This window comes from Nicotiana attenuata, unplaced genomic scaffold, assembly GCF_001879085.1.
Source record: "Nicotiana attenuata strain UT unplaced genomic scaffold, NIATTr2, whole genome shotgun sequence".
NCBI classification, from domain to species: Eukaryota; Viridiplantae; Streptophyta; class Magnoliopsida; order Solanales; family Solanaceae; genus Nicotiana; species Nicotiana attenuata.
Window position 1 is genome coordinate 1,420,984 of NW_017670264.1, and position 72,089 is coordinate 1,493,072.

Sequence of the window (72,089 nt, forward strand, 5' to 3'; positions counted from 1 at the left end):
CCATGGACAAGAAAGATTTTAGCATAGGAAATGCATTGCTTTTAGAAGACATCAAAAATGTCCATGTTCCTCTACTGTAGTCATCCACTATAGTGAGAAAATATCTGAATCCATTATAGGTATTGTACTTGTAGGGCCCCCATGTATCTATATGTATGAGATCAAATATATTTCTGGATTTGATGGTGCTGACAGGGAAAGGTTTCCTTGTCTGCCTAGCCTTAGGACAAACATCACAAATAAAATCAGAATTTGAGTCACAATGAAGGAAATCTAAATGTTTCATTGCTGAAAATGGGAGATGTCCCAACCTTACATGCCAAAGCTTAACATCAGAAACAGCATTAACATGAACAGGACTAGAAAAAGACATAGAGTCTGAAATGGAATTCCTTCCTTTTTGAATTGAAAGTACATTACTACTGAATATTCCCTTAGACTTAAGACTACTAGGCTCCAATATGTAGAGACCCTCTCTAACTTCACCAAAAGCTTGTGGACTCTTCATTGAAAGGCCCTGCAACACACACCTAATAGATGTGAATAAGACATCATATTGGAACTGAATGCAAAACCTATGTACTGACAGTAGATTATACTTGAAATCTGGAACATGTAAGACATTGTTTATGACATGACCTGGCAGAATAGAAACACTTCCTATATGAGTAACAATTACCTTGAATGAATTAGGTAAATTGATGTTCAAAGGAACAGGAAGTTGAGTTAGAAATAAGAAAGAATTGGGATCAAAACACATGTGGTCTGAAGCACCTGAATCAATGATCCAGGTGTCAGAATTTAGAGTAGTAAACACTGAACCTGAGTACTTTAGAATAGTACCAGCAACTGCATTTGCATTGATTCCTGAATTTCCTGTTTGTGCCAATTTTGCCTGCTTGTACATGTTCACCATTTCTGCAAGTTGTTCCTTGTTAAGTTGTTGTCCAAAATTGCTGCTGTTTTCAGTATTCTGTCCTGTCTGATTTTCATTATCTTCATGAGTTAGGACTACATTTGCCTTGATCTAATTTTGATAGTTCTTTTGATTGGTAAATTCAAAATCATCTGGAAATCCAATGATTCTGTAGCAACCCTCTTGAATGTGCCATATTTTTCCACAATAGGTACAAGCCACATTTGGATTGTACCTCTTCTTTGCCTTAAACTTCTGCTGTGATTTGTTGAACTTCTGTCCTGAATTATTATACTTTGTTCCCATTGCTGTTGCTCTTTGTGCTTGATTCCTGTTCTTCTGAAAATTTCTCCCCTGCCCTGTGACTATAAAAGCTGCAAAATCAGCTAGAAGCTGAGCATTAGGTTGTTTCACTTCTCCTGTTGCCATGAATGACAATGAATCTGAGTTAAAATGTGCATTTGCATAAACTTCTCTCTGATTTTCATCTTGTAAAAGAAGAGAATATACTACATCCATGCTAGGCAAGGGATTCATCATGAGTATGTTTCCTCTAGCTTGTGCATAGATGTCATTCAATCCCATTAGGAACTGAATTAGCCTCTGATCTTCAAGTGATTTTGTCAATTTTGATTTTCCTTCACAAGTACACACACAGGAACAACAAGTGACCACATTTAAAACATCCAATTCATCCCATAATCGTTTGAGTTTGGTGACGTATCCTGCAATGTCACTATTTCCTTGCACTAATCCTGACAACTCCTTTTGCAGATGATATAGCTTGGCTCCGTTTGATTTTCCAAACCTCTGCTCCAGGCTATCCCAAAGCTCCTTTGCAGTTTTGGAATATATCACACTGTCTGCGATATCCTTAGAAAGAGCATTCAAAATCCAGGAAATCACCATGTCATTGACACAGCTCCATTGTTCAAGATCTGGGGAACCCACATCTGGAGATTTGCAAACTCCATTGATAAACCCAAGTTTTTTCTTAGCTGACAAAGACAACAAAATAGATCTCCTCCACCCTGGATATCCTCTTCCATCAAACAAGGTATTGACTAGAGTCATCCCAGGAGAATCAGAGTTGTTGAGAAAATATGGGTGATTGATGTCATAGGTTACAGCTTTTGCAGTACCAGTGCTATCTGCAGATTTGCTTGTGTCACCCATTTTAGCTTAGTGAAGATGATGAATTGATTGTAGAGAATCAGATGATGTAAATATTCTAGGCCTTTGGACTGTTGGATCGAGCTAATGCTCTGATACCATGAATGAAATTGAAGAATGAGATCTGAAAATTTTCTCTATGTATGTATCAATTCCCAGTACATGTCTATATATACACTTTGCTAAGAAAAGAATAATAAAATAAAAAAAAATACCTAAAGAATAATCTATACATGTGTTCCTATTCTAATTGGCTTATTCATAACTAACTAATATTCCCTCACATGGCTTTCACGTGAGGGAAGCTTCCAGAACTTATTTCATCAGATGGTCATTATTTAATCAATCAAGAATTCAGCTTGTTTGATCCAAGGGCCTTGGCTTCTCCACGTGTGTATCCAAAGTCGACCAAAATATCACCTATAGACTTAGGTTATATCGAACACTCTTCACTTTGGTCTGAAGCCATTTGGTCTGCTTCTTCTTCTTCATCTCATCTTCTTCTCTAACTCTCGATGAAGCACCATGAAGATCAAAATTATGAGGGGGCTTTTTCTTCTCAACAGTTTTTGTGTGTTTTTGGGTGGCAGTCTTATTAGTTGGAAATCCAAAAAACAGCATGTGGTTTCCTTATTCTCTGCTGAAGTAGAATATTGGGCTATGAGCAAGGTGGTTGCTGAATTATCCTGGTTGGTTCGTTTATTGTCTGATTTGGGTTTACATGTGTCTACTCCTCTTCCAGTTTGCTACGATAATCAGGCTGCTATTCATATAGCAAAAAGTCCTATTTTCCACGAGAGGACAAAGCATATAGAGGTTGACTGTCATTTTATATGAACCAAATTGGCTGATGGTTCAATTTCTTTATGTCATATTCCTATTGATTCCCGGTTAGTTGACATTTTTACTAAGTGCTTAATAGGTGTGAATCATCATTCTTTGGCTGGCAAGTTAGGTGTTTGCCCATCCTCCAACTTGGGGGGAGGGGGGGGGGTATTGGAGTAGGCAGTGCAACAAATCAATCTTATCTTTGGATTATTTATGTGTATTGGGCCTAGCCCACAGGAGATTAGGACCGGGTCTAGCCCATAGTTTAGTATAGCTATGTTTTTCCAATTTTGCCCATTGTATAAAGATGATATCTGGAACATTCTTTGTGGTTTTGGATAGTAGAAAGAAAATATCCGATTCTCTCAATGCTCTCTTTTTCTCTTAAGCCCTAGCATAATCTTCTTCAAATTCCGCTGCAAATGTAAGCTTTTCAAAGAGTACGATCTTCAAAAAACAGTATATGGAGGTAAAAAACAGTGTAGAGACGCGACAAATTAAGATACGTTCCATATTAAATTAAAAGTCTTAAAAAACACTTTTAATACTTGTCTCTAAGAGTAACCCACATATTTTGGCACTCAAATAAGGGATCCAAGAATAAGGAAAGAGGAGATGAGAGAAAAAAGGAAAATTGTGTAACTAAATCTCCTAATTTAAAGCATTAATAGCGGATTGTATATAAATTGTAAGTAAACCATGTTTAGGAAGTATAATATACAAAATTAAGATATTTTTGGTAAATAAATTTCAAATATTGTATAAGAACAAAAAAAATCTCGTTTTAAAAGAAAGTAACCTTTTCTTTCTTTGCTATTTAGGTGACGCAAATGTTAATACTACCTTAAAGTTCATTCTAGCATTATTTTGGACGTGGACGTTGCCACTTAAGAGTTTTCAGAATCATCAATCTTGTTAATTGTTATGCTTCCTTATTTTTTTAATCCTAACATGTGACGTCCACCAACATGCTATTAACTGGTGGAATCGTGACGTCTACCATGAAAAATTTGTATAAGATCCATTCCAAAAGCAATTGCGCCTTGTCATAGTGGATTTGTTTTTTGACTCGCTATTCACTTTCTTCATCCTACCTCGTATTCCTCTTTCATAATATACATAATCGTATAAAAGAATGTGCCATTATTCAGACTCTTGGGAAGGGGGGGCATGAAATATTTCGTGATCTTTTCAGTAAATAATTTTGAAAGGTTATAGTATTTCTTTTTATAAAACTTTCAGTCATTTCAATTGTAAGAAGCAATAGTCGAGTGGGGGAGGATGTGGCTTTTCAGACTTTTTTAAAACTTTTTCCGTAGTAGTAGTAATTGAGGTATTAACATTTTTAGCTCGTTTCAAAAATTATTTATATTTGGTAGTCGAAAAAGTGTATAAAATTTGTATACTTCTTATATATATATATATATATATATATATATATATATATATATATATATTATAGATTTTTTCGGCTATTATTTTTCCAACGGTTATACAGTGTCATTTTCCTTAGGGTCGTTTGGTAGGGTGTATAAGAATAGTGCAGAATAAGGTGTATTAGTAATGCAAGCATTAATTATGCAATTATTTCTTATCTACTGTTTGGTGTGGTGTATTCAAATTATAATGCAATTGCATAATTTTTAAGAAAAATAGTTGTTTACAAAAATGCCCTCCATATTCTCTAGCTTTAAGGGACTTTAAAGATAATTTTATCTTTAACCATACTAATCAATGCATTAATAACCTTGGTATTATTAATGCCATGGTTTTCTATACATTACTTATATATAGGATAATGCCAAGTATGATGTATAACTAGTACAAGTATCGGTTATACGCAGGTTGAAAAAATATACCAAACAAGATATTAGTAATGCATAGAGCTAATGCTTGCATTATTTTTCTAATATTCTTACCAAACGACCCCTTAGTAATTAGTAAAGTAAAGTCTATTCGATTTAAATTTTAAAGCCTCTTCAGCTTTAAAGCCCATACCCATAAAGCTTAAAAAAGCAGCAGCGAGTTAAAAGGAAAATGAGGCGGAAAAAAGGTAAAAGTAGAAAGAGAAGAAAGTACACATGCAGACTCAGGGGCATGTGGAAAGCAACGAGCAAAGTTGCCATAAACCCGACCCGCATAACATAATACCCAGTAAAGTTCGCCAACTTCCTTATATGTTGCCATCCATGCACTACTCCATTTGCTTTCCAATTCCTCTCCTTTCTCCTCAATTTGAAATCTATATGGAGTTGATGAAGCGCGTCTGCCCTGACTCTCCATATGTATGTTTCCTTTTTTTCTTTTTCCTCGTCCATACACTAGTTTCTTCTGATTTCACTATAATTTACTTTTTTTGATCATTTTTCCTTGCCAAGCATCTTTCTTTCTTCTATCTTTTACTTACAGTCCAGTCTATGCATTAGAAAACTGCTCTTTTCTTGAAATTTTATGACAGATTTTGTTTTCAAGAATTCAAGATTCTAAGTAGAGTAGATAGATATTCACCCATTTTGCTTCCAACTCGTGAGATACCTACTCAATGTTTTTGGACTCTGATTACTATAGCCTTAAAGACAGAGACAGGTGCATGCTTGACTCTTTAGGAAGTATACAATTTTTGAAAGAAAGAAGTGCGGGGACAACAGTAAACGTGACGAATGAAGAAATCATTGATATTCCAATTTAGATTGCTTGATTGTTAGCTGCTCATCCTTAGAGTTTAGATTTCATTTTTCCATTCTTAGAGTTCAGTACTTTTGGTAAAACTTGACTGCATTATCAAAATTCCCTTAGGAATCTGATCATCCATTCAGCTGCGAAACCCCTTCCCCACTCATGTTTTTCTTTATCACTTTCTTGTTTTTTTCCCTCTTTTTTTATTAAGTTTGTCCTTTTGTGTTTGATGAGTGCGAAAAATCGTAGTATGGAGCTTTCTTGATTGATGATGGGGTACACCATGCTTTATATCTTGCTACCAGTAAACCTTATGTTTGTGTTGTTGTTGTGATTCTAATGGACAAACTCTGATTTTATTTCTGGGTGGTCAGGTATGGGATAGCAACGGAGTTTCACAGTGTTTCAGCAACTTATATCCTTAAATTTATTTTTGTTCTTTTATGCTAAGAAAGTTATACAAATTGCAGTTATTGTTTATTACCTTAACCATATTCACAGTTTTAGGTTTTGGAGCTAATATCGTGACTATTGTCCTTGTTACTGCTATTGGAGCAGGTAAAAGGAGTGTCAAAGATGGAAAAAGGGTACGTTGCGTCTTCATTGCAAGGAGTTGTTTCCTTTTACCAATCTGCTTAAATTGGCTATTAAATTTTTACTACACATTTCCTTTTTTTCAAAAAGAAGAAAAGCATTGCCTCTGTATAGTTTCTGATTTAGAATTTAAACCATGGATAAATGCTTAAAAGTGAGGAATGGATTATCCTTGTGTAGGAGTCCTACCATTGATTATATAATAAGTGCAGCCATTCCATTTAGGAAAGTAGATTTCATTTGGCATGATCTGCATTTTGGGAAGCATGCACTTAATTGAAAATGCATGTTATCAACCACACGTAGTTGCTTTTACCTGTTAGATAGTGTTTATTGTTGCTTCCCCTGATGATAATTAACAGGAAAGAAGGAAATTTATCAGGAATTGGTGCTTTGTGCAAGAAAAAGTTTAACAATGCTTTTTGTCCATTCACTGTTGTCATGTGGCTTGACAACTGTAGTTCTTAACAAATTTCTAATGGGTGGAATCACATAGGATTTTGGCACATAAGAAGGATATATAGAGATGAAGACATGGCTCGGGAAGTGTTCATGTCTTTAATCTCTTCATGGTATTTATCTTCTGTGATTATAAGATTGAGGGTTCAGTTCATGTTACCTTTTTGTTTTAGACAATTGTACTTCGCATGCTCTTTCTTGGTGTTTGTGGAGTTTGATATATTTAAAGAAGACAGAGTAGCATGTCCTTATTTAATATGGTTACACTTTTGCATTCTAGATATGAATTCTTGTTTCTCATTCCTCTACCTAACTAACTCCTCTTTCTGACTCGTAATCATGCAAATTATTTCCATGGACGCTTCACTTACATAGTTGGATTAGTGTTTTCCTTCATGAGGTGCTTCATGGACTAATGATTACATGGATTAAATAGGTACCCCATCTAGTAAAGGTTCCCTTGCATTTTCTACCTGCATTGGGTGCAAGCATGGCACTCTTTGACATGATTGTGCTAATCAAGAAAAGACTTGACAGTTTTCCTGAACCATATCATGAATGGCTCTTCAGATTCTCGCAATTCTCAGTTTGGGTGAGCTTTGCACTTCTCTACCAAATTATGCATTTTTTAGCAGCGGCTTCCATTTCTCATCAGGCATTATACCTTTTCAGGCCACCATTCTGCTAGTCCTTAAGTGTGGGTACTGCTATGTCATTTGCTGCAACCCCATCATATGCGTTTGGTGGATGTTGAAATTTCTTCTTTTGGTACCCCATTTACAAAGAGATTTTTCTTCTCTTCAGGTATGCCTTCTAATTTACTGGAATTTAAGATGGTGAATATGTTGGATCTACGAAATTTACTTTCTCCGAGGAATACTTGTTTATGTTGTTAAATGCATCTCAATTCATTTTTAAAATTGCTCCTACAAGTAAACAATCTGGATCTTGTTGCACCTCAGAATTAGGTGATATTCTTTTATTCTTGAGGAATGCATTGAGATACTGTTTATTACTTTATTTCAGTTCATGTATTTGTTGAGATACTGTTGTTGTTCTGGATCTTGTTGCACCTCAGAATTAGGTGATATTCTTTTATTCTTGAGGAATGCATTGAGATACTGTTTATTACTTTGTTTCAGTTCATGTATTTGTATTTGTTTGGGCATTTGCATTGCAGTCTGCTCAAAATGTTGACTCTAATGCCAAAGCAGATTATTAGATTTTCTGCAGTAAAGGTGAAACGGAAAGCGGAAAGTGTTACCTTTTGAAGCTTTTTGGTTTTCATGGATATACACCCTAAGGTCTATGAACCATCATCTTATGTGAGAGAAAGTATCTGTTGAGTAGGCTTTATTGCTCTTGAACAATTGTCCATGATCATCTTGATGCTTGTTCCGATGCACACATTTATCACCTAGATTCTGCTGACCACCGAATGTTGAAAGAGTCTACTATAATTTTGCCGTTTCAGGTTCTACTATGTCTTAAAGAAAGCTGCAGTGCTTTATTGGATGTGATTTTTGCAGTTTTGATTAATATTATCAGAACTACAGCATGGCCTCAGAGTAGAAGGTAACTTCCTCTTTTTGTTTTTGGCATTATGTAATTGTATTGATACAAAGATCCAGCTGTCTTGGGTGCTCCTAGTGCAGTTGAGTTAATCGCATTGAACATCTATAGAAAGATTAGAGGTTACTTGACAGATGAACAGTCAAACAAAAAAGAAAATCATCCCGGTAGGGATAGGGCTGTTTATTTTGGAATGGCTTCCTGTTAGTTATAATGCATAAAGGAATCATAAAACACAGTATTTATCCTCTATCACCTTGCTTAAGTTCATTTAGTTTGTGTCAAGATTCTGGTTATTCAACCAGCAATTAATATGTTAAACATTAGAATGTTGATAATCATATAATCACTTGAATGACTGTTGCTTTGGCTCTCTGAACTTTCTAAATTTTAATATATAAAAAGGTCAGCCCGGTGCAGTAAGCTCCCGCTACGCGCGGGGTCCGGGGAAGGGCCGGACCACAAAGGTCTATTGTACGCAGCCTTACCCTACATTTCTGCAAGAGGCTGTTTCCACGGCTCGAACCCATGACCTCCCGGCCCATGGGATCATGGACCAGTATATCCTGCAATAACGTTTTTTCGTTCTATTTACCTACGTTGTGTTGGATTTTCCATGCAGATGCATAGAAGTTTTTGCCTTTTTATCTACCAGGATTCATAATTATATCTAGTTATTTTTTTATTATATTAGGCTCTATGTGACAATATGAGCTGGCAATAACTTTTAATAGTTTGAAATTTCAATTATGTTGATTGAACACTGATTGCTAACTAAAAGTTCATCTATAATTCATTAATCGCATGATGATTAATTGCAAAATAAACAGTTCCACGGAGGAATTGCTTCTGCCAAGTAAAATGGACACTGGTCAAGGTAGCTCCGGAGGAGTGGTATGTAAATCTTCTCTATTCAGCATATGAGATATTTCATGTTATTTATTGAATTCCATCATGGGATTGTTGTAATATGAGAACAACTGAGACCTGTTTCACCACTTTGGAGATGTCAGAAAGCACTAGTTCTTCCTTTTTTATAAAAAAAGTTATAACTACAGTACTTTCTCTATGTGTTGAACCTGTCTACTTTTTTACTTTGCATGCAAACTTTGGTTGCCTATAACATTTACTTTCTGTTCTTGTTTCCCCTGTTTATCCTAATCTTGGGACAATGGGTTTGATTGGGATATTAGTCAAAGGGAATTATATGCAACTGCTGGGATCTGATAGGATTCAAATCTATCAAACCTGTAATGGAATGCGGAGTCAAAAGACAGCTTGACTTTGAAGATTTGCTTGAGCTACCCATTGATATGGATCCTTCATCCTGCCACACTTTGCTGTTAAATTGCTGGAAAGCTCAAGAAAGAAATGAATATTCTCATCCTTCATTAATCAAAGCAATTTGTCATGCATATGGATGGCCATATTTCCGTCTAGGTCTTCTAAAGGTAATATATTTTGTGACTGCTTTATGTTAGTCTTGGAAAAATAGAGAAGAACCAATGTGTCCATGTCAGCAAGCTGATGCTTCTTTGATAATCAAAAGTGATGAGAGTTGTGACTATAATATTGGATGCATATACATTGATTTGATGTTGTAATATCTCAACTTAATGCTTCCTGTGTCTGTTTCTGTTCTCTGTTATCAACTTGCTTATTTTTCTCTTTCTTTTTCCTTTTTAGTTATGACCAGATAAATTCCAAATTATGCATTTATTACACCAGAAACTTGATTTATAGAGAGATATAGTAGAGACTATTATTCTTAATTATATTTTCACCCGAGGGTCTATCGGAAACAACCTCTCTGCCCTTCCAGGGGTAGGGGTAAGGCTGCGTACATCTTACCCTCCCCAGACCCCACTTGTTTGAAACTACCGGGTTTGTTGTTGTTGCTGTATATTTTCTGCAGGGGCAGTGAAAATTTCAGGATATTACTCTTTGACCATATTTCGTGCTAAGCGCTATGGCCAAGAATTTTAAAAGGTGCAATGATTTTGTATAATGCAAGCTGGTAACTGTTGAAAGTTCTGTCTGATTTTAGGTGACTAACTTTTCATATTGCATACGACAACTTTTTGGTGTTTTCTTTACGTGGAATCATATGGAAATTTTCTTTAAAATATACAGACTACTTAGATCTCAAGACCAACATATGAATTTGATGATGCATTCTTTATTTATAAATAAAGTGCTGAATTTGTTTATACCAATCTTGTTAAATGTTACTAATAGATTCAAAAGTTGTTAGTAACATTTCTCCTTTTTGTAGGTGCTTAATGACTGTCTCGGTTTTGCGGGTCCATTGCTACTCAATAAGTTGATTCGCTTTCTTCAACAAGGTTTGCATATACAATTATTTCATTTTTCCAATATCCATTCTGAATCGAATGAATTTAATTCATACTTTCTCGGGAAAACTGATTGTTACAGAATGCACCTAGACACTTTACACAATGAACATAGATTGTTTCTTAGTAGTGTACATAACCCATATATAGATAGCAGATTTGTAGGAATCTCTTTTATTTCTTTCCTTAGTTAGCACCTGATGTACATGTATATATATGTATCACTACATGGAATAATATACCAAATTGATTCTTCCATACCTTGTTAATTACACTGATATTTCTATCTTGTTTTTGGAGCCTTTGATATTTGCAAGACAGTTGTTTTTCTTTGCTTTTGAGCTGGCATAACAATTAGTGCTCTCCTAGAGTTAATTATAACCTTCGTTTTAGACATGTGCACTCGGAAGCTTTCTGAATGATTCTCTTGTCAATTAACATGGTACCTCCATAAAATTAATTCTAACATGATATTAGTACGTGTGGTGTTAAAATTTTCAGAATCATCACTATTGTTCACATTCAGTTGCTGCGTGTACTCTTTTGGATTTTCATTGTGGATGTTCTCTCTCCATCAATCATTAGAGTGTAGATTTTAGTTGAAGATATTTTCTTTTTTTCCTTTACAAGGAGTGTAGTATCTTCTAGGGTTGTGCATAATTTGGTAAATACCGAATTACCGTACCGAAACCGAAAATTTTGGTTTTTGGTATTCGATATTTTGGTATTTGGCATGGTATTTGGTTTAAGTTTTAAAAAATATTGGTATTAGGTATGGTATTTGGTATTTTAAAATAAAATACCAAAATACCAATACCGTACCGAAATATATATTATATTACACAATACACATATTATTAGTTATAACATAAATATAATAAATCTTAAATTTTACTTTCCTTTATTCTCTAAGTTCATCAATTAACTCTAAGCAATTAACAAGACATTTCTAATGATCAAATTTATTCTTTTATGTACAGTTTACTCTCTTTGAGTTGGTATTTGCTGGTTTTGGACAAAACTTTAATCAACAAACGTTTTTAGTTTTGTGCTTTCGAGTACTTTAATTAAGAATATTACGTCTATGACTCTATGCACTACTTAGTATTCAAACCGAAGTTACCGAACCGAATAAACCGAAACCGAAAGGACAAAAACCGAACCATACCGAATTTAATCAGGTACGGTATTGGTATAGCATTTTAAGAAACTGAATACCGAAAATACCGAACCGAAATGTCTAAATACCGTACCGCACCGACCAACGAACACCCCTAGTATCTTCAATGTAAAGTGGTCTCATTGTCATCGTTTATTATGGTCTACATTCCATGAATATGTGGATAAATGCTCTTTTCAGTTTAACGGTGTTATTGGCAATGTTTAGCTTTAATGTTGTATATCATCAAACTCATTTTAGGATAGATCAATTAACTACTTATTTGACAAGTGTGCCAGATGTCTTCATGACTGTTAATTGGATCTTTTATAACATTCTTATGGTTGAATAACCCTTTGTGACTGGTGTTCGTACTCTTTTGTACTCTTTATCAACAGGTTCAAGAGACTATGATGGCTATATTCTTGCACTATCCTTGGGCCTTTCTTCTGTCTTGAAGTAACTTCCTGGAATTCACTTATGATTTGTTTCAGCTTCTTTCAAGTTCTTGTCAAACTACATGGTGTTATTGGTGAACTTTGTATCAGAGCTTTAGTTACTGATAGAACACTCAATGTTGTCTTGCACATACACACAAAAAAGAAGAGAAAGTTGTGTAAATTCTAGGTTCTCGTTTATCAGCATATGGGATTTCAAGTTAGATCATGTTATTAAGTTGTTATACTCTACATATATAACCTCTCAAGTTTTTATAAAGGGACGTGTTCATATATTTTTAGTGTGTCTTAGAGATGACTTCCATGGTTTGGCCAAACTTGAGTCTTGGATAGATACTAGACTTTTACTTAAAAATTTGCTCTTATCAACATTTTTTGAGAGTAGGACATTTACTCACCATCTCTGCATCTCCAACCCTCATTAGAATTTCTTATGATTTTTACTTTTTAAACTTGAGTTTTGCAATAATTCTGTATTGGAAAGTGGAAAGTGGATTGGAGTTCTGCCCGTCTCACGTTTTCTCTCTTGGGAATGTATTCTCATTGTGGTAAAAGCTTACAACCTGGTTATCTATATTTGGGATACTTCGCATGCTAGCTGGCATACTTCATGTCTTTCTCGCATTTGTCTGACCTTTTTAGTTGTACAACTTAAGCTGTAAGTTATTATTGGGCTCTGATTTATGACATATTGTCCAAGTCTTAGAAGTTCTCTCTGCAATGCTGCAGATCGTTCCTTGATACACAATATACTTTTCGTCTTTCAAAGCTCAAGCTCAAGCTAAGATCCAGTATCATGAGTCTTATTTACCAAAAGGTGAAATCTTTATTAACAATGTTCCATTATAAGCTCCTTTATTACCCTGAACAATCTGTTCTATAGCCACATTACAACTGTGTCATACTGGATTCATGTTGTATCTTTATTTCATACTATTTATCTTCTTATCTGAATATGTTCATATTGTAATTTGTATCATCAATAATTCTAACTAGACCATGTAGATGTTAAAAGTGGCATTTAACTAGCCTCTTTAAGTTTGGGGCAATTCTAGGTGCTTCTTTCTTGTCAAATGAGGGTGTTTATTGCCATTACTTTCTAATGAAACGAGCATAAATCTTGTTCTTTCAGGACTAGTCTTAGCTCTTTTAAGTTTGAAGAAGTTGTAGAAATGCCTCTTCTAACTGATAAACATTACAGTATTATTTTCCTATGTTCTCAACTGAATGATTTTTGTCTTTTAAAAGCCTAAAATTGGAAGTCTTTGATTTGTTTATTCCAAGGTGTGAAGTGTTTCCATTTATTTTCTACTTCAATTTTTAATGTTATTGTTAACGTTTTCTCCCTGCATATCGTTGTTTTTATTCAGATTATCTCCATCTGGGTATTATCAAACTTGAAATGTTCTTCCTAAAATGAGAACATTGACACCCATCTTTTGTTTCGTTAAAGAGCAAGTACATTAGGAGTTTTGAGCTCTTTGGTTTTAGATAGTAGAGTATGATTCGCAATGAATTGAGTGTTAGTTCTATACTAATGGTTGTTGTCTATAGTGACTACTAAGAGAAAAAAATAATAAATTGGTTATTTTTGTTCCATGTAAAGGTTGTCTACCAGTTTTCAAAACCTAAAGCTAGGAGGGCCTATTACCATTTTGCAAAACCTAGAAAATCCAGGTTATCTTTTTCATTTATCATGTATAATGGTCATAGGGAAAAGTGATATACCAATCTTTGTCCTTCTAAAGTCGTGTCCATGTGTCTACCACTTTTAAAGCCTAAAGGGGCGTGCTAAGTTTCAAACTTCAACTCTAAGTGAAAGTTTTATATACTACATGATATTAGTGACTGACATTGCCATTTTTCTTTTCAAGTGTCTTTCTGTTAGTTTGGCCGAGAGATCAAAATTTTCTGAAGGAGAAATTCAGACATTTATGTCCGTGGATGCTGATCGAGTTGCGAACCTGTGTAATAGTTTTCATGATATATGGAGGTCAGTATTTTCTGTCTCGAGAGGATTAGAAAATAATGTAATTGGTTGCCCACTGACCCCCCCCCCCCCCTCCCCCCTCGCCCAAAAAAAAATGAAGACGAAGAATATAACTTCCTTTTGCTTAATAATCTTCTTGTGATCAGTGTTCGAGAGATTTGAATTAAGATTTCATTCATGCAGTAGTGGCTGCTTCTAAATGAATTATATTTTCCCCAATTTAACATCATTAGGTAGATGGAAATTAGCATCATCCTTATTGTGAAGGCAGCATACTTTGTGACATGCACTGAAATTTCCATTTTTATGAGAAATTTCCGACATATGTTTGACTTTGACACTTAATTCTGCTCAGCTCGACATGGCAATGCGAATTATGTTTCTTTGAATTATTGTTATGGTTTCCTTTGAATATTCTAATTGTAATCTTTTAATATGACCTACCATTTGTGTGTGTGTCTTTTTGATATTTGGTTGACAGTCACCATCTTTGGGATTCTAGGAACTACAAGGATAAAAGGCCCTAACCTAAGAAACAGTCACTTGCAGGACAGAAATAAACATCTAGGTCTAGGTTGTCATGTTTCCAAAAATGTCGTTCTTTCCTTTAAGTTTCAAGAAACTATTAGCAACTCTCTGATGCCTAATTCTTCTCGGTGCATATTGAGACCTACTTGTGCCTCCTAAATCAATGCCGAAACATTCTTGATAAAGTTTTTTAATAGCAAGTTGTCATTTTCACTTATGACCGGAAAGAAGAAAAACATCTCAGGAAGTTGGAACCACTTAAAAATGGTCTCCATAGTTCATTGAATCATAAAGATTCACTGATTGCCTTTCAGTAGGAAACTTGAAATCGATGATATTGTTTGACCAAAAAGTATTAAGCCTTTTAGTTAAACCAATTAAAGATGAAATAGAGGGTAAATCGTAGCCAAACATAATCAACTTTAGATCTAGACATAATGGATACTAAAATCATAGGGATCGAGTTTACACAACATTTCTAGAAGGATTGAAAGATTCTAAATGTAAATAATAAGCTTACATCTTTGATATATGGTTCCATACTTGTACAAGCAAAGAAGATAAGGGAGGAATCTCGTTGGTAACTACGAGATTTAGCTTCATTGATTCAGCAATGGATATTACTAAGGTTTGTAACCCGAAATCTAGACTTCTTCCTTTGTTTCTTAGAGATCTCTCTTGTGCCCCCCTTCTTCTGCTTTGTCCTCTTTATATATATATATTGTCAGTTTCTCGTTTTACCCAATGGTTCTTAACCAGCATGCCCTCTCATGACTATACTCTTCCTCATTCGCCCAAGTATTACGTTCTGCCGTGTGAGCCTTCTGATGTCTTGATCTCGGCAGTGGCCGCGATACTCGTCGCCATTACGCCTCATGGGCACGACCATGGCTGGGTCGACCTCTTACCATTCCCTTTAATGACAATCATCTGATGGTCAGATTTTGACCTATACAGTTAGTCCCTCCGCCCATTGGGATCGTCTTTTGGCGAGCTCAATGGGCGGATCCTCTTGATTCAAGAGAGTAGAAATCTGGACATTATGCGAGGACGGGGTCCTTATGACGAGGCGGTGACGTGATGCTTCAAGGACCTTACCGGACTATTAGGTCAGTTCGGAGATGGATCGTCACGTCGATTCAGGGTACCATGAATGCCCATTACGCGTAATTATGGCGCACGTTTCCCAGGCACCGTATCATTTCTTGTGCCCTTCCATTTTTTTTTTTTTTTTTTTTTTTTGATTGGCGGCTCTCGGGTTTCCCGCTCAGGACATTTGTGTTCCTATAAATAGGGGGAACCCGCCATTCGATTGTTATGCTTTTCAATTTACCTGAGAGAATTTTACAAACTTCCACCTTCTTCAGTATTTCATACTTCTGCTTTTGTCAGAATTCGACGAGACCACTCTCTCTATTCCTTTATCGCTCTTGTTTATTTCGATCAAGACAAACAAATGGCTGGTACTTCTTCCCAGACTGATAGATTCGTCGAAGCTCCGGTGCTAGAAAATGACGTACCCCTTCTTGAAGAGGGAATGGAGGTGGCGGAAGACGAGGGGTTTCCGACAGTGGATGAGATACTACCCCGTCCGCGGAAATTAAGGACTGACTTTAACAGCCCTGCCGAAGACGAACTGGAACCTGTCCCTTCCACCATGGATGAAGCGGCGATTACGACGCTTAAGGCCAAGTGGGGAATCCCAATTCATATCGAAATGGTACCAGCGGCGGGGAAGGACATTGTATATTTGCACCGCTCGGGGTACTGCGCATTTTACGCGTACCCTTTTGTTATTGGGTACATGCTTCCTCTTCCCTCTCTGGTGGTAAACTTCTGCCGCTTCTACGAAGTGTGCCCGGCTCAACTATCTCCGTACGCGTACAAACTCTTCCTCATGCTTATCAAGTATGCGGAGCTTGCCGGATGAGGAATTTCCTTGGGGCATATGCTTCACATCTTTGCCCCTCATTTTCTTCGGGGTACAATGATCCATATGCGCAAAAGAGTTTGGTGGTGAAGATGGACGATAAGGCTAATTGCCGTTTCTGGGCAAGCTATTTCTATGTGCGGACGGAGCACCTTGTGGCGGATTCGGCAGGGTTTCCAGAGACGTGGAACTTCGCTCGTAAGTTTTCCTTTGTTTATTTTGTGTTCCTCTTACGGCGGCCATCAATCGTTCTCCTTTAGGTGATATTGCTAAGGACTTGTTTTTGTTTTTGCAGTTGAGAGACTACCTCCCTCGCTAGTTGGCGATATCCGCGAGTGGGTGAGCGCGATTCTCCCCCATACAATTGGGATTCGTGAGTGGGCGTCCTTCCATGAGAACGTAAGCCTCTCATTGGTGAGTCGACCCGCTGCAGTTTTTCTTTATTCTTTGCCTCACGGTTTGGCCTTGTCGTTATGTAATCGTCTTTCTTTGTCGACAGGGAGGGTGCGAAGGACGAGGGCTCCTCCGCTCGCATTCCGTCAGCCGGCGCCCCTTGCCCGGCCTGCGCCGAGAGCTAACGCTCAATCTGCGCCTGCGACTGGAGCCGTGCACGCGGAGACTACTCCTCAGCCAGAGATGCCGATTCCTGCTGTCCGTTTGACAGGCGAATCTTCTTGCGCCGGTAGTGTGGAGGCCCCGTCGAAGAGACGGCGGGTGGTATTGGAAGTGGCTCCTCAGGCCGAAACATTTTTGAGGGGCGACCTTGCCTTGGCGGTGCCCGAAACTGGCGGTGGGTCCAACCTGGCCGCAGAGGCTACGCCTATTGTGAGCGGTCAACAGGCTGATGTGGCGGAGAGATGGAGTCCCGAGGGTGCCGTTGTTGTCCCTGGCGGCCCTTCGACATCCCGGCCGAACCGTACTTCTTCTTCGGCCGAAGAGGGGAAAAGGCGTCATGGTTGATGACTACGAGTCTGAATCCGACATTGATCCTGATGACGTTAGGATGTTCGAGTAGGGCTTTACCCGAATTGTAGTAAGAGCGGGAGGTCCCCCCGAATACTAGAAATTCCATCAGACCAACCTTCTGCGAGACACGGTGGATTTCGTGCTGCAATTTGACCTTCTATGCTCTGCCGCAGAAAGCGGAGCTCTTCAGGATGTCAGTGACGCCCGCGATGGGTCTAAGGGTAAGTTCCCTTATTTGTTGATATTATTATTTTTGCTTTTTGACCTTGTTCTTTACCGACTCATTTCTCCTCTTTGTTTTAGTCTTACATGCCGGAGATCGAGAGTGCTCGTAGGGCCGAGACTCGGGCCGCGACTTTTCTAAAGATGCTTGAGAAGTATCGGCGGTATCGCAACAAATGCGGTGAGATGCACGAGCGGCTCAGCACAGGTACTGGCACCCAATCCATCAGGGAAGAGTTAGAGAAAAGGGATCAGGAACTGATGCAGTCCATCCAAAGATGCAGTGAGCTCGAAGAACTGCTCCGTGCCAAAGACGAGGAACTCGAGGTGGGCAAGGGGGTAGCCGCAGAGTGCGAGGACCTTTTGGCAAATGTGTTGTCTCTGCAAGCCGAACTCGAGCAGAATGCTACCAGAGTTGAAGCTTTGAGTGCAGAATGGATGGGGAAGCTGGCCGAGCTGGAAAAGAAAGTGGCCAAAATGGAGAGTGTCGAGGAGGCTCAGTCATCAGCTTTGGCGAGGGCGGCGGCGTTGGAGGATACCATCCGCGTCCTTCAATCTGAGCAGGAATCTGAGAGGGCTACGGCCACGCTAAGAGAGGTGCGGCTCGAGGAGCGTATTGGTGAAATCGACCGGGAGGCTCCGAGCCTAGGAGACCGGGTCGTGGCACTCGAGGCCGAGAAGGAACAGCTGTTGGCCTAGATCGAGTCTGCCTCTGCTGCGGTCCCACGCCGCCTATATGAGTTATGGGTCCACGCCGAGGCCCAGCGTGATATTTACAAGGGTTTGTGGGAGGCGGGGACTGTCCCGGAGGCCACCTTTGAAGATGCTCGGGCAAAGGCGCGCGAGGCTCGTAGTACTTGTGGGTACGACCCTGCGACTCCGGAAGCTAGGGAGGGCATTGATATCGGGGGTGAGCTCCCTTCTGATGATGATGATGATGAGATGAACGGCGGTGGAGATGATGCGGAGTGAAGCTTTTGCTGCATCCTATGTACTTAGTTCCCCCCCCCCCCCCCCTTTTTTTTGTTCTCTCGTTGTTTACTTTTTCTTTTCTTAGGGGACCGTTTCGGCCCTGTGCAAGGTGCGGCTGTCGCGCATGTACATTTGAATAGAATAGTTGTTTCGTCCTCATTTGTGTATCTTTTGATTTTCCCTGTGATGAGTCCCTGACTCTTTTGATTTTGAGTTCGAACTTGCGAGTTTAGGCGAGGTCGGCTTCTGATTTGCCAACTCAGGCGGGAACAACCTTGATTCGGACGAGGTCGAATTTAGATTCGCCATCTTGGGCGAAAGTTCCGACTTGCATACTCCCGTTGTGTTGTTTCCGTTGGGGAACATTACTCGTCGTCGTGTTGTATACGCGTGCGTCGAAGCAAGTCTTGGTTCGCTTAATTTCGCTTTCATTTGGAGAATACTGTGCGTGCTTTATGGGCGAGTCCCAGTTTGTTTAACTCTGTTTCTACCGGAGAATGCTGCGTGTTATGGGCGAGTCCCAGTTTGCTTAACTTTGCTTTTACTGGAGATCGTTTTTTTCTATAGTTGATCTGTACCGAGCCATTTCTGTTATTTGTGATACGCTGCAGTTTAGAGGGTTTTGCTCGGTCATTACATGCGAGGTGGTATGCTACGGAACCATTTCCGGGGGTGTTTTGGCGGCGTTGGTCCCTTGTTCGTGTACTTCCGGGGGTGTTTTGGCGGCGTTGGTCCCTTGTTCGTGTACCTATGTGAGTGCTCACATCCTGTTTTGAATCAACAAAAGAGTGAAGATAAACCAAAATGAAATTGACTATTACCTCGTCCTGACAAGCCGGTGAAAGGAGAAGCGGCGTTGTGGGGTTACTCGCTCCGCCTAGTGCCCGAATAGTGGTTTCTGACTTGGCACCCATGTTTAGCTTCGCCATTTAACTGCGTCTAGACTTCTTGTGAGTTGGGCTTACCTCACCCGTTGGGACATCGAGGCCGAGTCCCAGTCCGATGTGCGTACACAACAAGGGAAACATGTCATGCTTCGTTTATAGACCATCCAGCATGCATGATACGAAAATAATGCGGGATATGCCTGATCTTCCAAAGGGTCATACAGTAGGTTATCATTCCTTCCCCCGGGTTAGAAGTACGGGTTGGTATACAGGGTGAATACATAGCGTGGGATCGCGCTCATGCCAAGCACCTACTGACCGTGGTTCTACTTAAATTGTGCACATGACTCGCTAAACCTATCGTTACGGGGGGGCAGGGGTCTCGTATAGACATCGGTCATGATTTTTATTTTGTGTAGGGATCTGACCTAGAGTGATACGGTTATTTCAAGAACTTACCTACTATTCTTTTCAAGTAGGCGTTGTCACCGAAATGGTGAGGTTGTAATAGCCTGGAAGTAATACTTGACTGGTTCTAGATCTAAAGGAAACTAAAGAATTTGGCTAAGAAATCCCCATCAGACAGCGCCCAATTGTTTGACCAAAAAGTATTAAGCCTTTTAGTAAACCAATTAAAGATTAAAAAAAGGTAAATCATAGCCAAACATAATCAACTTTAGATCTAGACATAATGGATACTAAAATCATAGGGATCGAGTTTATACAACATTTCTTAGAAGGATTGAAAGATGCTAAATGTAAATAATAAGCTTACATCTTTGGCATATGGTTCCATACTTGTACAAGCAAAGAAGATAAGGGAGGAATCTCGTTGGTAACTACGAGATTTAGCTTCATTGATTCAGCAATGGAGATTACAAAGGTTTGTAACCCGAAATCTAGACTTCTTCCTTTGTTTCTTAGAGATCTCTCTTGTGCCCACCTTCTTCTGCTTTGTCCTCTTTATATATATATTGTCAATTTCTCCTTTTACCCAATGGTTCTTAACCAGCATGCCCTCTCATGACTATACTCTTCCTCATTCGCCCAAGTATTAGGTTCTGCCGTGTGAGCCTTCTGATGTCTTGATCTCGGCAGTGGCCGCGATACTCGTCGCCATTACGCCTCATGGGCACGACCATGGCTGGGTCGACCTCTTACCAATCCCTTTAATGATAATCATCTGATGGTCAGATTTTGACCCATACAGATATATGAAAACTCAACGTAAAGTTAGCATCTAGCTAAATTTGAGTTGAATGTAATGTATCTATGCTGTCTGTAAAAAAAGATCTTCTTATTAGTAGCTAGCTTTACACAACGATGTCGTCTAAATTTTTGATATTGTGATATTTATCCAGTATGCTTTTTGCTTCTGTCAATTAAAATTTGATATGATAATTTCATATTTGTGTTGATGTATCTTTAACTTTCAGACTTTCTGTTACCATTCCTTCTTACTCTACTTGCACATTCGTGACTGTAAATTCATGTATTTTCATTGATGATGCCACTATTAAATGCACATTTCTGATCCTAGTTTTAGTTTTCTTTTTGGGATAAATAATGATAAATTGTTGCTAAAAGAGAATGGTCCTACTCCACAAAATGTTAAACAAACTATAATGTGTTTTATCAGGGTCAACATGTTCATTTGTATTTCTTTTTTCCTTTTTTCTTCTTGTTTTCTCTTTTGTTGTTAAGTGCATCTATTCAAGAAAAATAGAGGACCTTTTCAAAATCTATGATACAACTCACTGCATCTTCTTGTGAGGCAGTGCCTATTTGAAATGTGATGACGTATTTTAAAGTCTTTCATTCAAGATAATATCTAGCATGTTGCTTCGTTGAATTGATTAGACCTCTTATAAAAAGAAGAATGAAGTTCGCCAGCTTGGATGTTGTCCTTTTCCCTTTTCCTTGGTTACCAGATCTATTAATCATGAAATGCATCAGTTTGCCATTGCAGATTGGAATTGCTCTTTATCTGCTGTATAAACAAGTCAAGTTTGCATTTCTGTCTGGACTAGCTATAACAATTCTGCTAATACCAGGTATTAGATGACTCAGATCTTGAACATGTCCAAAATTTATTGACAATTGAATGCTACTGTGTCTGCACTAAATATTAAGTGTTCATATGACAGAGACAACTATATGCTTTAAGTTGGTCTGATGGAAATAGGGTGTCACAGTGATACTAAGTTGATTGATAACTTGCTTATTGTTGGGGAAGTGATAAGTGATAAATACAGACTAGTTGCCACTAGAAAATGTCGTGGATGTGATTGTGCCACTACTGACAATATTGTTTATATCCACGGTCGTCTGCATATGAGGTTTTCCTTGAGAGGTTGATGTAGGTTTAGGGCTTAGTTTAAGGAGCAATCTATATTTTCCAACTTAGATAACAAATCACCATCAGGAATAAAATCAATAGTCACTAATTTAGGAAGATGATACATTTTTATTTTCAAAGGGCTTTGGTAAGTGGTTCTTGATGTGTCAAGGTCTTTATACATTTAGTCAATTCCAGAGAAGGCTTGATAAGTGCTATTCTGTGCAGTTAATAAGTGGATTGCAAATGTGATTGCAAATGCTACAAAGAGCATGATGGAGCAAAAGGATGAAAGGTATGTGGCAGCAACTCTTTATAACCTTGCCGGAATTCATTTTGGTATATCACCTCATATGGGGTTATTCCTGAAATGTATGTTCATTCATCTTCTTTACCTGGTCGGTGCTATTGGAAAGATTAAGTGTATTGGTGCCCATGTTGAATAATCACAAATTTCTTTTCTAAACTTGGCAGAGAGTCTACCTGAATGTGATCAATCTCTTAACATTCTTTTGCAGTTTTTCTAGTGATCAGGTTGCTATAGGGTTTTTCCTGAAATTAAGTAGAGTCAATCAGTGTTGTCATTTTGCTGAAACTAAGCAACAGTTCTTCTTATCAGTTATTTTATTTTACTTGTTGTGAACTTTTTATGTTGCCTTTTCTTTCTGGAGTGTCAAGTGTTCTGTTAGCTTACAGAAATCAAAATTAATGTGTGTGGTAAGGAGCTACATATAGATAAGAGCAGATAGATTAAATATGCAACCAGACATTTAAGGCTTTTTCTTTGTTCAGATGTTAGATCATATAGCAACTAATGATACCAGATGGTTGCTGGTAGGGAAGTATTGAAACACATACATGATCAATTTTTCTCTTTACAAGGCGGGATGTCTTGGATTGTGGTGTTATCACATTATTCATATGGCTAGCATAGGAAGAATTGAACTAGAGCCCAAGGATAATTTGAAGATTGAATGTTACATGTTCCACCGGCGTAAATTCATGCTGAAGTTATAATCCAACCTGAATGCAGCATCAGTTAAGAACTTTATTAACACATTTCATCAGCAAGAGTTTCTGGAAGTAGTGTCTTGTATGCAAGAATTAGCTTATTTCAAAATCAGATAGTTTAAGAGAAGCTTTCCTTTAAGCTGCTGACGTTCCATCCTTAGTTCGATGCTGTCCTCATGTTATTAGGGATGTTTATACATTATTGATCTTGTTTCTTCACAAATAAGAAACTGCTGGTTGGATTCTTTTCAGAATTAAGCTGATGCTTCTGTTTGTGAAGAAAAATATTTAGAAGACGGTTTTTTTGTGTATAGTGCTTAGGGTGGGAAGGGAGAAATGTCTTGGATGAAAATCACGTGCAGATTTTTTCAATGAAGTACAAAGAAGTAATGAGTTATGTCTTTTGAGTTTTGTAGTTAGCATTCCTTATATTTGTTACGATCCATTGTCCATGCCTCTTTGCAGGGTTAGAATGACAGCGGAGATTTTAACACATATACGTACTTTGAAAATGTATAGTTGGGAGCTACTTTTTGCAAGTTGGCTGATGAAGACGAGATCGGAAGAAGTGAAATACCTATCAGTGAGACAATATCCGTCATCTTTCTAGTACTTTACGCTTGATAGAATGAGCCATATGACTTAAATCTTAAACTTAGAATTTTCCTGTCAGACTAGGAAATACTTGGATTCATGGTGCGTTTTCTTCTGGGCAACAACACCAACACTTTTCTCGTTGTTCACATTTGGACTCTATACATTGATGGGCCATCAACTTGATGCAGCAACGGTACAATCAGAGAACCTAAAGTAATTTGCTTGCGCAATTTTTTGAACAATCGTATGTTGCCTAATTGTTTGGTTAAATTGCAGGTTTTCACTTGTGTCGCACTGTTTAATAACTTGATTTCTCCATTAAATTCATTCCCTTGGGTCATCAATGGGTTAATTGATGTGAGTTGTGAAAATTCTTTTGTTTGAGAAATTATCCTCCTTTATTTTATAATAATTGTTCAATCTTTTGTTTTGCAGGCTGTAATATCTTCCAGGAGGTTATGCAAGTATCTATCCTGTTTTGAGCGGGAGACAAACATGGAACAACCAGGCAATTGTTCGGCTTTCTCTTCCTCTGATAAGCAGACCGAATTGCAAAATGTGGCTGTTGTCATCCGTGATGCATCTTGCACATGGTCGTGCCGTGACCAGAAGGAAATTGATTTGGTTTTGGATCCTGTTAATCTTCTTATTCCGAAGGGTTTACTGGTTGCCGTAGTTGGAGAGGTAAAACTCTATTGCTGTTATAAATAATTTATTTTAGAGCTCTGAGCTTATCAATGTGAGAAAATTTTGACCAGCCTCATCTGACATGAAATTGGGAGTATCTTAAAGCTTTGTCCTTTTGACCGTTTACAAGCTTATGGGTTATGGGATGACATTTCATATGTTGTTGTAGAAAACACAGATTTGACTATTTAACATTTTGGATCAAGAGATATTTGATACATGTATACTTTGTCTTAGAAATGGATATATGTTTAGAATTGTTATTGCAAAGCCTCTGCTTCTTAATGGTGCAATAGTTTGTGAAACCTGAGCTACTGAGGATACTGTATATGTATGACTCGTGCTATTTGGGTTTTTCGTTTTCACCATATCCTGTTAGATGGAGTTGGAGATATGATTATAATCTCAGAAAAGAAAATTTGAATCAATATCTCAATGATCTTTTTATACTCTTACTACCTACAGTCTACCATTGGCACCTTCTTTAGTTTAATTCACCTTAGTAACCAGTTTGGTGGTTCTAACTCTACGGAAAGAAACTACAATGGTGCAATGCTGTAGTATAATAAGAAGTTATACCTCTCTTTTTCACCATAGTAATGGGTGTAGCAGAAGTGATACACCGATTTTCTTGGACGTGTGATTATACTGTGCAAGGTTCCTTTCCAGCAAAACTATTATTTCTCTTATAACAGATCTTTTTGCCTGCAGGTTGGGTCTGGTAAATCATCCTTGTTGAATTTGATTTTGGGGGAGACGAGGTTAATTAACGGATCTGTGTACCGGACTGGTTCAATTGCATATGTACCGCAGGTGAACAACCAGCTGGTAGTATTGATGTGTTATGTAGCACTCCTGATCTCATATTTTGCGTATCTTTTCAGGTTGCTTGGATTCTCTCAGGAACCATACGTGATAACATTTTGTTTGGGAGAGACTATGACCCAAGGAGGTCTATTTCATTTACCTTTTGACAAGGCAATAAGAGTTTGTTTGGATAGTTTCATTGCATCAATTTTCAGTTCTCAGTTTTGCATTTCCAAAGTCCCAATTCTGCTATTAACCTCATTGTCCATTGAGATGATGTTTTGTACGCCTTGGACCCTTGAAAATTCACTGTCTGAAGGTTTATTGAGGAATCACTATCTAACAGAAGCTTATTGGATTTTGATGAGAGCAGATGCTCGGAAGTATTACAAGCTTGTTCCTTGGACTTCGATATTTCCAGAATGATGGGAGGTGATATGGCCTCTGTTGGAGAAAAAGGATTTAACTTATCTGGTGGACAGAGAGCTCGTCTTGCACTTGCCAGGTGATGCGATTCTCTGTCTTCAAATTGCAAGGTATTTGTCTAGTGACTGTGAGTAAGTGAATTGTCTCATCTTCTGACAACTTTTCTGTATCTGACAGAGCCATCTATCATGACGCGGAAATTTACCTACTTGATGATATCCTCAGTGCAGTTGATGCACATGTTGGTTTTTCAATTTTACATAATGCAATTCTCGGCCCTCTGATGAGCCAGCATACGCGCATCCTTTGCACGCATAACTTTCAGGTTTTCCATTCACAACTTCCTTTTAGTGCTGGATATAATAGAGTTTTTTCCAGGTTTCTATACCTTTATTTTTAACTCAATTCATAGTTGTTTATTCTCATACAAGACATGTAGAAATTTTAATTTCGGTCAAAGATTATAAGGAAGAAAAAGGAGATACTATGAAAATATTGATAGAAACTTCTATTAAATAATGAGTAAGAGCAATTTTGCTATAATCATTATGGAGATAATGTGATGCTATATTTTGTATATGGGTATACAAGCCATTGATTTTTCGCAGCTCATTGTATTTGCAAGTTGGAGCCACCTTGCTATTAAAAAAAGACTAGTAGACATTGCTAAGTGAGCTAAATGATACACAGAAAATTTCCTTTCATCATGCAATGGATTTTGTGTAGTTTTATCTTCACCTTAATAGTTTTTTGAAACTGATCGTATTTATAGAACAATTGTTTCTTAATTCCAGTTTAGTAACAGTAATTGTTAGTTGCTGGGATTAATTGAACTCGGCTCATTTAACAAGGATCTGTAGATTAAATGTAATATATAGTTAAAATTTTACTTAAATTGTTGCCAGTGCATTTCTGGAAAATCTACACATGCAACATTATTTATCTTTTCTTTCTAATGACATGAAGTTTCACTATCCGTATGTGTGTCACAAGGTTAGTGATGTTGATTCATGCACCAAATTATGTTGTGAAGCAATTTACTACTGTATATTGGCCATTTTATCAGAAGACTAGGCAAAAGAAAATCGAAAGGCATAAAAAATTAGAAAAGGTGTATTTCTGTTTTGTAATCTCTAGTTCAAGAAAGAACTAGAAATGCATTTATAATCAGAAAAGATGCATTAATCTCAGGTTAGAAACAAATCGAGCACATCTAACATCTTTGTTAATAAGTTAACTAGTTGTTGGCAAGCCAGAGGACCATTCATTTACGATATCTAAAGTAGTGCCTGTCTTCCATATAATAATCTATTCTTTTACTTTACAGGCAATATCTGCCGCAGACTTGGTAATTGTGATGGATAAAGGACGTGTGCAGTGGGTGGGGAATCCAACTGAGTTTTCTTGTTCTTCTGATGTAGCATTCTCAACAATCGATGAACTTAGCACTTGTTCTGAAGTTCAACGGCAGGATAAAAAATCAAATATTTCTACTGAGATCCAGCAGAAAGTTTCAGAGGGTGATTTTATATGTACTCCTGGTGAAAATCAAGTGACTGATGAACCAGAGGCTCGGAAAGAAGGAAAAGTCGAACTCACTGCATACAAGTGAGTTGTTATTTTATTTTAGCATGAAAATAATTCTACAACAAAGATATCAACATTACACCTCAATCCCAAGCTAATCGTTGTTGGCATAAAGATCCTCACTATCCATGTAGCTCCATTTGACTGTTTAAGGAAAGATCCTGCCTGTGATAAATATTTCAGTTTGATGATTTCATCATTATATGACTCGCAGGAGCTATGCTGCTTTTGCTGGTTGGTTCATCACAGCTTTAACATGTCTCTCTGCGGTTTTGATGCAAGCTTCTCGTAATGGAAATGATATGTGGCTCTCGTATTGGGTTGATGCAAGTGGAAGAAACCAGAAAGCATATTCAACAAACTTTTACCTGGTAACTAATCAACTACTTAAATTGTCTAGATTCTCTCACCAAGTTATTTTCTTTCCCCAGCTTTATTTTGAGGAATGAAATAAATCATAATAAAGCTTTATTATGTTTTTTTTGAAATTAAAAGTGTCATTGTAGGACTCTCCTAAAATGGAAGAATATTGAAGAGCTCTGTTGTTGCTCAATATATTGTTTTCTCCTACTCTTCTCCTATTATCAAGAGAAGATCTGGTTTCGAGGCATGAGGCTTTCTTAGAAAATTCCATTGGTCCCAATCTCAAAAGTAGTAACTCGGTTTGTGAAGAAAGAATGTATTCTTTTTAGTATAATTTTCATCACCAAAGTTGGCACTAACCTATCTAGTCTCCCCCCCCCCCCCCCCCCCCCCTCCCCTTCGTCCATTCTCTCAAATGTAAAGGTGGAGATGGAGAAGTCACCATGCCTTTCTTGGTGATATACAGCTCGTGTTTACCAATATGATTGACTAATTATCAGTATGCTTGACTGTTTTATTGATGTTGCAGGCTACACTTTCTCTTTTCTGTCTGGCAAATTCCTTGCTAACTTTAGTGAGGGCATTTTCATTTGCATTTGGTGGGCTACGTGCCGCTGTTAAGGTGCATGATCGATTATTAGAGAAGCTTATAAGTGCACCTATTAGCTTCTTTGATCTGAACCCAACTGGGAGAATTATAAACAGGTATATCAGATTCACTAAGAAACTAAATGTTCTTTCTTATAACATTACATAATATGTACTGACTGGACTATACAGATTGTCTTCAGATCTCTACACAATTGACGATTCTCTTCCCTTTATTCTCAATATTCTGCTAGCTAATTTTGTTGGCCTTTTGGGGATTGCTGTAGTTCTTTCATACGTGCAGGTATGGCTAGTTCCTTGTTTCAGAACTTTTCGCGGTTTCTTTTTAGCAATTTTTTAAGTACTGAAGTCCATGTTTTTCTTGTTAGAACTTCTGATTCTAATAGGTTCTGCTTGTATGCAGGTCATGTTTTTGTTTCTGTTAATGCCTTTCTGGTACATCTACAGAAAATTACAGGTATGTTCCAAAATTTCTATATCTCGCTGATTGGTAAAGTGAAGTGGTGTTTTGATCAAAGCAAAGTAATATCAGGATGATAGCAAACAGTATAATGAATGTAGATCTTTTTGTTCCTTTCGTAGTCATCTTTTCGTGCTCATTCTATGTTTTAGCATTATTGTATTCTCTTTCGGACGTGTTACTTCCCTTTCTATCTCATCAGCGCTTTTATGTTTTTATCATTTAGATAAGAGGAAGGATAGTAGTCACATCTCCTATCTGAACAACTTATGTTTTACTTGATATTTGATTATCATTTATTGGAATAGACACATCACTATGTAGGCTATTTATTCGTTGTAGCTTAGTGAAATTTGGTGTATCATTTCTGAAGTGTTAAATATAGAGTCAATAGAGCAATCTCACTTGTGTTGTATTCAAGAAGTAACAAGTATATATACAAGTACATAGAGCCCTAACTGTGGAAAGAATCAAAAAGGAAATCCTATAAATCTGCTGGGAATCCCTATAATTATGCTAGCTATGTATATTACATAAGAACATGTCTACATTCATTATCTAACACTCCCCCTCAAGCTGAAGCATAGATTTTGATCATGCCCAGCTTGTTACAAAGGTAATCAACTCGAATTCCATTCAACGCCTTTGTGAACAAATCAGCTGGTTGCTCTCCAGTCTTCACGTAGCCAATGGAGATCAAGTTCTCCTGAATCTTCTCACGGATAAAATGACAGTCAACCTCAATATGCTTAGTTCTTTCATGATACACCGAATTTGACGCAATATGGAGGGCAGCTTGATTGTCAGACCAGAGTTTTGCTGGTATTGGATGCTTTAACCCAATTTCAGTCAACAGATGATGTATCCACATAATCTCACATGTAGACTGTGACATAGCTCTATACTCGGATTCTGCACTGGATCGAGATACAACACTTTGCTTCTTACTCCTCCATGATACCAGGTTTCCTCCAACAAAGACACAATAACCTGTAGTAGATCTTCTATCAATTTTCGATCCAACCCAGTCAGCATCCGCAAAACACTCAATACGAGTATGATTGTGATTGCTATATAATATGCCAAGTCCAGGAGCTCCTTTCAAGTAACACAAAATCTGTTCCAAAGCTCTAAGTTGCTCGGACATGGGTGTGGGTATCTGACACGGGTGCGGATCTAGAGGTCGGATCCTTCGAGATGTAAATTGTAAGATTTGAGGATATGGATCCTAGTACGGATACGGGTGCGAGGATCCGGCTAAAAATAATTCAAAAAATATATAAATATAAAATATCTCTAAATCATGAGAAATTTTGTGGAATTCTTACTTATAGCTTGTAAAGTGTGAATTTCTTTTTTATTCTCAAGTTCTAGATAAGTAAATGATTGATTTCCTAGATAAGGTATGCTATTTTTTCATAGTTACCCTAGTTTGGGTTCTGATTTCGGGAATCAAATTGTGTCTCGTCTCGAATTTTTCCGTCCGTCGTGGTCAAAGTACCCAAAATTGTTTGACTAGATCCGGTACGGATCCCATACTAGTGTCGTGTCGACACGGGTGCGGCACCTAAACTGCCGTGTCGGAGCAACTTAGCCAAAGCTGCCCAATGTTTGACCGTTGGTGCAGACATGAACTGGCTAACAACACTTACCGCAAAAGCAATATCTGGACGAGTCACAGTGAGGTAGTTTAATTTCCCAACTAACCTCCTGTATCTCTATGGATTGTCAAAAGGATCACCATCATCTTTCATAAGATGCACAATAGGAACCATTGGAGTACTGCAAGGTTTAGCTGCCAACTGTCCAGTTTGTGCAAGCAAGTCAAGAATGTACTTTCTCTGAGACAAAAGAATTCCCTTCTTGTTTCTATTTACTTCTACTCCCAAAAAGTATTTCAACTGGCCCAAGTCCTTTGTATGTGTATGCAGAAAAGACTTAGAGGGAAGAAATCCCCGCATAGTCACTTCCTGTGATAACAATATCATCAACATATACAACAAGGAGAATAGTGCCAGGTACTGATTTCCGATAGAAGACTGAGTGATCGCACATACTCATTTTCAACCCAAACTCCTTAACTACCTCACTGACTTGCCAAACCAAGCTCGTGGACTCTGCTTCAAGCCATACAAGGACTTCTTCAAATGACAGACTTTCCCATACTCCCCCTGAGCAACAAAACCGGGTGGTTGCTCCATATACACTTCCTCTTGAAGATCACCATGAAGGAACGCATTCTTGATATCCAACTGACATAAAGGCCAATTCTCGGACGCAACTAGAGAAATAAATAAGCGGACAGAAGTGAGTTTGGCAACCGGGGAGAAGGTGTCAGAATAATCCACCCCATAAGTTTGAGCATACCCTTTAGCCACAAGTCTGGCCTTAAGTCTTGCCACAGAACCATCTGGATTAACTTTAACCGTAAAGACCCACTTGCATCCCACTGTTTTCTTTCCCTTTGGTAAATCTACCAGATCCCATGTGTGGTTATCCTCTAAAGCATGTATTTCCTCAAGCATTGCATCAGACCATCCAGGATGATTCAAAGCCTCCTTCATTGTTTTGGGTACGGATGGAGTCTAGAGAAGCAATCATAGATCTAGACGCAGAGGATAAGTGGTCATAGGAAACAAAGTTAGCAACAGAATATGTCGATTTGCAAGTACGTGTACCTTTACGAAGAGCAATAGGAAGGTCAAGGTTATCTGGAGGATCAGGCAAAGGAGGATCAGATGATGAAGGAACTGGTGCGGGACATGTGTCATTTGTCTCTCGCCTCTGCGAATAAACTTGAACAATTGGAGGTCTTGCTAACACAGTTGGAGCATGTATTGAAGGCACAATAGTCGATTCATGCTCAACAACAGAACTGGGAGATGGAAGAGCATCTTCTGATTGTTCTCTCAAAGTACGTGTAACCTGATATACTAGCCACTCATCTTCCTCCCCCTGGCTCGTAGAAACGGGAGGTGCATAGAAGAATGGTGTAGTCTCTGAAAATACCACATCAGTTGACACTAAATATTTGCCAAGCTTAGTAGAATAACAACGATACCCCTTCTGAAGGCGAGAATAGCCCAAGAAAACACACTTCAATGCCTGGGATCCAACTTGGTAAGAGATGGCCGAACATCTCGAACATAACATGTGCTTCCAAACACCTTAGGTTCCACCGAAAATAATGACTTGTTCGGATAAAGAACACTATAAGGCACATTACCACCGAGCACAGTAGATGGCATCCGATTAATCAGAAAAAAGCCGTAGAAACCGCATCAACCAAGAACTGTTTAGGGACCTTCATTTGGAACAAAAGTGCTCGAGCTGTCTCAAGTAGATGCCTATTCTTCCTCTCAGCAACTCCATTTTGAGAGGTTGTATCAACACATGAAGACTGATGTAATATACCATGTTGTCTCATGTAGGACTGAAATAACTTTGACATGTATTCTTTAGCGTTATCACTCCTTAGAGTACGTACCGAAGCATTGAATTGAGTTTTGACTTCAGCACAAAAGGCAAAAAAGTGAGTAAACACTTCAGAGTGACTCTTCGTAAAGTAAATCCAAGTCATTCGAGAAAAATCATCTACAAAAGTGGCAAAATACTTATGCCCGGTTTTAGAAACAACCGGACGTGGTCCCCAAATGTCAGAATGGACTAAATCAAAAGCTGACTCAGGTCGCTTATTAACCCTTGGACTTAACGAGATGCGATGGTGTTTTGCAAATCGACACGACTCGCAATCCAATGTCGAAATATTCTGAAACTGAGGACACTGCTTCTTCAACAAAGGCAGAGAAGGATGTCCCAACCGACAATATGCTTCAAAAGGAGACATAACACTAGAGCATGCAATAGGCCGTGGCTCCCATTCATCAAGAATATAGAGATCACCAGATAAATATCCTTTACCAATAACCTGCATTGTCTTAAGATCTAGAAACAAACAATGATCGGGAAAGAATGCAACACAGCAATTAAGGTCTTTGGTAATTTTACTAACAGAAATCAAGTTAAAGGCCAAGTTTGGTAGACTTAATATAAATGACAGGGTAGTAGAGGAAGTTGGTTTAACAGTCCCAGATCCAACACTGCTACAAGTTGATCCATCAGCTACAGTAACCGGAGAGGGTGCTTTATGTGAGCGAAAGCTAGAAAAAATATTTGGATTACCTGTCATGTGATTTGTGCCACCTGAATCGATCACCCATTTATTGGAAGAGGTAACAAGACATGTTTTATCTGACCCAACAAAGGCAGTAGCTGAAGAAGATTCCTTAACTGATTTATGATATTGAAGGAATTTTAGAAACTCATCCGAAACTAAGATTGTTGGACTAGGAGCTGTAGCATTATTTCCTCCTTGCTTATTATTTCCCGTCATGTTCCCAACCAAAAGTATCAAAATAACTTAAGGGAAAAACAGCAGAACTCTACTAAAAGTACTCCAATAGAGCTTAGATCCAAACAGCAGTAAGTCGAAGAGAATTATATCACGTCCCCACTTTCTTCAAACAACAAAAAACAATATCCAAATGAGAATGAAGAAACAATCCTTGCTTTCTCCAAAACTTCTGGTTCTCCAGAGATTAAGAAATTAAATCAACCAATTAGAGAACAAAAGCATTACAAAACAGAGAAGCCATAGAGATCAGCAAAAGAGCTAACAAATCAGAGAGCCAAATCGGAAAAAAATTATGATCGTGATCCGTAGATATTCGTAGAAGAGCAACCCCAATAACTAATATTTGTGAATAAAAAACACAAATCAGCCAAAGGGAGATGAGAACCAAAAGTTTCAGATCTGACCGAGAAGAGAAGTTGACATATTCTTCCAAGTATAACAAAACAAGAGCATCGTGGTCCGTTGGTCAGGGAACCACCACGGTTTGTCCGGAAACAGAGGGGTAATCTTGCGAGTGAAAGCTAGATACAAAACCGACGTCTCATACGCCAGCACGTGTCGTCGGGCAGTGCCTTGCCGGGAAAAAAGATTATGTCGGCACTTGAGACTCACGCTCGTCAACTCCGGCAGAGCAGTAATCCCCAACTCTAACGAGGCTCTGATACCATGTTAAATATAGAGACAATAGAGCAATCTCACTTGTGTTGTATTCAAGAAGTAACAAGTATATATACAAGTACATAGAGCCCTAACTATGGAAAGAATCAAAAAGGAAATCCTATAAATATGTTGTGAATCCTTATAATTATGCTAGCTATGTATATTACATAAGATTATGTCTACATTCATTATCTAGCACGAAGAAACTAGACTTTTCCTTTTGTATATAATGCTTGCCAAGTATGGGTATTCACAGAAAGAAATTTTGCAGTATAATGCATCTATTGATCTATTTGTGCTGCTTCAAATATGAACAAATAAAAAAAAAATCAAAGTTTCTCTTTGAATCTCTTTTTGTTTCTCTTTTGATCTTAAGCACAATCTGAGAAATCATGCTAGTGATCCACAATTGCTAGAATGTTAATAAAGGTTATTAAAGTAACCTTTTTCTCAAAGTCTTATATGAAATATCTAGATGCGGAATAATATGGAGCCCTTAGCCACTGGAATAGGTGGTTTCACTTCCATAATATGATTTATTAGAGGCTCTAAGACAGAATAACTGATGATAAGATCTTCAGCTGTACTACAGGTCAACATCACGTGAGTTGCGTAGACTTGACAGTGTATCTCGGTCACCTATATATGCATCTTTTACGGAGACTCTGGATGGATCATCAACAATAAGAGGCTTTAAATGCGAGGTAATTAATCCTGTTTTTCAATTAAATAAGATCACTCTCGTAGGAGCATCTTTGTCTTTTCTTTCAAGAGGATATAAATTTTCATTCCTGCTAATCAGAGCTTGTGCTTTTCCATTTGTGCCCTCTTGAAAGAACTTTTGACTGCTTTACCTGGTGGGGTCAATCACATCTTTGATCGCAGGGAAGGAGTTACTTAAAGAAGTTCCTGTTGTCTAAAATTTGCCTACTAAATTCTAGTTTTGCTATGCTTTTCTTCTCTTACCTTGGATTTCTGACAGTTTTAGCATGATACTACAACATACGTTTAGATAAAATCTAATTCATAGGAGAGTGAAAACACTTGTGTTATCTTTCTTTTGAAAAAATGCATCTGTTTGACAGAACATGATCACAAGTAATTGTTTAGTTTTTTCTTTTATCCTGTCCTTCCCTAGTTTCAGCATATCATATACTTATAGATATAATAGGTATCTAACACCCCTATTACATAGAGGAACAGTATGATTGCAGTGAATGTCAGAAGGCAGTACCTTAGTAATTTCCCTTGTACATCACACAATTAGGGAACATAGTTTATCCCAAGCTTTATAAACCGCATCACTAAGTGCACCTTTTAGCCTCTTGTTGCCAAACAGAAAGACCCATTGCTACCTTTGTGTGTGTGGAAATTATCATTTTGAATGCTATGTCTTCCCTTCATTTTTAAGAAGAACTCATTGTCCAACATTCGTGTTTTTCCATTCAAACAAACTATATTTTTTGGCAGGTTTTTTTTCTGCTCAAATTTAATCAGCATCTGATGACATATCAGAGGACTTCGTATTCAGAAGTAACAGCGAGTTTGTGGCTCTCCCTGCGCCTTCAGGTATGTCTTGCGCTGTCAGTACCACTTTAGTGGAACTACTTCTGATTTTGTGTCACCATGTTCTTAAGTTTGACAATGTGAATTGTGAACTTTGGCGTGCACACATTTTCTCATTTTTGTAAGTCATATCATAATACTCAAAAATTGATATTGTCATGATTACTAGATGCTATAGTTGCTACTGAAAGATTTAAATTTTCCAGTTGCTCGCAGCTTTTATCGTGTCATTCATTGCAGTGATGGCAGTTATTGGTTCTCATGGATACCTCCCCATCAGTTTAGGTACGCCAGGGTTGGTAAGTTTTAAGTGGTTCTTCTGCTCTTGACACTTTTCTGCAAAGCAATCATAATCTTCCTTGAATTTGATGTACTGATTCTATATGAACAGATTGGCTTGGCTCTCTCATATGCGGCTCCAATTGTATCTTTACTTGGAAGCTTCTTAACAAGTTTCACGGAAACAGAGAAAGAGATGGTTTCTATTGAGAGGATCCTACAGGTAACTAAATTAAAATACTATTCATAAAAAGTTTATCGCACAAGTTGAGAACTCCTTTTTACTCCCCATTCTAGTATATGGATGTTCCTCAAGAAGAAGATGTTGGAGGTCATCCGTTACATCCACAATGGCCACATCAAGGAGAGATCAATTTTGTCAATGTGACTCTTAAGTACAAGCCACAACTGCCTCCTGCTTTGTGTGGTGTTTCTTTTGACATTGCTGGGGGAACACAGGTCTGGTTGTCTACTTTGAATATCTACCATGTCCTTTAGTTGCAAATCTGACACTTGCAAAATCACATGTCAATAAGATGGCCTAAATCTATATAAGAAAGAGATGACGGTTGAAAATTAAGTTATTGTAATTTTCTTATTTTAAATGAAGACGTTTGCTTCAGGATATCTGTTTCTTGTTTACTTCTTATATCAACTCATCAGGCCAATTGTATAATTCCTTGTTTTCATTGCAATTAAAGTGAAAGTGTTTCACTGGAACTTTAGACAATCATAGTGAATCGGAACCTTGTGTGAAGATAAAGCTAATTCACTAACACTATTTGGTGCTTCCACTATCCAGATTTTCCAGTCATTAAGGGTTAGTGATGCTAATGATAGCTTTAGGAGACGTAATAGTTAACCGCGATGATGTTCTAATTTGCACCATTTGGCTAGTTTATCATCCAGATTCTCCTATCCTTTAGATATCCTTAAAAAATTTAACTTTGCTATTGGAAATTTTATTATACTTTTGTTGGGGTTTCTTGGAGAGCTTTCTAGCACTAGAGCAATGTCCTGAGTCTTTTCCTTGAAGGATATCAAAATGATCAAAGGTGTCAAAGGTAATTGTCAAGGCACAGCTAGGAGGGATGGGATTCAAGTGATGTGATATTTTGTGTTTCTTTGCTTTAAGTGTTAGCTCCTCCAAACTCCAGTGATATTGAAGTTTAAGGCTGTCCTAGTATCTATCAGGTTGGTGTAATTGGAAGAACAGGTGCAGGAAAATCAAGTATTTTGAATGCCATATTTCGGCTCTACCCAACATGTGGAGGATCTATCATGGTTGATGGCATAAACGTTGCTGGTGTTTCTGTCAGATATCTTCGCTCAAGATTCGCAGTTGTACCCCAGGCTCCTTTCTTGTTTGAAGGATCGATAAGGTAATTAATATAGACATGACATTACTTGCTACTTCTCTTGTGTCATATTGTCTTTAGAACATTCCCTTCCTTTTTTCCTTACAGCATATGTGTATATTAGTGATGATTGGTTGGCAATATGGCTTCCTTTACATGTCTGCATAATATAAACATCTCAGGAAAAATCTAGATCCATTGCAAGAGAGCATGGATTTTGAGATCTGGAATGCCCTAGAAAAATGCAACATCAAGGAGGAGGTAGAAGCAGTAGGTGGACTGGATGTTCAACTGAAAGGGTCTGGAACAGCATTCTCTGTTGGTCAAAAGCAGCTAATCTGCCTTGCACGTGCTCTCCTCAAGTCTTGTAAGGTAGTATTGTAAATGGAGTTAGTGCGGAGGTGTGTACAAGAAATGGGAGAGAGTACCGACAGTTTACATTTTTTCTGCAGGTACTTTGCTTGGATGAATGTACGGCAAATGTGGACACTGAAACAACTTCAAAACTACAGAAAACTCTAGCCACTGAATGCCAGGAAACAACGGTTATCACAATTGCCCATCGCATTTCCACAGTTTTGAACACGGACAATATCCTGATTTTGGATAGAGGGTTTCTGGTAAAGTTACTGTCTTGACAAGCTTACCTTCTTTAAACTCTGTCTAGACATCGATGAATTATAAGAATATAACACAACTAGCGGACTAGTAGGTTCTTTTTTTTTTTTTTGAAAAGGTAAAATTTTATTAATCTACAGTATCAAGAGAATTACGCAGCAGGAAAAAACCAAACACTAGAAGGTACATCAGATCTCTATAAAATCTAACAAGTCTAGCACATCCTGAAAATTAAAAACACAGTTTTTGAATGCATCTAAATTTCAGGACTTGAAGTTGCTCCTTTTTGCCATCAAAACATCTCCTATTTCTCTCCATCCAAATTGTCCATGCAATGCATAATGGGATGACAATCCAGGCCTCTTTCTTACACTTCCCAGCATAGATTGATTTCCAGCATCCTAACAAATCTCTGAACTTCTCAGGCAGGGGCGGATTTAGGGGGGAGCGGCCTTCGACGGAAAATTACACCGTACATATATAAAGCAAAATTTGTTGTATACCTCTATTTATTATATTTTGAATCCCTTTGACACAGCCCAAAAGTATAGCTCGGTGGTCAAGGGGGTTCAAAACCTTTATGAGGTCACTGGTTCAATTCTCACGGCCATAGTCTCTTCTAATTTTTTTAATTTTCTCTTTTGCATCCCTTTAGCGAAAATCCTGCCTTAGCCAATGTTCTCGGGCATCACACCTTGAACACCAAAAATAGCCATAAACATGGTCCAAATCTGCCAGGTTTAATGACAATTCAGAAAAAGATGATCAACTGATTCACATGAGCTCTCACATAGATAGCATCTGCTACAACTAATAAATCTTCTCCTTCTCAAATTGTCTTGATTCAAGCATGCTTCGTGAGCCACCATCATAGTTTATGATTCTCTGTAGTAAGATTTCATGGTGAACACTCCATTCTTATTAACATTCCAACATATTGCATCTTCCTTCCCCTGACATATTTAAGTCTCTTCAGGTTAATTATTTTGTATTATACTTATCTGGAAAGTCGGGCGACACAATGGTCAGAGACACTATTCTTAATGACTTAATTCTGCCTCATCATTTAGTTATGGTTTTGTTGTCATTTATTTATTATGCTTTACTTGCATTACCTACATCTTTAAGGCTGCTGATATGAACAACCAAACAAGTGTTGACATTCAAGTTAGTGCTCATACTGTATGTTGATCTCTCAACTGATGATGAACATTCTTCAATTGTTAAATTGCTTTCATGGTGTTAGGCTATATTAAAGATGGAAATGTTTGCACGATGTCGTTCAAATTGAGATTGATCCAGATTCTCATCTTTCCTTTTTGGTTTCCAGGTTGAACAGGGTAACCCGCGGATTCTTCTAGAAGATCAGTCATCCATATTTTTCAGCTTCGCCAAAGCTTCAAAAATGTGATGTATCTCCGATGATGACTTAGGTTTTAGAAAACTAGTTCGGCGACTGGAAGATGTTGCATAGTAGAGCAACTACCTACCTTCCAACTTACTCTTTATTTATTCTAATGGTTGTTAATGTATTAATGTAGGCTGAACCAAATCTTCAAGGTTGAAGTTGTTGTACAATAAAACCATTATCTTAGCTCAAAATGCTGCTGGAAAAAAAACATGGTAGATGCGCAAGGTTACAACTTCTATGGACTAGTGGGAATATTTATGCATCATAAGTGCCATTAAGATGTTATTGTTCACATTTTGGTAAAACTACCTTTGAGTAAAAATGAAATGATACCAAACACCAAACTTAAAGATCGTCGAATAAGCATATGCTTTGCACAATTCTCATACAACCTTTAGAGTAATTGGAAGGAATTATGCTACTACAGCAAACCAAAGAATATGAATATCCTAATCTTTTAATTACCATAAATGATTAAGGTTTCCAACTAGAACATGGAATGGTTGTAACGACCCGACCGGTCGTTTTGAGCATTTGCACTTCGTTTGGAAGGATGAACTTCATGATTGAAGCTTTAAGTTGGAAGAGTTGACCAAGTTTGACTTTTTAGCATTTGACCTCGGATTGGAGTTTCAATGGTTCGATTAGATCCAGATGGTGATGTTGAACTTGGGCGTATGCCCAGATTCGCATTTGGATATTTCTAGAAGGATTCGGCACTTATTGACGAAAGTTAGAAATTTGAAGGTTTGGAAATTCCATAAGTTTGACCGGAAGTTGACTTTGATGATGTCGGATTCGGATTGTGGTTCCGGAGATTGGAATAGCTTCGATATGTCATTTGGCACTTGTGTGCAAAATTTGAGTTCATTCTGGGTTGATTTGATATGTTTCGGCGCGAGTTTTTGAAGTTGAAAGTTCAAAGTTCATTGATTTTTATTTGAGGTGTGATTCGTTGTTTCCATGTTGTTATATGTAATTTGAGGCCTCGAGTAGGTTCGTGTTATGTTATGAGACTTATTGGAATGTTCGGACGTGGTCCTGAAGGGCTTGGGTGTGTTTCGGATCGATTTCGGACCATTTTTTCTTCATATCGCACTGCTGGTTTCTGCTGAAGTCCGGTGCACTAAAGGTTCTTCGCGATCGCGGACATAGAGGTGCGATCGCGTAAGGGAAAATTGGAGCAGAGTATTTCTTTTTCTTCGCGTTAACGAGTTCTCACGTGCGTTCGCATAGGCTGCTGCAGATTGTGCATCGCGTTCGCGCAAGTACTCACGCGTTCGCATAGTGGTTTGGACTGAGTTAGGCAGTGACTGTTTCTTCTTCGCTTTCGCATTGTATTTTGTTGCGGTCGCATAATGTGCGTAATGTATTTTGAAAGGCTGTTGAGTTTATTCTTCGCGATCACGAAGAATGTCCCGCGATCGCGTAGGGTGTTCCTGTCCAATAAATATGAAGTACTCTATTTCGAAGGTTTCAGATATTTTAGCATATTTTGAGCTATGGAGCTCGGATTCAGGCGATCGTGGAGGCGCTTTTCACCACATGGATTGGGATAATTGTATTCTACTCGACTTTGATTATATTTCGTAATTTCATCCTCGTTTTTGGCATTCGATTCATGATTTTAAAAGAGAAATTGGGGGGGTTTGTCTAAATTTTTCTAAAGTAAATTTTTGAGTTTTAAACATCGATTCTGAGTTAGAATTGAGTGAAACTAGTATGGTTGGACTCGTAATTGAATGAATTATCGAATTTTGTGAGTTTCTTCGGGTTCCGAGGTGCGGGCCCAGGTTTGACTTTTTAGTGGACTTCGGGATTTTGATCAAAGATTCCACTTTTATCATTCGGAATTATTTCCTTAGGTATTATTTGATGTCTTTGAGTTGCTTTTGGCTAGTTTCGACCCGTTCGGAGGATGATTTGAGTGGGATGGCGCTTCTAGTGTATCGACTTGGCTTGTTTGAGGTAAGTGTCTTGCCTAACTTTGTTGAGAGAATTTTTCGTACTAATTGATATTATTTGCTACATGCAGAGGTGATACATTTGTGAGGTGACTAGCATATATGCATGTGCCAGGGTTAATCACGCTCGGGGGTAAATTATACGATTAATTATGCCTTGTAGAAATTACGTAGCGTCCTTGTTTCATATCTTACTTGACTTCTAGATTACCAAGGATATGAAATTAAATGTTAGAAACCATGATTTAGCTTGTTTTAACTTGATTAAAATTTGACGGATTTTGAGTAACAATTGATGTGCCTAATTCGTCCATCATTATGCTTAATCACTAATACATTGCTATGATCGTTATTCTTGAGATATTAGATTCTATACTTGAGTTGAAGATCATTTTTGAGACTCGTTGAAATACTTGAACAATAAGGTTCTTGAGGGTTTACTGAACTAGTATTGGCTCGAAAGTTGTGATTGATGTTCATTTAGAATATTCGTTTAATCACTCTCCTTGATGTTATTTATGCTTCCTACCTTTCTTGTCATGGATATACATATGCTTGGTGAGGAAGAGTGTAAAGCACGAAGGATGATGTCGTGCCTTTCATATACTTTATCATGTGAAGAAAAGTGTAAAGCACGAAGGGTGATGTCGTGCCATCTCATTTACATTATCATATGAGGATGAGAGCAAATACACGAAGGCTGATGCCGTACCATTTAATTTATGGTATCATGCTTCTATATTATTATGCGTTCATGGCGCGAAGGGTGTTTCCGTGCAAGCGAAGACGAGGGACATGCATTATGTTGTGATATCTTTTCCTTGTGTAAATGTTCATGCCTTTACCTTGATCTATTATTGTTGTACCTATGTTTTCTACGTGACTTCTCGTTGTTGTTCTGCCTTTGTCCTCTATCTCAATTGTTGTTGTGTTGCTCATGCTTTCAGTCTGTTTAACTTGCAAATATCATATTTTCCTTCTCGTTGTTATATCTACAACCATGCAGTTCCTCATTTGCTCTTTCGGATAAGCTTTCTAGCATGTTTGTTATTCATGCCTTCTATTTGTTAGCTTATGAAGGTCATGCTTTCCCTCTTGTTTGATATATTTGCACCTAGGCCTTCTACCATGCTAGTTAGTGAGATTATATTCTTCTTTCCTAATTGCTTTCATTATTTCTATGCCTTCTACCTAGTCTATTACCGCTTTCCATATGTACTACCTTGTTCATTATTGCTACCTGTGTATTTTTAACTTTGTCATTACTGTTATTGGTATTTCTTTCACTCTGATGGTATTGTTGTACGTATATTTGGTAAGGATGAGATAAATGTAGGAAGGGTGTTGCCGTGCCATTGGCTTGACATCTTGAGTACATTTCTCACACTATGAGAGTTATGGATTTACTATCGTGGTTTATTAGTTATCGATCTAAAGAAAGGATTAGTCGAGATATTGAGGAATATTAAATCCTGACTTCTTCTAGTAATTATTTACTGTTTCGCATATTCGTTCCTTGTATTCTTTTCTATTATGTTGTAGTATTGTTCTATTGCTAGTTTACTACACAGTCTATATCAGTATGTATCTTTTAACTAAAAATCCTCGTCACTACTTCACCAAGGTTAGTCAAGATATTTACGGGGGGTACATGGGGTCGGTTGTACTCATACTACATTTCTGCACCTTGCGTGCAGGTTTTGGAGCGGAGCTGCGAGTGATGACGGGGGCTGACTCTGAAGATGTTCGTGCCTTCTGGATGTGGATACCATTTGTCCCTGGGTAGTTCTAGAGTTGAATTCGTTTTAAGTACATTTCAAACAGAAGTTGTATTTATTTCATATCCGTTTTTGCAACAATCTAGTGTTAGTAGCTCATGCCTTGTACTACCAGTCCTTGGGATATTGTATGGGATAAGTCATATCATTTGTTGATCATATTTATTTTATTAGAATTGTGTTACCTATTAATTGGATGACCTAACGGGTCGGGTTAGGTTCCTTCACGACTAGTGGATTTTGGGTCGTGGCTAGTTAGTATCAGATCCCTAGGTTCGTAGGTTGTGCGAGTCATGAGCAAGTGTCTAGTAGAGTTTTGCGGATCGGTATGATGACGTCCATACCTATCTTCGGGAGGCTACAGGGCATTTAGGAAAATTTCCCTTTTTCTTTCCTTATCGCGCGACCTTGTTTCAGCTTGAAGCTTATGATTTTGATTCTTCCTATTCGTTCATATGTGATGTGGCGCACTTAGTATTCGTTATATGCCGACGATCTGTGATGTTGCAGATGGATTACGAAGGGCTATGGATGCTTGATTATCATCACGATGTGCTGTCTAGTCTTGGGAGCAGATGCAGTGTTAAATCTTCCAGTCGTTCATTTATGATAAGAGGCGGGTTCTTATATCTGGTTGGTAAGCACAGAATTGGGAAGACGAGCTGGTAGCCTAGCTGTTGTGATTAAGGTGGGTTCATTGTAAGCTGTCGATTTGAGTACAACCGGTGGGTTATCTCCTGCGTGATGAGTTTGGATCGTGTGTTTCGTATGAAGTTTCCATTCGGTGGGATGCATATATTATAATTTCGGAGCATTTGGGGAAGTTGTTTGACTATTGCAAGGACGGGTAAGCGCTTGGCAGAGTCTTCGGAGTGTTCTATGACCAGTATTGCACGAGTTTTTGAAGTATTCAGCTAAATAGCTATGCGGGATCGGGGCATGCTATGAAGATATGGTACTTTGGATTGCCTATACGGTGTTCTATGACTTCGGGCTAAGTGGGAGAGTCTGCTAATGACGATCGGATTGTAGGATCATGCGTTGTATCAGTTTTTGGGCTAAGGGATTGCTGTTATTTCTTCGAATAGTCATGTGCTGGTAAAGCGCAGTTGCTCGATGCGTATTAGCTGTGTATTGAAGATTAGAGTAACGTGAGTGGTTATCGAGAAGGTTCTGACGAGTTCCAGGTCTTATGTAGCATTTAAGGACTTCTAAATTTGTGTATGGGTAGGGTTTGAGAATGGTAGCGAATGGTGATCGAATATGCGGTAGTTCTATGCCAAGAATGAATTTACATAGCAATATTGGAGAGATGCAAGAAACGACCTCGGATTCGCAGAAGGTTCTTTCAGAGCGAGCATATCGGATCGAGCTATTTTCGGGTTAGCAGCCTGTGTTACTCGGTTGAGTTAGAGGCAATCGGTTCTGATGACTCGATTATGTGTTAATGAGTTCCGAAGGATTCATCATGGTTATGACCACGGCCGAAGTTGGTGCTTGCTACAGGTATAGAAGCTAATTGTGTGTGGTGATGTTCTCCTAGATTGAGTTAAGTGAAAGGTTCGCGATTGATGAGATGTTCAATTTGCTCATGGATTAGAGTTGATTATGGAATTTTCGTAGTGTCACGAGTTAGCATGTTAGAGGCGATACATCGTGTGGGGTTGAAAAGTTGCATGTACAAGGTGGTTTAGTTTTGGAGGGAATGATGTGAGTTCTTGATGACACGGACGATTTCGGATGTTTAAGATTATGCTGGCACTATTTGTCTTCGCCAGAGGAGAGTTCGACTGTTGGTAGGTGCATTGTGTTTTGACTTGTGGCTATTTTTCTATAAGACGATGGAGTATGAGTGACGTATCAGACAATTGAGTGACAATGTTGAGATCGGATATGGAAATTCTGGTATACATGAGGTTTGGAGACTGGATGTTCTTGTTGGTAAACTATTGCTTGATTGCGAATTATGAAGAAATGTACGGATTGAGTGATTGATGGTGTGTGTTATGAAAAAGATGCTATGGACTTGTGGAAGGTTATTTACCTATTTGGGAATGATCGGAATTTGGTTTCAGGAGTATTTGTGTGCCTAATGAGAATGTGTATACTGTATCAGATCGGATTTGTTTACTCCTGCGCAGCACTATAGGTATATCATCTAGCGGAATGGATGTTATTCGCGCCTTGGTCTATGTTGTGTGCTTCTCTCTTATGCTATGATGGGTTGTGGGGGTTCCCTGATTCTTCGCACGCATATTGTAATTCAGTTTAGGCCTCATGGCGTTATGGGTGAGATGGCCCTCGTGATGTTGATTTGCTTATTAAACCATAGTTGTACTTGCCTTTCTCAGCATTCTTTGTGCCTAATCATCTTCCCATAGTTACATTTTGTGCACTTTATCGTGCTTGCTGTTGACGCACATGTGGTCAGTGAACCCGAGTATTATGGCTCGATGGGTACCCTATGTGGATTGATATGATGGGATCAGGTTGTGCGTCACAACGGTACTTTGATGAAATGTGACTCCTTATGCTTATTTCGTGTATTTTGCTTTCACCTTGTCGAAAATAGCTCATAGGAAAATGTTAAAATTACCCTGCCTACTTAATTGGCTTAGTAGTCTTCTTATTTAACTTTCCAACCGTTATCCATCATGTGTGAATTATTACTTGTTTTGTGTACGGAACAACGTTATGTAGGGCTCCATATGATTTTTGTTGAGACTTATCGGTAAGGATGTTTGTATTAGCTGGGATGAGGTTTCTAGACCTGAGATTTGCACTATCGTATTGGGATAAGGAATGTTTGGAAGAATGATACTATATTTCTGCCGAGGATTTGGGCAATAGCCCTGGTCGGACGAGTGAGATTCTTGGCTTATTGATCAGATGAGTAGTTAAGAGATTCTGCATGTTTCTTTCATCATCGGCAATGTATGAAGGTTTTGAATGAGGTTCTAATCGATATGAGGTTTACTACCGGTACTGAATTTGTTTTTGGGCAGCCATGGTGGTCAGCAGTTACTGCTGTGAGTATCTGAGTGATGTGGTATATCATGTTATTACATCTTGGGTTATGGTTATGACTTAATACAGCTTGTTCAGACTTATACAATGTGTAGATGCGAGATTCGGGCCTTGTTAGAAATTCCGGATGTTGGAAATTTGGGTTCTAAGGCTTATGAACTAAGGTTAAAGTAAGGATCTTCAATTATGTGGTGTTGACAGGTTTATATGGGTTGGGATGACGTGGGACCACCTCCGGGTATGTGCATAGTAAGGTTACACCGTGATTTGATGACCTTGGAACAACTCTTGGCACGTTTGAGGACGAACGTATGTTTAAGTGGGGAAGAATATAATGACCCCACCGGTCTTTTTGAGCATTTGCACTTCGCTCGGTAGTTTGAGAGTGCGAGTATCTCCGCATGATGTATTATGACTTGTGTGAATCGTCGGTTTTGGTTTTCAGGTTATTCGAAATCAATTTGGAAGAAACTTCATGATTGAAGCTTTAAGTTGGAAGAGTTGACCAAGTTTGACTTTTTAGCATTTGACCTCGGATTAGAGTTTTGATGGTTCCATTAGGTCCGGATGATAATTTTGGACTCGGGCGTATGCCCGGATTTGCATTTGGATATTTCTAGAAGGATTCGGCACTAGTTGGCGAAAGTTAGAAATTTGAAGGTTTGGAAAGTTCATAAGTTTGACCGGAAGTTGACTTTGTCGGATTCAAATTGTGGTTCCGGGGATTGGAATAGCTTCGATATGTCATTTGGGACTTGTGTGCAAAATTTGAGTTCATTCCGGGTTGATTCGATATGTTTCAGCACGAGTTTTAGATGTTGAAACTTCAAAGTTTATTCATTTTGATTTGAGGTGCGATTCGTCAATTCTATGTTGTTATGTGTGATTTGAGACCTCGAGTAGGTTCGTGATATGTTACGAGACTTGTTGGAATGTTTGGATGTGGTCCCGAGGGGCTTGGGCGTGTTTCGGATCGATTTCGGACCATTTTTTCTTCATATCGCATTGCTGGTTTCTGCTGAAGTCTAGTGCACTAAGGGTTCTTCGCGATCGCGATCTTAGAGGTGCAATCGCGTAAGGGCAAATTGGAGCAGAGTATTTGATCTTTTTCGCGTTTGCGAGTCCTCAGACGCGTTCGCGTAGACTGCTGCAGATTGTGCATCGCGTTCGTGCAAGTACTCACGCGTTCACGTAGTGGTTTGGACTGAGCTGGGCAGTGACTATTTCTTCTTCGCGTTCGCATTATTTGTTGCGATCGCATAATGCATATGAAGCTAATCATCGCATTTATGTGGGTAACTACGTCATCGTGTAATGTACTTTGAAAGGCTGCTGAGTTTGTTCTTCGCGATCACGAAGAATGTCCCGCGATCGTGTAGGGTATTCTTGTCTAATGAATAGAAAGTACTCAATTTCGAAGGTTTCGGATATTTTAGCATATTTTGAGCTATGGAGCTCGGATTCGGGCGATCGTGGAGGCGATTTTCACCACATAGATTGTGGTAAATGTATTCTACTCGATTTTGATTATATTTCGTAATTTCATTCTCGTTTTTGGCGTTTGATTCATGATTTTAAAAGAGAAATTGGGGGGTTTTGTCTAAATTTTCCTAAAGTGAATTTTTGAGTTTTGAACATCGATTCTGAGTCAAAATTGAGTGAAACTAGTATGGATTGACTCATAATTGAATGAGTTATCGGATTATGTGAGTTTCATCGGGTTCCGAGGTGCGGGCTCGGGTTTGACTTTTTAGTGGACTTCGGGATTTTGATCAAAGATTCTACTTTTATCATTTGGAATTGTTTTCTTAGGTATTATTTGATGTCTTTGAGTTGCTTTTGGCTAGTTTCGAGCCGTTCGGAGGATGATTTGAGTGGGATTGTGCTTCTAGTGTATCGACTTGGCTTGTTTGAGGTAAGTGTCTTGCCTAACTTTGCTGAGAAGTTTTCGTACTAATTGATATTATTTGCTACATGCAGAGGTGATACATATGTGAGGTGACGAGCATATATGCATGTGCCAGGGTTAAATGCTCGGGGGTAAATTATACGATTAATTATGCCTTGTAGAAATTACGTGGCGTCCTTGTTTCATATCTTACTTGACTTCTAGATTACCAAGAATATGAAATTAAATGTTAGAAACCAAGATTTAGCTTGTTTTAACTTGATTAAAATTTGATGGATTTTGAGTAACAATTGATATGTCTAATTCGGCCATCATTATGCTTAATAATTAATACATCGCTACGACCGTTATTCTTGAGATATTAGATTCTATACTTGAGTTGAAGATCATTTTTGAGACTCGTTGAAATACTTGAACAATAAGGTTCTTGAGGGTTTACTGAACTAGTGTTGGCTCGAAAGTTGTGATTGATGTTCATTTAGAATATTCGTTTAATCACTCTCCTTGATGTTATTTATACTTCCTACCTTGCTTGTCATGGATATACATATGCTTGGTGAGGAAGAGTGTAAAGCAAGAAGGACGATGTCGTGCCTTTCATATACTTTATCATGTGAAGAAAAGTGTAAAGCACGAAGGTTAATGTCGCGCCATCTCATTTACATTATCATGTGAGGATGGGAGCAAAAGCACGAAGGCTCATGCCGTACCATTTAATTTATGTTATCATGCTTCTATATTATTATGCGTTCATGGCACGAAGGGTGTTTCCTTGCAAGCGAAGGCGAGGGACATGCATTATGTTGTGATATATTTTCCTTGTGTAAACGTTCATGCCTTAACTTTGAGTTTTTACTGTCGTACCTATGTTTTTTATGTGACTTGTCGTTGTTGTTTTGTCTTTGTCCTCTATCTCAATTATTGTTGTGTTGTCCATGCCTTCTATCTGTTTAACTTTCAAATATCATATTTTCATTTTCGTTGTTATATCTACACCCATGTCGTTCCTCATTTGTTGCACTTTCGAATAAGCTTTCTATCATGTTAGTTATTCATGACTTCTGTTTGTTAGCTCATAAAGATCATGCTTTCCCTCTTGTTTGATATATTTGTACCTAGGCCTTCTACCATGCTAGTTAGTGAGATTTATATTCTTCTTTCCTAATTGCTATTATTATTTCTATGCCTTCTAGCTAGTTTGTTATCGTTGTCCATATGTACTGCCTTGTTCGTTGTTGCTACTTGTGTATTTTCTAATTTTTCATTACTGCTATTGGTGTTTCTTTCGCCCGGATGGTATTGTTTTACGTATATTTGGTAAGGATGAGATAAATACGCGAAGGGTGTTGTCGTTCCATTGACTTGACATCTTGAGTATATTTCTCACACTACGAGAGTTATGGATTTACTATCGTGGTTTATTGGTTATCGCTCTAAAGAAAGGATTTGTTTAGGTATTGAGGAATATTAAATCCTGACTTCTTCTAGTAATTATTTACTATTTCGCACATTCATTCCTTGTATTCTTTTCTGTTATGTCGTAGATTGTTCTATTTCTAGCTTACTACACAGGCTATATCAGTATGTATCTTTTATCTAAAAAGTCTTTTCACTGCTTCACCGAGGTTAGTCAAGATGCTTACTTGGTACATGGAGTCGGTTGTACTCATACTACACTTCTGCACCTTGCGTGCGGATTTTGGAGCGGAGCTGCGGGTAATGATGGGGGCTTACTTTGAAGATGTTCGTGCCTTCTGGATGTGGCTACCACTTGTCCCTGGGTAGTTCTAGAGTTAAATTCTGTTTAAGTACATTTCAAACAGAAGTTGTATTTATTTCATATCCGTTTTTACAACAATCTAGTCTTAGTAGCTCATGTCTTATACTACCAGTCCTTGGAATTTTGTATAGAATCCAGTCATATCATTTGTTGATCACATTTATTTTATTACAATTGTGTTAACTTTAATTAGCTGACCTAACGGGTCGGATTAGGTACTATCACGACTAATGAATTTTGGATCGTGACAATTGTATAACATAAAGTCTGTATTAAAATTTTCCTTTTGAAATGCTTTTTCCCCTACGTGCTTTTAGTTGGTGACTGGCCAACAAATGGAGATACAAAGTTGGACTAATCTCCAATCTTAGTGCCGTTTGGATTGGCTTAAAAAAAGTTATTTTTTAATAGAAATAGCTTTTAAGCCAAAAAACAATAAGTTGAGATTGCTCAACTTATTGTTTTTGGCTTTTTTTAAGCAATTTTTAACTTATTTTAAGCACTTTTTAACTTTGTCAAACACAGAAAAAGCTAGAAAAAGCTTAAAAACTGATTTGACAGCTTAAAAGCCCATCCAAACACCCTCTTAGTCATGACCATCCTCATCTTATAGTGGACTTCCACGGGTCAGTCATAAGTTAAATAAATAAAAAGTCCAAAGTTTGAGCTTTTTTTATGTGCCTGGAGCTTGTTTAACCAAAAAATGGAATTTTAGTCAAAGCTAGAATCTAGAAGAACTCGGGTTACTGATAATCAAAGAAATAAATAAAAGAAATAATTCTGAGTAGCAATATGATAATCAAGAAAAACAAGTGATACCAATGTATATTTCAATAGCTTTTTCGTGTGTCCCACAACTGATCACCTATCTCCTTTTTATAGGTACCTTTGAGAATGTATGTTATGCCTAAATCATAATGAGGCTATTATGAATAATTAAAGATATTAAATGCTACTCCCTCCGGTCCAAAATAAGTGATTTTTTGGATGTTTTCACACAAATTAAGAAATTCACCTTTTAGCATTAATTAGCAATGGAATTGACCATATTAACCTTTACTATCTCACATAAACACTCCTAACACATATTCCAACACCATTTACTTCAAGGACAATGTAGGAAAAAAATAATTAATTCATTCTTGAAATCTGGAAAAATCACTTATTTTGGACCACAAGAAAAAGGCCAAAAAATCACTTATTATGGACCGGAGGGAGTACGTTACACAATCATTACATTGAATATATATTCCTTAACGGACTCAACATTTAATACCCATTAAATGTTGTATCTGCACGCTTTTTTATAACCAGATTCATTCCTTCTGATGCCGGATATAAATGATTTAAATAGGTACGGGCGTCGTGCTACTTATTTGATGTCCCGTGCCTCTTCCTCCTTCTTTGCTCGTGTCTGTTTTACAATTCTTGAATCGTGTCTAATTGAGATTTATTGATCTTTTGACCAATCCACGTGTCCTGACACGTCACCTTGTATGTAGAATACAATTTTCCCCAATACAGATAGTCCCCCCACTTTCCATTTATTCATCAGTTTGAATATTTGGGAAGTGGAATTCATTTAAAAGAGACTTTTTGTCACCATTAACGCTATGACAGAATTGACGCTTCAATTGTCACTTCCATTTAATGCATTAGACACGTGTCATCCTCTTATTGGCTCTTTAGTTTTGCAGCACTTTCTTAGGCTTTCTTTTGCTGCTTCCCTATTCACGAAGTGTCAGTTATCATTATTATAGCTCTTCCATCATTGTACTTTTTCCTTCTGCCGGTTACCCATTAGTATAAATATAGCTTCTTTACTTGTCTTTTACCACATAAAGCGTGTCAAACACTTTAATTCTTCGAAAAATTCTTATTCTCTTCTGTTGTACTTCAATCTTCTTTGTCATGGCTTCACCAAACCCTAACCCTAGGAGAACCCCCATTTTAGACAACTTCCCCAATGCTCCTGTTAGGCACAGAAGAGGGGGTAGACTCCATAGCTTGGGGTCTGCTCGTGGTGGTAGCACATCTACTCCTTCTTCTAGCTCGGGTCCTTCTTCTTGGACTAGAGGTTCCCTTTCTCAGAGGTCCTCTTCTAGGAATAAAGAATCCTCTGAGCCCCTTCGTGAGCCTATAGTTGAAGAAATAGTCCCAACAGAGATTTTTTTCACCATGATAGAGAATCTCTCAGGACCCAAGTTGCCTCTTTAGACCGTGTTGACGCTTTCCCCACTCAAATCACAGATATTTTAACTCCTATAGTTCGTAAGGATTGTTATCGGAGTGATGATTTTCCCATTATCATTCCTAACCCAAATCAAAGGATCAGTTCTTACTTAATCGGATTCTCTTTTGTTTACACATACCCTTTCACTCTAGGGTTTAAACCGGCCATTGACCCGGTCATTCTAGACTTTTGCCATTTTTTCAACGTATGTTTGGGTCAAATTGGTCCAATTGTTTGGAGGGCTGTCACATGCTTGAGGCACCTCACTAACCTGGCGAAGGTTGAATTTACTTTTCCCCACCTAATTCATCTTTATTCCCCTAGGCTTTTTCGCAACGGCGTGTTTACCCTAGCAGCCAGGAGCAAGAGGGTTTTAGTGAGCCCCGAGGATGATAAAGATCGTGGCTGATATGCTCGGTTTGTTGCTGCCCCCACTGCTGGTTTAGTGGGTGAAAATAACGTTCCTTTTCCTGAGAAGTGGAACTTTGCACGTAAGTGTTAAATCTTCCTCGTGCCTTTCCCTTACAAGCTTTTTCAACTTTTCTAATGCCGCTGCTTTTTCTTTTTTCAGCAACCATGGGTGTTGTGGAGACCGTGCCCAACTTCCGTGGTTGGGTAGGAAAATTGTTGAAGACCGCTCCAATGGAGGGTAGGTCGTGGAAAAACCTTTCCAACCGTTACGGTTGGAAAGTAAAAACTCATGGTAAGAGTTTCTATTTTGCCTTGTCTGTATATAAATATTTTCTTTGTTCTAACTTTTATCCTTCTTTTTATCAGGATTTGCTATTCGGGGAGTCACCGCAGAGGCAATCACAGGTTCTCGTGACTCTTTGAGTATTCGTACCTCTTCAGCCCAAGATATATTCTTGGGTTCTTCAAAAAGAAAAGCTATTGAGGAAGAAGATTCAAAGGAAGAAGATGAGGGCTCCCTGGTGACGAGACCACGAGCCAGGAGACGTATCGTCTCTAATGACGAGGCTGAAGTCTCCCATCATCTGTCTCTTTCCGAGCCTGTTGTTACTCCAGTTATCATTCCTGACGATGATGACATCTCTCCTCACGACACTCGTGAGTCTATCGATCAACTTTTTGTTAGTGGTTTTGGTAGTGGAAACTTAGGACCTGTTCTAGATGAGCTTCCCCTATCTTCCTTTTCATCTCCCGTACCTGTGATTGCTTCTTTACCTTCATCAACTGTTGCTTCTGTTCCTTCTTCCACCGTTCCTCCTTTGGCAATTCCTCCACCTATTGTTCACCATACGGAGGTGGGCTCTTCAAGTAGGAGTACTGCTATGAGGAGCGTAACCATTGAGTTTCCTGCTAACAACAGCCTTTTGAGAAAGTCCGGTCAAGCTGATATTTGGCTCGAGCCTTTGATTGGCCCCATCGAGAAAGCAAAGCTTGAGAGCCATAGCAACCTCACTCTCATGAATGACATAGTGCATGCCACTTTAAAGGTATTTTCCTTTCCTACTTTTCTTCATTCTGTAAAAATTTTTGACTTTGGGATTCTTACTTCTCTTTTCTTTACGTAGGCCAATCTTATTGGCACTGAGCTAATGAGCAGAATCTCCCTCTTGGAGAAGGTGGCATGTGATTCCCAGTTGGAAGCAAACAACTGGAAGGAACAGTTTGACAGCGCTCAAATCGACATGGAGGATTTACAAGAGAGAAGAAGTACCTTAGAACAGCAGGTACGAGCATTAACTTCGGAGCTGGCGGTCATCAGGGCTTCATCGAGTCAGGCAGAGAAGGAAAGGGAGCGCCTTGAGTCTTCATTTTTCGAACAGTTATCCATGGCCAGTGAAGAGATCCGGGCGTTGAAGGATCTTTTGAATCAGAAAGAAATTTATGCCGGGGAGCTGGTTCAGAATTTTACTAAGGCACAGGAGGATCTTCGAGCCTCTGTTGATAAGGTGCATGCTTTGGAGAGTTCTCATGCCACCCTTCAATCTTCTTATAGTTCTGTTTTTGTTGAGAATGAAGAGCTCAAAAATGAAATCGCTGCTTGGGAGAGGGATTATGAAATCCTTGAAGAGAAAACTGATGTTGAGGTAAGTTGGGCATTCTTAAATTCCCGTCGTGACACCTTACTGGAAATGGGCCAAGAAAGCTTCAACCTGGAATCAGAATTAGCCAAGGTGAATGAAACCATTGAACGAGCTCAACAAACACAAGATTTTTCATCTCCCGAAGTTGAAGCTCCCGTGATTGAAACTTCCATGGTTAAAACTCCCGTTGTTGAAGTTCTTGTGAACCCCGAAATTACCACGGGTGTCTCTCCTTCTTTAAGCTCAATTGTGCCTCCTGTTGCAAGCCAAGCTGAGACCTCGTCTGTTGGTGCTCCTAATCCTGCCCAAGTTGAGCCCGTTGATGATCCTTCTTCAGTTCTCTCTTCTTAGTGAAAAAATTTTCATTGCTTTAAATTCCCGTTTTGCAGGTACCTTTTTGAAAAAGTATGTTTAAGGCTTTAGGATTCTTTTGAAAGATTATTTTAGACATTTGTAACCAAACCCTTGGTTATCATTTGAGGGTTGATTTTAGAACGCAAGTCCCCAAGTCTTTCATGGGGCGATTTGTATAAACAATTTCGTAGTTTTGCGACTAAGTTCTTACTTAGTCTTTAAATATTCAAGAAGTTTTTTATGTTATTATTTTAACTTCTGTTTGCTTTTATTCTTGCCTTTATTCTTAAGGACTTATAGAATAATTTTGCATTTTTATTATTTGAAAATGCTTCTGTTAATCTCATGATTTAAACACGAGTTTTATAAAAGAGGGCCCTTTTATATTTCGACACTTAATGAAGAAGACATCTCGACTTCATAATGGTGTTAGCATACGATAAAAGAAATAGGAACACACATATTTCTTTGGAATAATATTAACAAGTTTTTACTTTGAGCCTTGAAAAGTTTTGAATAACATCTTACTTGTATTTGAATTACATCTATAACTTTCTCGTAACTGTTTTTCCTTGTAACAGATTTTTAAGAAAAAATAATAAACACACACGAGGTTTTTCTTTATAACCCGTTTTAGAACAATAAATGCAAGGTTTTTCTTTACAACCTGCTTCAGTACATAGCTTTTACCCTAACTACAGTAAGGTTTTCTTTAGCCTTGACTCATGACTTCATGTGACTTGTATTACTCTGCACTTGATTTTTCTTCAATCTTATTTGCCTTCTTTATATATACTTGTGTATATTATGTAGTGCCCCAAGTGTTTGAGTGTTGAAGTATGAAGCCTCGAGCACTTGATAGTTTCTCTCATTTGGTCCTTTTCCTGAAAAGGAAATACATACGGGACTCGGAGGTACGATTATAGATGAAGACTGCTTAACCCGTTTAAATTTCTATCAGAATAATTGTAACCCTAGGCCAGGAATTTTAGGTTATTCCGTGTGCCTTACAGGTCGTGACTCATCATTTAGTACGGGCTAGCTTTTTGCCTATCATCTAAAATCGTTAGTAAAATTTTAACAATTCAAAAAAAAATTAAATGTAAAATGGTGATACCTGACCATGGGTATTCCTTAGAAGTAATATCTCTTCAAATGAACAACATTCCAATGTGAAGGTAGTACTTTGCCATCCATTGTCTCCAATTCATATGCTCCCTTGCCTGCAATGTCACGAACTCTATAGGGTCCTTCCCAAGTTGGACTCAATTTACCCGTGTTGGCTGCCTTTGTAGACTGGAAAACCTTTTTAAGTACGAAGTCCCCAACTTTAAAGAATCTGAGGCGTGCTTTCCTGTTGTAATATCGTTCTATGACTTGTTTTTGTGCTGCCATTCTTATTAATGCAACTTCTCTCCTGCCTTCCAGTAGATCCAAATTGACCCGCGTCTCTTCGTCATTAGATTCTTGTGTCGCTTGCATGAATCGTGTGCTTGGTTCTCCTATCTCAACTGGAATCAGAGCCTCAGCTCCATAACCTAACGAAAAGGGTGTTTCTCCTGTGCTCGTTTTTGCTGTTGTGCGATATGCCCATAAAACACCAGGTAGCACCTCTGGCCAATTTCCTTCTAACTCTTCCAAACGCTTCTTTAAATTATTGACAATAACCTTGTTTGTAGATTCTGCTTGCCCATTACCTACGGGATGATAAGGTGTGGATGTAATCCTTTTAATTTGCCAACGTTGAAAAAATTCTGTAACTTGAGCTCCAATAAATTGAGGACCATTGTCACATACGATCTCCTTTCGTACACCAAATCGGCATATGATGTTTCGCCAAATAAAATCTTTGACTTCCTTTTCTCGTACCTGTTTGAAGGCTCCTACCGCTACCCATTTAGTAAAATAATCAGTAAGTACGAGCAAAAATTTTGCCTGTCCTTTTGCTTGTGGTAATGGACCCATGATATCCATTCCCCATTACATGAATGACCATGGTGCAATATGACCGGATGTAATAATTCCGCGGGTCTATGCATGTTGTTACCATACCTTTGACATTTATCACATTTGGCCACGAAACTCTCCGCTTCTTCTTCCATTTTTGGCCAATAGTAACCTGTCCTGATTAAGGTTCTTACCAATGATCTTCCTCCAGCGTGATTTCCACAATGCCCCTCATGTATTTCCCTCATTACGTATGCTGTTTGAGAAGGACCGAGGCATCTAGATAAGGGGCTACCAAACATTTTATGATATAGGTTGCCTTGATTTAAACAGTAGCGAGCAGCCTTTTTGCGAAGTGCATGGGCTTTTTTCTTGTCATCAGGGACGGTTCCATACTGCAAAAAAGCTACAATCTCGTTCCTCCAATCCCAAGTTAAATTATTAAAATTTACCTCATTTTTATCAGGGTCGAGAGCTGAATGAAATAAATGAATAACTGAGGTATTTGCATTGCTTGCCACGTCAGCCGCAGATGCGAGATTAGATAAAGCGTCTGCTTCAAGATTTTCATCCCTTGGTATTTGTGTAACTTTCCAAGTTTGAAATTGCCTTATTAGCTCCCGCACCTTTTCTAAATATTGTTGCATCCTTGCTTCCCTGGCTGTATAAGTCCCCAGCATTTGATTAACCACGAGTTGTGAATCGCTCTTGATTATAATCTGATTTATGCCAAGTTCTCGTGTCAGTTCTAAACCTGCAATCACAGCCTCATACTTTGCCTCATTGTTAGCTATTGAATGACATTTTATAGCCTGTCGAATGGTTTCACCCGTAGGTGGTACCAAAACAATCCCTAAACCTGCTCCTTTTACATTAGATGAACCATCAGCGAATAAAGTCCAAGTTCCTAGATTAGCTCTATTGAGCACCTGTAATTCTTTTTGTGATTCTAATTGCATTCCGTGGCTAAAATCAGCCACAAAATCAGCTAACACTTGTGATTTTATAGCAGTTCTAGGTTGGTACGTGATTTCGTATTCACTTAACTCTATTGCCCACTTAGCCAACCTACCTGATATTTCATGCTTATGCAATATATTACGTAAAGGATAGGCGGTTACTACAGCAATAGGATGACACTAAAAGTAAGGCCTTAATTTCCTAGATGCCATGATTAATGCAAGTGCAAGCTTTTCCAATTGAGGATACCGCGTTTCCGCATCTAACAAAGATTTACTAACATAATAGATAGGGGATTGTTTACCTTGTTCTTCTCGAACCAAAACCGCACTTACCGCTACTTCTGAAACAGCAAGGTAAATGAGAAATCTTTCCCCAGCCTTTGGTTTTGCTAGTAACGGTGGATTTGATAAGTACACTTTCAAATTTCTGAGTGCTTGCTGACACTTTCGTTCCATTCAAAATGATCCTGCTTCTTAAGAGCTGAGAAGAATTGAAAACATTTCTCTGATGATTTAGAAATGAATCTTCCCAAGGCTGCAATCCTCCCTGTTAATCTTTGAACTTCTTTTTTGCTCGTAAGTATTTCAGGGATTTCCTCAATGGCCTTAATCTGTGCAGGATTCACCTCAATACCACGGTTAGAAACAAGAAAACCTAAAAATTTACCTGATGCCACACCAAATGCACATTTTTCAGGATTTAACTTCATGTTATATTTTCGCAAAATTTTAAAGGTTTCAGATAGATGCGATATATGGTCTCCTGAATGCTAAGTTTTAACAAGCATATCATCTATATATACCTCCATAGTTTTTCCCAAATGCTCTTGAAACATTTTGGTAACTAACCTCTGATACGTTGCTCCTGCATTCTTTAGACCAAAGGGCATCACTTTATAACAGTAAGTCCCCCTGTCTGTTATGAAGGAAGTTTTTTCTTCATCTCCTGGATCCATTTTAATCTGATTATACCCTGAATATGCATCTAAAAAACTTAATAGTTCATGACCTGCAGTTGCATCAATCAATTGATCTATGTGTGGTCAATGGAAAAAGAATCTCTTAGGGCAGGCTTTATTAAGATCTGTGTAATCTACACAAACCCGCCACTTACCGTTCTTTTTTGGAACTACAACAGTGTTGGCTAACCAGTTAGNTTATATATTTTGTTGTAGTATATATTGTATGTTATGTATATATATTCCCTTATATATTTTCTTGTAGTATATATTGTATGTTATGTATATATATTATAGCTTATAAATAATTGCAAGTTAAAGACAAAAAAATATTGCGAAGAGATATTCAAGGGCATGTCTTATAATTTTTATTACCAAAAATGGCATATCTTTCTTAGTCTTCTTCCCCCCAATGGAATGAGCACAACAAGGTGCTAATACCACCATTAAAAGGAAAAAAAACTAGAGAAGATGTGCCAAAGTACAAGTTACACCATAATCTACATTGTATCTCTAACAAATCTCATAAATCCTTCAAGGTTCGAAGGAGGTTCCGTTGGTGGTGGCGGAAAAGAAGCTTGTTCATCACCGCTTCCGGGCGAAGCAGCATCCTCCGCAAGTTCCGCTATCATTTCTTCATAAGCTTCGTCTATCTCCGATTGTGATTCTGCAAGTCCAAAGTTTCTTCTTTCCGAGCGGATCCAATCTCTGAATAGTACTGATTTTTCCAAGCTCTCCCTCATAGACGCTCTATGATCACCTATTTGAAGTCTTGCTTGACTGAAAGCGCTCTCTGATGCAACTGTTGAAGCTTGAATAGATAAAATATCCCGAGCCATCCTTGCAAGAACCGGAAAATGTTTTTCCCTTGCCTTCCACCATTCCAAAAGATCAAAGGTGCCGTCTGGATTCTCCTTTTCAAGTCCCTGCGACAAATAAACTTGAAGCTCATTTAGATGCGAAGTCTCATCAAAATTATCACCTTGAGAACCCCTAAACTCCGTCCAAGATTTAAGTGCTTTTAGGCCCGCAGGTCTTTTAGATGATTGTGAACTAGACGATGTAGGGGTTGGAACATTTGGCCTAGCATGATCTAACGCAAGTTGGTAAGCATTATAAATTGTTTGAGCATTTATTTTAATTGAGGCTTTTGCCTCTGCAAGTGTAGAAAATTCCTCAACTGAAAGATCTAAAGCCTTATAAATATTAAAAGTAGGGGTTTCTACAGGTGGGTCGGGCGGGGCATCAGTTGGGTTATTAACAGGACTAGTAGGTGAATCATCTAAATCCGGTTGGGTTTCATCTACATCCTCATTTTCCTCATCATTTTCTAAGATAGTTTGATTAGGACAAAGAGCATTCATAACTTCTTCATTTAATTGTTCACCTGGTGCAACATTATGGCAAAATTCACTATCGGAAAATTGAAAACAAGGGTTATCACTATCAAGAATAATAGGAGCAGCAGGACGGGTAACAGGTCTGGGTCGGGGAGCCGGGGGAAGGGTAGTAGGTTGGAGACTACTTTCACCAATTTTAGCTTTTCCCTTACTACCAAATATTTTTTTCAAAGAAAATGCCATATTAATTACAATTATGCAAACTAAACACACAAAAATATATTCTTAAAACTTAAGAGTTGGAACGAGTTTACCAAATTGCCGAACAACTTCTTGAAAATTGAAAATCGTTGAAGACTTGAAGACTTGAATACTTCAATTCACCAACTTCACAATTTTTCACGAAATTGCAATAATAAAATAAGCAATTATAGAAGAGAAATTAGATATAGATTGAGAGAGATTGAGAGAGATTGAGATAGATTGATGAATTGGTGAGTAAAAATGAAAGAATGAGGGGGTATTTATAGTTGAGAATTGGGGAAAAGTGTAATTATATAAAGTTTGGGACTAAAATAAAGTTTGGGGGCCAAATGGCTATTTTTTAAAGTTACAAACGGTTGAAAATTAAAAGCCAACAGCTAGATTTTAAAAATCTGACCGTTGGTCTTTTTAAAAAAATAAAATTTTTTTTTTAAAAAGAGCCGTTGGAGCCCGTTAGGCCCGGTTGAACCGGCCCAGGCCCACCTGCCGGTCCCGGGCTTAGCGGTCCCGGGCTCGTGGGCTTGATGTAAGGAACCGGCCCGCACCGGGATTTTTACACCACCAGGGACCGGCCCACCAGGACCGGCCCGCCGGGACCGTTTAGCCCGTTAAGACCGCGGGCCCGGTCCGGTCCCGGTCCCAGCCCAGCCCACCATATAGCATTACTTCTATATTCTGCTTCTGCACTGCTTCTAGATACTGTATGCTGCTTCTTTGATTTCCAAGAAATCAAGGAGTTCCCAAACTTCACTGCATATCCACTGACTGATCTTCTAGTGACAGGGCAAGCTGCCCAGTTTGAGTCACAAAATCCCAGCAATGTATCTTTAGGCTCCCTGTGCATTAAAACTCCCATGCCAGGTGCTGATTTCAAATATCTGACCGCTCTAAATTTTGCATCCATGTGGACTTCTTTGGGGCTTGCATGAACTGACTAAGAGTCTGCACAACATAGTTGATGTCTCGTCTAGTGACTGTCAGGTACAAAAGCTTGCCTATGAGTTTCTGATATCTTGAGCATCCACCATAGGATCATCAACCTGTGTTCCAATTGACTTATCATATTCTACTGAGGTCAGTTTTTGATTGACTTCTAATGGTGTAACTGCAGGTTAAGCTCCACTTAACCCCAACTCTGAAATCAACTCTAAGGTGTATTTTCTTTGATTCAATAGAATGTGATCTCAGAACTTCTATTCCTAGGAAGTACCTTAACTCCCCTAGGTCTTTGACCTTAAATTGTTAGTGTAGAACCTTTTTTGCTTCATCAATCATGATACTGCTACTTCCAGTAATAAGTAGGTCGTCAACATATATCAAAATTACAACAATGTCATTTCCAGATTTCTTGGTGAACAGGGAGTAATCAAAAATACTCTGATGGAAACCTGCATTCAGTAGGGCTTCTGTAAGCTTTAGATTCCACTGCCTTGAGGCTTGTTTAAGCCCATATAAGGACTTCAGCAATCTACACACTATTGTCTCCCCCTGCTTTGAAATCCCTGTGGAAAATCCATATATACCTCTTCATGTAAGTCCCCTTAGAGAAAGGCATTAAACACATCCATTTGATGAAGTTTCCAGTCTCTAGAAGCTGCAATAGCTATGACAGATCTCACAGTTACCAATTTGGCAACTGGTGAGAATGTCTCATGATAATCTAAGCCTTCTTGCTGATTGTATCCCTTTGCCGTAAGTCTTGCCTTGAATCTTTCTACCTCAACATTTGACTTATACTTGATTTTGTACACCCATTTGGCACCAATTGTGGATTTCCCATCAGGTAAAGGAACTATCTCCCAAGTCTTGTTGTCCTCCAAAGCCTTCACTTCTTGTTGCATTGCTTCTATCCATCTCTTGTCTCTGACTACTTCTTTGAATGAATTAGGTTCCTTCATTACTGAGAATGCATGTAGATAGTCCTTATACCTTTGAGTAACATTGTCATAAGATAAGTAGTGAGAAAGAGAATAGGCACATTGTGAGGACTTTGGCATCTTTGTAACATAATCCTGCATCCATATAGGTGGTTGTCTGACTCTGGTGGATTGTCTAATGTCTGCAGCAGAAAACTCCTCAGATATTGGCACTCCATGTGGATTAGGAACTATCAGGCTTTCCTCAGTAGTGCCGGCAATATTAGCAGGTTCCTCAGCTAGGTTCTCAGATGCTGTGGATGTATTGTCTGCTTCCAGTTGTCCTGCTTTGCTAGAGACATGTTGATCTACTGAATTCTCACTTGTGTCCTCTGCTATTTGATCCAAGGAAGCAACCAGATCATGTACATCATCTACTTGATCATGCTCTTTTGGATTAGATGCAGCTGCAACGGGATTATTAGTTTGTTGTAAACATATGAAATCATCTTGATTTTGCTGTACTATGTGTGTGGATCAATTTGCAATTGTGATCCTTTGAAGGGAAATATTGATTCTCTGAATGTAACATCTCTGCTAATAAAGGAACAGTTAGTCTCTAAATCTAGCAGTTTATATCCTTTTTGTGTAGAAGAATATCCTAGCAAGACTGCCTTTTTTGCCCTAGGTGCAAACTTGTCCTCCTTCACTAGATTTGTAGCATAGCATAAACAACCAAAAACACTTAAATGAGCAAGAGATGGTTTTCTTTTGTGCAGTAACTCATATGGACTCCTCCCACCTAACACCTTAGAAGGCAATCTATTTATGATATAGACAGCAGTCTGCACACACTCACCCCAAAATCTTTTTGGCAGATTTGCTTGAAACTTTAAAGCCCTTGCAGTATCTAATATGTGTCTATGCTTTCTCTCCACAACTCCATTTTGTTGTGGAGTATAAGCACAACTACTCTGATGAATCACCCCCTGATCTTGTAAAATTGTGTTCCATTGATTGTTAAAAAACTCAGTTCCATTATCTGTTCTAATTACCTTAACAGAAGTATCAAATTAATTCTTAACCATGCATAAGAACTGCTTCAGGAATACAATAGTCTCACTTTTCAATTGCATTAGAAATATCGAAGTAGCTCTTGATTAGTCATATACAACAGTGAGAAAATAATGTTTCCTTGTAACACCCCGTAAATTCGGCTTAGATACGAATGAGTTAAAGGAGTAGTAAGGTTATATTTTGGACATGTGTTATGAGGGCAGTGCCATTGCACGAGACTCTAAAATTTAGAGTACATGTCAAAGACTTAGGTCACAATAATGCTATAAGTGTTTTCAGGAAGTGCTTAAGAAGATAAAGTGTGAGAAGTATAACTCATGATTGAGGTAGATAAGACAACTCTGGTGAAAGAAGTTCACTGCTTAGCCTAGTTAGGAGTTCGATTTGCGTACTCCAAAGATAGTAGAGTTGTTGTCTAGAATATGACTTGTTCCCCCTTAGTAGCCGAAGAGAAGGAGAAACAATGTGATGATCCCTACGTGTTGCAGTTGAAGAGGAGATTCACAAGTATAAAATGATGGATTTTGAATAAGGGGGAGATGATGGTACTTTGAGGTACCAAGACAGATTGTGTGTTCCAGACATAGATGGACTTAAAGAGGGAAGATCATGTTAGAAGCCCATAATTCCAGGTATTATTTCTATCCAGGTTCCCCAAATATGCATCATGACCAATGAGATTTATTGGTTGAACGACATGAAAAAGAACGTCGCAGACTTGCGGCCAATTGTCCGAATTGTCAGCAAGTGAAAGTTGAGCAACAGAAAGCCTAGTGTTTTATCACAGAATACACATATTTTGAGTGGAATGGTAAATATGAAATTTATAACAGGATTATCTTGCTCATTTTAAAAGCATGATTTGATTGGATGATTGTAAATCGACTTACCAAGTCAGCACATTTCTTACCAGTAAAGACACAGATTCAGTAGAATATTATACCAATTTATACATTCAGAAAATCGTCTGATTGCATGGGACTCTGTTGTCCGTCCATTTGGTACTGGTGGTGCTAAGTTTAAAATGAACTTTTAGAAGTTCTTTCAGAAAGGATTAGGCACAAGTTTTTCATCCTCAGAAAGATGGCCAGGCAGAGCGCATTATTCAAACAGTTGAGGATATGTCCTTGATGTTAAAAGTAATTGGGATGATCACATACCTCTCATTGGCCTTGCTAATAATAACACCTACCATTCTAGTATCAAGATAGCACTGTGAGAGACTCTGTATGGGCGAAGATGTAGATCGCCAATTGGTTGGTTCAAAGTTGGTGAAAAGGAGTTGTTGGGACCAAATTTGGTCTATCAGACTATAGAGAAAGTTAAGTTGATTCAAGAGCATTTGAAGATGTTAGAGTTCCAAGTTGATGATTGGGTGTTTCTGAAAGTTTTGCCTATGAAAGGCGTTATGAGATTCGGGAAGAAAGAAAAGCTTGGTCCCAAATATATCACGTCGTATATGATCCTACAAAAGATCGGTCAAATAGCTTATGAGTTGGAGTTGCCACCAGAATTAGCGGTGGTACAACCAGTATTTCACGTATCATGTTATAACATTCAAGTTTCCAGTACTCAGATACTCATGTCAGTTCAGTACTCAGATACTCATGAGTTCAATACTCAGATACTCATGTCAGTTCAGTACTTAGATACTAATGTCAGCTCAATACTCAGCTACTCATGTTAGTCCAATACTTAGACGTTCATGCCAGCTTAGCACTCAGATTACTCAAATATTCGTGCCAGTTCAATATTCGTATATCCGTGTTAGTTCAGTATTCACGTATCTATGGCAGACCAATATTCAGTCAATGCCGTAGTCATTGAGTTCAGTATCGCAATAGTTCAGTAATCATGTATTCATTCAATTTAGTATACAAGTGTTAATGAAAGTTCATGTTTCCACCAGACCCGTTTAAGGTCCGGAGTTAGAAGAAGTTACAGTCAGGACAATCATTCGAGGACGAATGATCCCAAGGGGGAGATAATGCAACACCCCGTAAATTCGGCTTAGGTACGAATGAGTTAAAGGAGTATTAAGGTTCTATTTTGGACATGTGAAGTCCCATCGGGATGATTATGGGTAAAATAGTTGTTTCAAAATCAAGATGGAAAGTGAGGTGCATAAGATTTGACAAAATCGACTAAGTTTGCAGAAGGTCTGTCTTCCAGCAGGTTTTAGTGACAACTTGTAAGGGATTTGGAAAAACTCAAAGCACGAAAGTTATAGGCCTTTGAAATAACTTTCCAACGATATATTATGGAGGCTGAACGGATCTCTGTGCAAAAGGTTATGCACGTTTTACACAACAATATGCGATATGCGTGCCTGATAGCGCGCCCATAGCGCGACCGCGCTAATTTTGAGGCAGTGTTACTGCCGTTTAGCGCGGTCAGTAGCGCGGGCAGGTCTCCAAGTGCACGGGCATGCTCGTGGGGGGTCGTTTTAAAGCTATATTTCGTCTCCCACAGCCCCAAAACATAAAAACTTGCTCTAGAAAGGGAAGCTCTCAAAAACCTAACTCCTTAAGGGTCCTTCCGCCACCCAAGGTAAGTTCTAATGGTTATCCTAAGTTAATTTCAATTTTCCAACATCTTATTAACATGGGTAAACCCTCCATATTATTAGATATTTGATTGGCACATCATTGTTGAGAGAAGAAATCCTAGAACTCGAATTCAAGAGGATTGAACTTCAAAAAGGTAATGTCTTCAACCTCTAATTGATTATACTATTGGATTAATGATTATAGACTCTAGTTCATGAGATATGAGTTGATGGGTTTGATAGAAAAGCATGAACAATTATAGGGTTGGGGTGTTGATTATTGGTTAAGGGTGTTGTTTGCCTTATGGGTGATGAAGAATAATATTGACTATAATCATTTGAGACTTTAGAATTTATCTAGGAACAAGAGAATGGGTTGTTGGTTGCAGAGACGCCATTAATAAGGACTATGAAGCTTTATTCTCACCAAGTGCTTGATAAGATACTTAAGTGACCAAAACATGAGCATCATAGCTAATATGGAATCCCTTTGACTTGTATTGCTATAGATTAAAGTTGAAAGGGTTGACAAATGTTGTATTACATTCAAGAGTAGGAAGTTAAGGTATGTGAGGTTAACTCTCTATGTTTGGGAATGTTAATGATTCTCCCTACACTACGTTTCTTTTACCACGTTATTAATTGCCTCAGAAATATAGTTAAGCCTAGTCCCTTGAATAGTTGCAGAACTTCTATTCTCTAGCTTCATAACTCGTTCACCACTTTCATTCGAAACGTTGTGAGCTCAGTGTGTATTCAATATAGACTTGGGTTTGATGCCCCCGAGTCTTAGTATAGATTACTTAGTATGCCATAAACAGTTGAAGTTTCAGTGTTCATAATCAGTTCAAGAATACATGTCTCAGTCTAGTACTATTCAGTATTCCAGTATTATGTAACTCAGTGTGATCCAGTATTCCAGTATCATGTAACTCAGTGTGATTCAGTATTTCACTATCATGTATTGCAGTTTGATTCTCAGTTCCTGAATGTTGAACACCTGTATTTGGGCCTGAGGCCGCAGTTTATGCTTTATGCATCTTTGGGCCTGAGGCCGCAGTTTATGCTTTATGCATTTTGGACCTGAGGTCACAGTTATGTATACGTATACTTGGGCCCAAGGCCGCAGTTGTGCACATATATATATTGGGCCTGAGGCCGCAGTTTATTATTCAGATAAACAGGTTGTTCATCATTCAGAAGAGGGAGTATTCATATCCTTACTTCCTTTGTTCAGTTCAGTTATTAGTTATCATTTCAGTTACCAGTTATCAGTTCAGTTATCAGTTATCAGTTCAGTTATCAGTTATAATTTTAGTTATCAATTATCAGTTATCGGTTCAGTTATCATTTCAGTTATCAGTTATCAGTTCAGTTATCAATTATCAGTTATCGTTTCAGTTTCTGTTTCAATAGTTATCATTTCAGTATCAATTATCAAATTCTCAGTTGTCAGCTCAGTTTCAGTTTCAGCATTTATAATTCTTTTTTTCAGTTGCTTTACATACCAGTACAATTCAAATGTACTGACGCCCCTTTTGCCCGGGGCCTGTATCTCGCGATGCAGGTAACGATTTACAGGTTGACGATTCAGCTTGCTAGGACATCTCGTATCAGCTATTGGTGAGCCCCAGTCTTTCGGGGCCTTATCTCTCATTTGTTTTAGTCATTATAGTATTTCAGTTAATAAGGTATACCGGGGACCTTGTCCCCGTAAACTGTTGGCGTTTTCAGTATTCTTTAGAGGCTTCGTAGACTATAACCCAGTCAGTCAGATGTTAGCAGGCTTTCATGTGTTAGCCTTGTCGGCTACTTGTTTATACTTGCAGACCTTTCAGTATTTTCCGCATCTATGATATTTCAGTCAGACTTTTTAGCAGATTATCATGTTTTACATTTACCTCTAGCTCATAGTTATACCACATGTTGATTCAGCCAGCCAGTTGGTTCGCTTGGTCACATGTAGTCAGGCACCGAATGTCGTGTTACGTCCAGACCCAGGTTCGGGGCATGACAAAGCTTGGTATCAGAGCACTAGGTTCAAGTGTCCTAGGGAGTCTATGAAGCCATGTCTAGTGGAGTTTCCTTTATATGTGTGTGCCGGCCACTCATATAAATGGTTAACTACCAAGACATCCAGGATTGTCTCATATCTTTCTACTCTAGATCGTGCCACGAAGCTTAGAGCAATAGTTAACCTTCTCCTCCTATCGAATTCCAAACATATTGGATGCCCAAGCGACGCGCAGGAGAAACCTAAGGTCCTAGAGAGGATAATTGCCCATTGGGGTATAATTATGGAGTACATGTTGGTAAATTTGAGACTTGAGAGGATGTTAAAAGTGGGATGCAATGGATAGTAGTACATATTAAAGCATAACCTTATCAGAAAGTACAAAAGCAATTATCATGTCTTATGGTTATCAGTTTACCTCAGTTACCAGTTATACAATCTTTCAGTTAGCAAGTTTATGGTTATTCAGGATGCCAGTTATCAGTTATTCAGTTACCAGATCTCCAATTTTCAGTGTATCAAAATTTCTGGTGACTTGTGAGTATACAGTGATGCATATGCATTCGCAAAGAAAATGTAAGTAACAGTGATCATAGCGAAATCTTCGCATATTTTAGGTCCGGAATAAGACCAAGACTCACCAGAGGGCGCAAGAAGTGATTTATCAGATGATGGTATACTTTGAAGGATAAGTTTGTACATGGTAGTGTACTCATATGTGTTTTACCTCCTAGAAAAACTTCATTTAACTTTTGGAAATGGAGCCACAAGTTGGATGATGATAATTCAGATGTTAGACCCTAACATTGATCACTACAGTTTTCGACATAAAAGAGCCTAAGGGTAAAGAAACGTTTGTTATTACCAAAGATGTGATTTTTTACAACTCATGCAAATGACTAGAAGTACCACGTTAGTAAGCTACTATAAGAAGCAGCTATTGATGTAAGATAAAAGATATGGCAGTTCCCCCTTAGATTATGTGACTAAATGATTACCCCGGATGTTTATAGTATGATATAATTTTGTATTATATAGAAAGTATAGGGTTAGATATTCTAATTTTGTTTAAGACAGATGAATTCCCTAATTGTGATCTATGCACATAGTTTAGGAAAAAAAAAGGATAGTATGCGACCATAGAATAGGGTCGGATGATGAGGGAAGTTAGAAATAGCCTTATGCTTTACTTTAGTTATCCAAAGTAGAACAAGAAAACGTGATTCTAGCAGGTGTTTAGTAAAAGAATAATAAGTAAGTTTTGAGTTGATACGTGAATTAGCACTTTCAGCAGAGCTAGTAGAGGTACAATTTGATTCACTTAGCCAGGTTAACAATAGTGAGTCGGTAGCAGTTTGAAATACCGAACGCATGTTCGAACCCAAAGAGTTTAAGTTAAACCCGAATTACAGTGGCAGTGGGAAAAAAATAAAATCAGTTAGCAGTGAGAGCACAAACTATAGAAGAATAGCCTTTAGGAATTATCGTAATGTGGTTTCTCCAGGATTGACAGTGTGAGCAGAGTTATATTATTAAGATTGTGTATGATAGTTGTGGATACATTAGCTTTCCGTTAAGTGAATAATTTAGTTTTCCTAGTAAAAAAGATTTCTCAAAAGTAAGTTGGAAGATGAGTCGTCATTGACGTAGAGTGCAAAGAATTGCAGAAAATAAGAAAAGTTTATTTGGATCCCAACAAAAAAAAGGGAAGGATCCGCAAGTATAAGACTTTTTGGTCTAAGGGGTGATGTGAAAATTTTCAGTAAGTCCAGTTAGATATTTGAAACCCGAATAGTTAGCATGGGATATGAAAAAGAAAAATCAGTTCGGTAATGAGGGAAAAATTTGTATAATTACCACAGGGATTATGTCTAGCATGTGTAAGAAACACAAAGTGAGTAGAATGATCACTGATCTTAGTTATTGATGACAAAGTGATCACAGAAAAGCTGTAAAATCATGCCTATTTATGTGTTATGAGGGTAGTGCCATTGCACGAGACTCTAAAATTTAGAGTACATGTCAAAGACTTAGGTCACAATAATGCTATAAGTGTTTTCAGGAAGTGCTTAAGAAGATAAAGTGTGAGAAGTATAACTCATGATTGAGGTAGATAAGACAACTCTGGTGAAAGAAGTTCACTGCTTAGCCTAGTTAGGAGTTCGATTTGCGTACTCCAAAGATAGTAGAGTTGTTGTCTAGAATATGACTTGTTCCCCCTTAGTAGCCGAAGAGAAGGAGAAACAATGTGATGATCCCTACGTGTTGCAGTTGAAGAGGAGATTCACAAGTATAAAACGATGGCTTTTGAATAAGGGGGAGATGATGGAACTTTGAGGTACCAAGACAGATTGTGTGTTCCAGACATAGATGGACTTAAAGAGGGAAGATCATGTTAGAAGCCCATAATTCCAGGTATTATTTCTATCCAGGTTCCCCAAATATGCATCATGACCAATGAGATTTATTGGTTGAACGACATGAAAAAGAACGTCGCAGACTTGCGGCCAATTGTCCGAATTGTCAGCAAGTGAAAGTTGAGCAACAGAAAGCCTAGTGTTTTATCACAGAATACACATATTTTGAGTGGAATGGTAAATATGAAATTTATAACAGGATTATCTTGCTCATTTTAAAAGCATGATTTGATTGGATGATTGTAAATCGACTTACCAAGTCAGCACATTTCTTACCAGTAAAGACCACAGATTCAGTAGAATATTATACCAATTTATACATTCAGAAAATCGTCTGATTGCATGGGACTCTGTTGTCCGTCATTTGGTACTGTGGTGCTAAGTTTAAAATGAACTTTTAGAAGTTCTTTTAGAAAGGATTAGGCACAAGTTTTTCATCCTCAGAAAGATGGCCAGGCAGAGCGCATTGTTCAAACAGTTGAGGATATGTCCTTGATGTTAAAAGTAATTGGGATGATCACATACCTCTCATTGGCCTTGCTAATAATAACACCTACCATTCTAGTATCAAGATAGCACTGTGAGAGACTCTGTATGGGCGAAGATGTAGATCGCCAATTGGTTGGTTCAAAGTTGGTGAAAAGGAGTTGTTGGGACCAAATTTGGTCTATCAGACTATAGAGAAAGTTAAGTTGATTCAAGAGCATTTGAAGATGTTAGAGTTCCAAGTTGATGATTGGGTGTTTCTGAAAGTTTCGCCTATGAAAGGCGTTATGAGATTCGGGAAGAAAGAAAAGCTTGGTCCCAAATATATCACGTCGTATATGATCCTACAAAAGATCGGTCAAATAGCTTATGAGTTGGAGTTGCCACCAGAATTAGCGGTGGTACAACCAGTATTTCACGTATCATATTATAACATTCAAGTTTCCAATACTCAGATACTCATGTCAGTTCAGTACTCAGATACTCATGAGTTCAGTACTCAGATACTCATGTCAGTTCAGTACTTAGATACTAATGTCAGCTCAATACTCAGCTACTCATGTTAGTCCAATACTTAGACGTTCATGCCAGCTTAGCAATCATATTACTCAAATATTCATGCCAGTTCAATATTCATATATCCATGTTAGTTCAGTATTCACGTATCCATGGCAGACCAATATTCAGTCAATGCAGTAGTCATTGAGTTCAGTATCGCAATAGTTCGATAATCATGTATTCATTCAGTTTAGTATACAAGTGTTAATGAAAGTTCATGTTTCCACCAGACCCGTTTAAGGTCCGGAGTTAGCAGAAGTTACAGTCAGGACAATCATTCGAGGACGAATGATCCCAAGGGGGAGATAATGTAACACCCCGTAAATTCGGCTAAGGTACGAATGAGTTAAAGGAGTAGTAAGGTTATATTTTGGACATGTGAAGTCCCACCGGGATGATTATGGGTAAAATAGTTGTTTCAAAATCAAGATGGAAAGTGAGGTGCATAAGATTTGATAAAATCGACTAAGTTTGCAGAAGGTCTGTATTACAGCAAGTTTTAGTGACAACTTGTAAGGTATTTGGGAAAACACAAAGCACGAAAGTTGTAGGCCTTTGAAATACCTTTCCAACGATATATTATGGAGGTTGAACGGATCTCTGTGCAAAAAGTTATGCACGTTTTACAGAATAATATACGATATGCGCGCCCGGTAGCGCGCCCATAGCGCGACCGCGCTAATTTTGAGGCAGTGTTACTGCCGTTTAGCGCGGTCAGTAGCGCGGGCGGGTCTCCAGGTGCATGGGCGCACTCGTGGGGGGTCGTTTTAAAGCTATATTTCGTCCCCCACAGCCCCAAAACATAAAAACTTGCTCTAGAAAGGGAAGCTCTCAAAAACCTAACTCCTTAAGGGTCCTTCCGCCACCCAAGGTAAGTTCTAATGGTGATTCTAAGTTAATTTCAATTTTCCAACATCTTATTAACATGGGTAAACCCTCCATATAATTAGATATTCGATTGGGACATCATTATTGAGAGAAGAAACCCTAGAACTCGAATTCAAGAGGATTGAACTTCAAAAAGGTAATGTCTTCAACCTCTAATTGATTTTACTATTGGATTAATGATTATAGACTCTAGTTCATGAGATATGAGTTGATGGGTTTGATAGAAAAGCATGAACGATTATAGGGTTGGGGTGTTGATTGTTGATTATTGGTTAGGGGTGTTGTTTACCTTATGGGTGATGAAGAATAATGTTGATTATAATCATTTGAGACTTTAGAATTTATCTAGGAACAAGAGAATGGGTTGTTGGTTGCAGAGATGCCATTAATAAGGACTATGAAGCTTTATTCTCACCAAGTGCTTGATAAGATACTTAAGTGACCAAAACATGAGCATCATAGCTAATATGGAATCCCTTTGACTTGTATTGCTATAGATTAAAGTTGAAAGGGTTGACAAACATTGTATTACACTCAAGAGCAGGAAGTTAAGCTATGTGTGGCTAACTCTCTATGTTTGGGAATGTTAATGATTCTCCCTACACTATGTTTCTTTTACCACGTTACTAATTGCCTCAGAAATATAGTTAAGCCTAGTCCCTTGAATAGTTGCAGAACTTCTATTCTCTAGCTTCATAACTCGTTCACCACTTTCATTCGGAACGTTGTGAGCTCAGTGCTTATTCAATATAGACTTGGGTTTGATGCCCCCGAGTCTTAGTATAGATTACTTAGTATGCCA

General features: G+C 38.3%; 2 protein-coding genes across 3 annotated transcripts; one reads left to right on the forward strand and one right to left on the reverse strand.

Annotated features, from left to right (window-relative positions):
- Positions 1-1,027: 1,027 nt before the first annotated feature.
- LOC109236916 lies at positions 1,028-2,092 on the reverse strand. Its single transcript, XM_019403154.1, has one exon. It carries the CDS (start codon positions 2,090-2,092, stop codon positions 1,028-1,030), a length of 1,065 nt encoding a protein of 354 aa, XP_019258699.1.
- Positions 2,093-5,063: 2,971 nt separating this feature from the next.
- Positions 5,064-39,137, forward strand: LOC109236928 (ABC transporter C family member 13). Of its 2 annotated transcripts, XM_019403167.1 has the most exons (36): positions 5,071-5,202; positions 5,968-6,008; positions 6,093-6,180; positions 7,083-7,238; positions 7,319-7,450; positions 8,121-8,221; positions 9,049-9,112; positions 9,412-9,669; positions 10,494-10,563; positions 12,130-12,190; positions 12,919-13,006; positions 14,064-14,182; positions 21,641-21,738; positions 22,251-22,317; positions 23,499-23,616; positions 23,707-23,823; positions 23,907-23,987; positions 24,066-24,314; positions 25,029-25,130; positions 25,202-25,269; positions 25,498-25,629; positions 25,728-25,875; positions 26,878-27,158; positions 27,352-27,508; positions 28,030-28,205; positions 28,281-28,392; positions 28,513-28,566; positions 34,225-34,347; positions 35,114-35,212; positions 35,416-35,508; positions 35,601-35,711; positions 35,786-35,947; positions 36,683-36,870; positions 37,029-37,218; positions 37,299-37,466; positions 38,795-39,137. In XM_019403167.1, exons 1-36 carry the CDS (start codon positions 5,095-5,097, stop codon positions 38,873-38,875), a joined length of 4,461 nt encoding a protein of 1,486 aa, XP_019258712.1. In that variant the 5' UTR covers positions 5,071-5,094; the 3' UTR covers positions 38,876-39,137. The 2 variants fall into 2 exon arrangements, with proteins under 2 accessions (XP_019258713.1, XP_019258712.1); XM_019403168.1 differs by lacking the exons at positions 36,683-36,870; positions 37,029-37,218; positions 37,299-37,466; positions 38,795-39,137 and having other exon boundaries at positions 5,064-5,202; positions 35,416-35,494; positions 35,786-35,877.
- Positions 39,138-72,089: the final 32,952 nt, after the last annotated feature.

Bases quoted from the DNA above. Each gene is read 5' to 3' on its own strand.
- LOC109236928 (XM_019403167.1), top strand. From the start codon at position 5,095: ATGTTGCCATCCATGCACTACTCCATTTGCTTTCCAATTCCTCTCCTT. The intron at 9,670-10,493 runs GTAATATATTTT...TCCTTTTTGTAG, and splicing joins TCCGTCTAGGTCTTCTAAAG to GTGCTTAATGACTGTCTCGG. The intron at 25,630-25,727 runs GTGATGCGATTC...TGTATCTGACAG, and splicing joins GCTCGTCTTGCACTTGCCAG to AGCCATCTATCATGACGCGG.
- LOC109236916 (XM_019403154.1), bottom strand. From the start codon at position 2,092: ATGGGTGACACAAGCAAATCTGCAGATAGCACTGGTACTGCAAAAGCT.